At 45.9% G+C, this 70,896-nt stretch overlaps 1 protein-coding gene and 1 long non-coding RNA gene across 2 annotated transcripts; one reads left to right on the top strand and one right to left on the bottom strand.

The window, feature by feature from the left end:
- Positions 1-18,401: 18,401 nt before the first annotated feature.
- RGS2 (regulator of G protein signaling 2) lies at positions 18,402-21,113 on the bottom strand. The gene is made up of 5 exons (XM_002717692.6): positions 20,973-21,113; positions 20,308-20,409; positions 20,145-20,206; positions 19,466-19,632; positions 18,402-19,277 (listed from the first exon to the last, which is right to left on the bottom strand). The coding sequence occupies exons 1-5, from the start codon at positions 21,080-21,082 to the stop codon at positions 19,083-19,085; spliced, it is 636 nt and encodes a 211-aa protein (XP_002717738.3). The 5' UTR covers positions 21,083-21,113; the 3' UTR covers positions 18,402-19,082.
- A 17,520-nt stretch (positions 21,114-38,633) lies between these two features.
- LOC103351058 (uncharacterized) lies at positions 38,634-65,094 on the top strand. The gene is made up of 4 exons (XR_016219300.1): positions 38,634-38,880; positions 52,994-53,095; positions 53,431-53,858; positions 64,454-65,094. It is a non-coding gene; the product is annotated as an uncharacterized LOC103351058 (long non-coding RNA).
- Positions 65,095-70,896: the final 5,802 nt, after the last annotated feature.

Here is a 70,896-nt window from a genome sequence, read left to right as displayed (position 1 = left end):
TTAGAAATGAAAAGAGGCCGTCCTGACTGGTTTGACTAGATGCCTATTTAAATGACTGACTCGCCTTGACTTAATTACCCATCTCCCTGTGGAAGTCAGTACATAATTTTAAAACCAACACTTTCTCTTCAGCTCTAATGCATGGCTGCTGTGCTTCTGGGTAAAAGTCCCTTCAGGGACCTGCCCAGGTCCCTCCTTCTTTACCAACCTCCCTGGTACCAGCACTGCTTGCACCTGGACTAGCATTTCTGCTTCAACTATGTATGTGGCTTGCAGCAGGTCTTTTAATGCATGAGAAGTGATTTGGAGAGGCCCGGCAGTGTGTCACAGCAGGTTAAGCTACTGCCTGTGATGCTGGCGAATCAGAGACCCCCATCTCAGTTTGCCAGTTGGAGTCCTGGCTGCCTTGCTTCCAGGGCAACTTCCTGCTAATGCACTAGGGAAGGAAGAAGATTCAAGCGCTGGGCCCTGTCCCACCTGTGTGAGAAACCTGGCTGGAGTTCTGGTTCCTGGCTTTGGTCTGGCCCAGACTTGGCTTTTGGGGCTATCTGGGGAGTGAACCAGTGGATGAAAGACCTGTCTCTCCTTCTCTCTAACTCTGCCTTTTGAGTAAATAAATAAATCTTTTCTTAAAAAGAATTTATTTTGGAATCCATGCATCATTTTTGCATAGTATGCATTGTACATGAACTTTGTGAAGACCCTTCACATGTATGGTTTTCAAAATTCATTGCACCAAAATAAATTTATCTTTTAATTGCATTTCTACAAAATTTTTAAAACCCTCTCATATTTGCTTTTATTTCTGTTTTTGTATAGACAACAAATATATTTGCTTTTAGTTCTTTCAAATCATTGATTGCATTGCCTTCCTCATTTTGTCCCTACTGATATCACTCGAGTTTTAATTTCATTTCTTCTTATCTGCACAATTGTGGTCTTTCTTGCAATTTCCGCTCATCTGAGTCTATCCTATGTGATGTGATCAGATCAAACTTCCTGAAGAACAGTGTTCATCTTGTTACTCTCTTGCACAAAAACGGTTAGAAAAAAAGACATCCCCACATTTCATTGAGAATAAAGTACAAAATCTTTAGCCAGATGTCTTTGGATACCATAGGTCCAATGGTCTATTTACTTTTAGTGACAGAAGGAGGGAGAGATAGAGATAGAGAGAGAGGTAGAGAGAGAGGTAGAGGTAGAGGTAGAGAGGGAGGTAGAGGGAGAGGTAGAGGTAGAGAGAGAGGTAGAGAGAGAGGTAGAGGTAGAGAGAGAGGTAGAGAGAGAGAGGTAGAGGGAGGGGTAGAGAGAGAGGTAGAGAGGTAGAGGGAGAGAGAGAGGTAGAGAGAGAGGTAGAGAGAGAGGTAGAGGTAGAGAGAGAGGTAGAGAGAGAGGTAGAGGTAGAGAGAGAGAGAGAGGTAGAGGGAGAGAGAGAGAGAGAGAGAGGTAGAGAGAGAGGTAGAGGGAGAGGGAGAGGTAGAGGTAGAGAGAGAGAGAGAGAGGTAGAGGTAGAGAGAGAGGTAGAGAGAGAGGTAGAGGGAGAGAGGTAGAGAGAGAGGTAGAGGGAGAGGGAGAGGTAGAGGTAGAGAGAGAGGTAGAGGGAGAGGTAGAGAGAGAGGTAGAGAGAGAGGTAGAGGGAGAGAGAGAGAGGTAGAGGGAGAGGGAGAGGTAGAGAGAGAGGTAGAGAGAGAGGTAGAGAGAGAGGTAGAGGGAGAGGGAGAGGTAGAGGTAGAGAGAGAGGTAGAGAGAGAGGTAGAGAGAGAGGTAGAGGGAGAGGTAGAGGTAGAGAGAGAGGTAGAGAGAGAGAGGTAGAGGGAGAGGTAGAGAGAGAGGTAGAGAGAGAGGTAGAGGGAGAGAGAGAGAGGTAGAGGGAGAGGTAGAGGTAGAGGTAGAGGTAGAGAGGTAGAGAGAGAGGTAGAGAGAGAGGTAGAGATAGAGATAGAGAGAGAGGTAGAGAGAGAGGTAGAGGTAGAGAGAGAGGTAGAGGTAGAGGTGGAGAAAGAGGTAGAGAGAGAGGTAGAGGTAGAGGTGGAGAGAGAGGACTCTTCCATCTGCTGGTTCACTCACCAAATGCCCACAGCAGCTTGGGTTGTTGAGCCAGGCTGAAGTCAGGAGCCAAGAATTCCATCCAGGTCTCCCTCATGGGTGTCAGAAACCCAAGTGCTTGGGACATCATCTGCTGCTTCCCAGGCACATTAACAGGAAGTTGGATCAGAAGCAGAAGTAGGATTCCATTCCAGGCGTTGTAGGCATCCCAAGTGGTGGCTTAGCTCTCTGTACCACAGTGCCTATCCCTGGCCTCTGAACTTTTGTTTGATATTTCATTGGCATTTTGCACTATTTTACCTACATTTATTTTCTGAGCCAGTATTGTGATGCAGCAGGTTAATCTGCCACCAGCAACACCAGCATCCCATATGGGCCCTGGTGCCAGTCGCAGCTGCTTCGCTTCCCACCCTGCTAATGTGTCTGAGAAAGCAGCAGGAGATGGCCCAAGTGCTCGGGTCCCTTCCATCCACGCGGAAATCCTTGATGGAGTCCCAGGGTTTGGCCTCGTCCAGCCCTGGCAATTGCTGCCATTTGCGGAGTGAACCAGTAAATGGGAGATCTCTTCTTTCTCTCCTGTCTCTCCCTCTGTAACTCGCCTATCAAAAAAATAAATAGATCTTTAAAAAATAAACTTGCTTTCCAACATTCTTTGTTCTCTGTTAGCTTCTGGAATAGCATTCTCCCTTGGTGCTGCTGCTATCTGTTGGCTTGTCCTTTGCACAACACGCCTCTCAAATGCTGACACCCTCTAAGATACTTGGCCTCTTCTGTTCTCTCTACAACATAGACTCTTCTTGGGTAACCTAACTATCATGCGTAAACTTGCAGATACACACCTGAGGATTCCAAAGTCTTAGGTTTCAGGTCTGACTTAACTTGCAAATTCAAATGACTGATGAAAAAACATGTCAGAGAGTCAGCATTTAGCTTAGTGCTTAACACACCTGTGTCCCACATTGTCCCACATTGGAGTTTCTGGGTTTGATTCCCAGCTCCGGCTCCTGGCTCCAGCTTCTTGATACTGTAGATGCTATCAGGCAGCAGGTGATGCCTTAAATGTTTGGATTCCCTGCTCCTGACTCCAACCCTGGCCAGTGTAAACATGTAGGCAATGAACCAGAGGGTTCTGTCTTTACCTCCCTGTCTCTTTGCCTCTCAGAATAAAAAACAAAACAAAAAACATATGTCTATGTCCTATCACATGACTTCCTTAATGGAAAAAAGTAGTTTTATTGTTAAATTTGGCAAAAAAAATTATTCTTGTATGTAAATGTTATTTGAATAATGCATATCTATATCAAATTTAAATAATGGATAAGGAAGAGAGAAAGATGGAGGCAATAATTTTTACTTTTGGCTTTGGTACTTTTTTGTCACGTAACATTGAAAAGCTTCATTTAAACTCATAGAGCCTCAACTTGGTGTCCTTAAAATTATGGGTTCATTGGGGCCAGGTTTGTGGCATAGTGGATAAAGCTGCTGCCTGCAGTGCAGGCAGCCCCTATGGCTGCTGGTTCGAGTCCCAGCTGGTCCACTTCCAATCCAGCTCTCTGCTATTGCTTGGGAAAGCAGTAGAAGATGGCCCAAGTCCTTGGGCCCCTGCACCCACATTGGAGACCTAGAAGAAGCTCCTGGCTCCTGTCTTCAGGCCGGTGCAGCTCTGGCCGTTGCGGCCAATTGGGCAGTGAACCAGCAGATTGAAGACCTCTCTCTCTGCCTCTCCTTCTCTCTGTGTGTAACTCTGACTTTCAAGTAAAATAAATAAAATCTTTTTTTAAAAAAAATTATAGGTTCATCTAGTTGAGGCAGGTGGTATAGAGGGAAATGAATCTGACAGCTCATCTTGGTTCTCTCGGAAAAGAGCTAAGTGACACTGGCAAGTCGTTTTGCCTCTCTAGTTCTTCCTCCCTTGTGAAATAAGAAGATTGTCTTTCCATTTAACAGATTCATTCTACACAGTCTTGTCTCACGGTTAAGGTTTACATGAACGAGGAGCACTCCGTGAAATGTCAGGTCTTCTGCAATTCTGCATTACAAGCAGTCCAGTTAACAAGCTGGCACTGAAGAGGGAGTGCTAGGGCTTGGGGTTCTGCTAGAATCTACAAAGATAGAATCATTGAGTTCATGAATGTTTTAAAATTTGAAAGTAGAATTACTGAATCAGTTTAGTTACTAACATTTTTATTTGTAGTAATTGGGTATTGGTAGTGTAATTACTGATAGGATACTCCTAGTATTGTATATTGTAGTTTACACAACTTATAGACCAACTAAAAGTACAGGTAGCAATATTTATTGCTTCTCTTACTTTTACTGGATTGACTCATAGCATATGGCAATAAATCTTTTTGTCTTAACTTAATGACTAAAGAGATTATCCATGTTAATTTCCTTTCCTGGCTTACAACTCAATAAGCCAACTCTCTACAGTTGTGGTCATTTGGAAAATGAACCAGAAGATGGAAGATCTTTTTTCCTCTGTCTCTTCCTCTCTCTCTGTAACTCTGCTTTTCAAATAAATAAATAAATCTTTAACAATATGTATATATATGGGGCCGGCGCTGTGGTGCAGTGGGTTAAAGCCCTAGCCTGAAGCGCTGGCAACCCATATGGGCGCCAGTTCTAGTTCCATCTGCTCCTCTTCCAATCCAGCTCTCTGCTATGGCCTGGGAAAGCAGTAGAAGATGGCCCAAGTCCTTGGGCTCCTGCACCCGTGTGGGAGACCCAGAGGAAGCACCTGACTCCTGGCTTCAGAGCAGCACAGCTCCAGCCATCATGGACGACTGGGGAGTGAACCAATGGAAGGAAGACCTGCCTCTCTCTGTAACTCTGTTTTTCAAATAAAAATAAAATAAATCTTTTAAAAAAACAATATGTATATAAAGAGATTCCTGCAAATTGAACATAATCAGAAAGAAAAATTCAACTGGGAAAGTATAAAAATGTGATAAAAGATGAAGGTACTTGTTACACAGTAAAGAGTTAGTTATTTTATGACTCAAGAATTCTCCAAAATTGTATGGGGAAAAAGTAGTACTGGTCACCAACTCTTACCCTTCGAGATACGCTTGATTTCTCCATCTGTATTTTCTGTGTACTTTAGGCACCAATGTAATGGTAAACCAAACTTTGCATCTTTGGTTATCGCAGAAAGGATTTGAGCCTTGCCACCCACCTCCAGTCTGACCAAGATAAACACAGACACACACACACACACACAATCAGCCTGTTCAGGAATGTAATCAACCCATTGGGAAGTTTAATCTCTCTGGGCAACTTTTGTGCAGCTGCCATGATTTTTTGCAGTTTTGCTAATGCTACCACAAAACAAGAGAGTCGTAAAACATTATCAATTACAAAATAAACATCCATGTTTTGTATGCATTGTGCTTATAATACGTCTAAATCTGTGTTTTATGTTATCAACAGTGTGTATTTAGTTCAGGTTTCTGTTTTATTTTAATTGAGTTCACAAATATTTTCATTCAGGCATCAGAATCAATCTATCTGCCTTTAAAAGTCCTCTCTTTCCTTATCTGTCTGGGCTGTGCGGATGGTGTCCCCTCAGAGACCTCGGTCTATTAATTCCTCCATGGTTCCTGCCTCTTTGATGAAGCATTCCAAACAGGTCATGCATCCGTCGTTGTCGTCAGCAGCCGCACTCGCAGTGTTAGCTGTCAGAGTCACTCAAGCTTCCTTTGCAGTAGGCGGGAGGAAGACGAGCCCAGGTTTCTCTTTTATGGCTGTTCATAGGCTGCGCAGAGAGGAGGCGTGGAATGTCTTCCTTACAAGCCGGCGTACCTGATGCTGTGAACTGTTTCCCAACTCTGACTGAGTCATTTCCTTTCAACCCTGGGTAATGCTCGTTCCATTTCTTGAAATTTGTTGAGCAACTAATTAACTCAGAGGAGTTAATTTTTGTTTTTAAATATTGTTGCTTGTTTTCAACAAGAGTTTGCTGTTGAGGAGGGCTACATGTGCTGAAGATGTAGGCAACAGTGCGCAGGATTTCTGTCTTTTTCTATTTCTAGACTCTAGTGAGCTGAAGAGGGCACCATCAGCATTGCAGGATCACTCGAGTTCATCTGAATCAATCTTGTTTCTCGGGTGCTACTCTCCAGGCTGCCCCAGGATGGGTTCACCTTGACCCCAGGGCTGGGGCTGGGAGGTGGAGGAACAGTAGCATTGCTGTCATTGGACCTGGAAACCTTGTCCCATTCATTACCACGTTAGTGAGGGAACAGCATGCGTGGCATCCTGGCCAGCTGATGTGTGAAGTGGGGACAGTATACACATACTTTGGTGCCCGAGTTTGGGTTAGTAGTAGTTGATAGCTAAGAAGAATTTAAGAATGAAAGCCCCAAAATTATTAATATATTTTAATAATCCAAGAATATTTTTCTAATTAAAATAGCAATATATAAACACATGCTCTTTGGTAAATCCTAATAAATGCTACTTCTCCATGGGATAGACTTACTGTTTGTTCATTTACAACAGTCTATTGGGCTTCAACCTTGCGCCTCACACTGTGCTGAACACTGGGAATGAGAAGACCACAAGACCTAGTATGTGCGTTGAGGAATCTGCAGCCTGGTGGAAGCATAGATATAACTGCCATGCAATGTGGCCGTGGGGTGCTTCCCCTCCTGCCTCGCCACTTGCCATCAGCGTGAGAAAGATGGCCGTGCCCTGGTAGAGTGCAAGGCTTGCCTGTGAGTCCTGGGCCACTGCAAAGAGGATTTCTGGCGGAGCACATCGAAGGAGAGACTCTCCTGGGCAATGGCAAGCCCACAGCTCAAGTGCCTTCTGGAGTCTGGGGAGGGCTGAAGAGCCGGTACCCCGGGCAACAGCCTTGCATGGTGTGGACGGCTCAGCCTTGCGTGGTGTGGGCAGCTCCCTGGCCTTTTCCAGCCGGTGTCCTGGCTCTGGTTGTGGTTTCCTGTCTCCAAGTGAGCCTGCTAGAGCTGGAGAGAGTGGCAATTGCGTCTTTTGCAAACATGGGTAGTTGAATTTATAACGCAATTGCCTATGTGAAACAAAATAAAACAATTCAAGAATCTACAAAAATAAAATCCTGAAACTAGTAAGTCCAATAACATCCTAGAATACAAAAAAATGCAAAACTTGATTGTATTTCTATAAAATGAAAAATCTAATAGCAAGTATAACCACTGCCGTAGCACAGTAAGTTAATCCTCCACCTGCAGCGCCCGCATCCCACATGGGCGCCGGTTCTGGTCCCAGCTGCTCCTCTTCCAGTCCAGCTCTCTGCTGTGGCCTGGGAAAGCAGCAGAAGATGGCCCAAGTCCTTAGGCCCCTGCACCCTCGTGGGAGACCTGGAAGAAGCTCCTGGCTCCTGGCTCCTGGCTTCAGATAGGCACAGCTCCTGCCCTTGTGGCCATTTGGGGAGTGAACCAATGGAAGGAAGACCTTTCTCTCTGTCTCTCCCTCTCACTGTCTGTAGCTCTACCTCTCAAATAAATAAATAAAAACCTTTTAAAAAAGGAAAAAAAATACAGACTATTTTAAGTGTTAAAAAATAGCAAACAAACAAATTGGACATCGACCAAGATACAGGATCTTTTTCTTCCTCTGGAAGAATTTTGTTGATGGGAAATGTTGCGAAAAGTAAGTACAGAAAGCATATTTTGAGATAAAAGTTATCTCAATAAAAATGCTATAGTGAAGGGATGAACAAAATAATGCAGGAGATAGAAAGAAAGTATTTATTTTGCCTGGAGTTCATCTGTGAAATTTCGAAGAAGTCAGATTTTATCAGAGATCTGAATAATGTTAAGATCATCATAATGTTAAGTGGAGAAAAATCAGAGGATAAAATGCCATTTCAGGCACAAAAACAATTTGTGCAAAGGGCTAATGGTGTGGAGCCTAACCAAGAACGTGACACTGTCAAAAAGATCAGACCAGTGCTGTGGCGCAGCGGGTAAAGCTGCAGCCTGCAGTGCCGGCATCCCCAGTGGGTGCCAGTTCGATTCCTGGCTGCTCCACTTCTGATCCAGCTCTCTGCTGTGACCTGGGAAAACAGTAGAGGATGGCCCAGGTCCTTGGGTCCCTGCACCTGTGTGGAAGACCCGAGGAAGCTCCTGGCTCCTGGCCAATGAGGCCATCTGGGGCTGAATCAGCAAATGGAAGACCTCGCTCTCTGCCTCTGCCTCTCTGTAACTCTGCCTTTCAAGTAAAAATAAATGAATCTTAAAAAAAAAATCATGAGATCTCCACCTTAGTGGCAGAGCATGTGCTCTAGGGGAGAGCAGAGAGAACAGTTCTTACCAATGTGCACCCTGGGAGGCAGCAGGTGATGGCTCAAGGAGTTGGGTCCCCACCACCTATGTGGGAGATCCACACTGAGTTCCCAGCTCCTGGCTTTGGCCTGGCCCAGCCCAGGCCCTTGTGGGTAACTGGGGAGTGAAAGCGTGGATGAGAGGAGTTCTTTCTATTTGCATCCCTTTCTCTCTCTCTCTGCCTTTCAAATAAATAAAATAAACAAATGCAAATTAAAAAATAATCATGATGACAAAGGTTATCTTGATTGTTAGCCTGGTGTATCATAATAACATTAACAAAATATTTGGATATCACTGGTATCCCTAGTGATTTGAGAATCGCTGGTATCCCTAGTAATTTGAGAAATACCAAATTTTTATTTTTTAGGCCATTAAAAATACTGAGTATAATATTTTGGTTAAAAGATTATTCTTTTTATAGATTAAAAATTATTTTGGAGTTAGGAGGAGGTTGTGGCTTACCCTGTTCAAATAGGATTTGTTATTACAAGGCAGAACCGGGCTGTGGTTCAGCTGGTCAGTCAGCACCAGTGCATCGAGCATCTAGAAGGTGCCTTCCTAGACTATCACGTCTCCCCTGTGTCATCACTTAGTTTCTCTCCCTCACACGCGTTTGTCATAATCTAGAACGATCTGAGGCCCTAAGAGGTGGTGGTCCCTGGGTTAACCAGAAAGTTAGTGCTGTCATGACCAGAATCTCATTTTGTTGACTTTGGGAACAAGGAAAGCAATGAAACTATTTGAACGAGAGACTATCTGTGGTAAAGTTGGTGTTTATGAAACAAACCATCATCTGGCTCCGCATGTAAGGTGAATTGGAAAGAAAACTCTAATTCTGAGAGAACAAGCAAGGGACTACAGAGTAACACTGGCATGACACAAACGAAGCCCGGTGACCCTAGTGAATGGATCAAGGAGCAAAAAAAAAAAAAAAAAAGAGACTCACTGGAGGACAAACGAGCAGAACTGACTCAAGTTGTGCTGCTTCCACAATGAACCTACCTTTGAGAAAATATTTGACTCTTGCCCCAAGAATGATTTTGTTCAGCCCCACCTAGAATATCGATATGCTTGGTTTCCGTCACATTTTTAGAATACATTTTGAGAAAAATATGGTTCTTTTAACGATTTGTCTTTGCATAAATGCAGAAGAAATGTCTATTGTTGTCGAAGTCGATGGAATACAAAAATCTTATATGAGCATGAAGTCTACATCAACCATAACTGAGAACTCATCGAACTGGAGATGTAGGCTTGGGAACTGGCTTGCAGAAAGCGTGCTGTTTAGCATTTTAAGCTTTGCATTTTGCTGTTACAACACGCTTTCTATTTGCATTTGTATAGCTCTTTAAGGCCTTTGAATTTCCTTCACAGCAATTGCGTCTCTTGATTCTCACAATAACTTAAGATGAAGAGACAGTTGAACTAGAAAGCTGTGCTGTTGGAAGTGACATTTCTACACACCAAAGAGTAAGAACTGGAGCTGGGGGTCACGCTACTGAATCCATTCCTTGTCTTATGCTTATTTATTCACACTTTCAGCTTGCACTGACCAAGACAAAAATCCATGCAATCAGCATGAAAATCATGCATATTCTCGATTTCATTTTGTAATGACCCATTTTGGATACTCTCAGTAAGTACTTATTGAGTCATGAACCACCTTTCCGGTGACTGTAGAATAAGAACACAAATACAAATATCTTTCTAGCATTGTGTGAATGACATTGTTAATTGCTCACGAAGTGTTGGGGCCTCCTTACTAACAAAACCTACAGACATCCACCTCTCCCCACTCCTGGACTGAGGAGTAGCATTGCATCCTGGTGATTCCATTGCTTCTGGCAATGGTCATTCAGAAACCATGGCATAAGCCAGTCAGGCGTAATTTCTCCTGGGCTGCTACAAGTTGATAGAATAAGACTAATGAGAGAAGTTTTAGTCACATAGTTGGAGGAACAATTTTTTTTCCCCTCTTCTACTGCTTCCCTTGCTAGTGGCAAGCATTCTGTTACCCTGATGGAAGCCAGTCTGTTTACAAAGATGCACACAGGAAAACCAAGCAAACGGAAATGTTGAGACACGGAGGGAACTCTGATTGCACAATGGCTGACTTTGACCTTGTCTTTCATGTTTCCCTATTTTTCAAGCCAGCTTGATTGGAGTTTTCTAATGCTTGCAGACAAAAGCATCCTAAAGATAGATATAAGCAAGGAAAATATAGAGAGGGGAATTCATTGCAACAGAAACTCCATGATGGCAGAGACCAAGGTCTTCTTTACTTAGCTGGGTACCTGTATGAATATGTTCCAAGGTCCTCTTCATTAATTAGCTGGGTCCCTGCATGAATGTGAATCCAAGGTCCTCTTCAATCCTTAGCTGGATACTTGTATGAATGTGGTCCAAGATCTTCCTCCACACTTAGCTGGCGACCTGGATGAATGCTGTTGCATGCATGAAGCCAATACTCATTCTAATTCTAATTCTAATATAGGATTGGAAACTCCTTTTCCCAAAAGTTGCTATTCAGCATTTTATGGTTTTGAATTTTGCTGTAATAATTCTAATTCTAGTGGCCAGTGCTGTGGTGTAGTAGGCTAAGCCTCTGGATGTTGGTTCATGTCCCAGCTGCTCCTCTTTTGATCTAGCTCGCTGCTTATGGCCTACGAAAGCAGTAGAAGATAGCCTGAGTGCTTGGGCCCCTGCACCTACGTGGGAGACCTGGAAGAAGCTCCTGGCTCCTGGCCTGATTGGCTCAGCTCTGGCTGTTGCAGCCATCTGGGGAGTGAACCAACAGATTGAAGATCTTTCTCTCTGTCTCTCCTTCTCTCTGTCTATAACTCTACCTCTCAAATAAATAAATAATCTCTTAAAAATAATTCTAATTCTAACACTAAGGAACAAGATAGTTCTCATGAGAAACTGGGTCTTCTAAGTCAGAATTTTCATACTAACTGAGAATTAGGGATCTTCCAATCAACAGTATTTACTGATCTCCATCATGTCTAGAAAATTAGCAGTTAATCAAATTAGTGCTAATAACCAACACTTAAATGAATATCATTATTAGTAAACATTGTTGGCTAACAGCTATCATAAGAACTTTACATGTATCAAGTCATTAATTAAGAAAATCAAAAAGAACAAAAAAACTGCAAAGAAGTTTGCTCTAACTCCATTTTTTAGATAAGAAAAGTGAGAGGGGCTGGCATTGTGGTGTAGTGGGAAGCCTCCTGTGATGCGGGGGCATCTTGTATGGGTGCCAATTCCTGTCTTGGCTGCTCCACTTCTGACCCAGCTCCCTGCTAATGCACCTGGGAAAGCAGTGGAAGATGGCCCAAGTGTTTGGACCCCTGCTATCCACGTTGAAGACCTGGAAGAAGCTCCTGGCTCCTGGCTTCAGCTTGGCCCAGCCTGGCCATTGTGACAATATGGGGAGTGAACCAGTGGATGGAAGTCTCTCTCTTTCTCTCTCTCTCTTTCTCTCTGTCTCTCCCTGTATCTCTGTACCTCTACCTTTCAAATAAATAAATCAATTTTTAAAAACAAAAACATAAGTCTCAGGTAACCTGTAGGATCTCCAGCACGCCATTTTTTAAAAAGAAAAAAAAAGTGAGGGACAGAAGTTAAAAGCTCATGATGTGCCCCCAGCTGGCCACACACCTAGCAGGTGATGGTGGGATTTTACCTCAGGCAATCGGCCTCACTGCCTCTCCACAGCAACCAGAAGACAATCTGGGAAGTGACCAGAATACAGAGGATCCTGCAAGTGCAAGATGCACACAGGAGTTTGAGGACCTAAGAAAAAGAGAATTTAAAATATCTCTTTCTTATTATATTGATTACATCTTAAAATGATAATATGCGGCCGGCGCCGCGGCTCACTAGGCTAATCCTCTGCCTAGCGGCGCCGGCACACCAGGTTCTAGTCCCGGTTGGGGCACCGGATTCTGTCCCGGTTGCCCCTCTTCCAGGCCAGCTCTCTGCTGTGGCCCGGGAGTGCAGTGGAGGATGGCCCAGGTGCTTGGGCCCTGCACCCCATGGGAGACCAGGAAAAGCACCTGGCTCCTGGCTTCGGATCAGTGCGGTGCGCCGGCCGCAGCGCGCCGGCCGTGGCGGCCATTGGAGGGTGAACCAACGGGAAAGGAAGACCTTTCTCTCTGTCTCTCTCTCTCACTGTCCACTCTGCCTGTCAAAAAAAAAAAAAAAATAATATGCGAAATATACTGGGTCACATAAAATAATATTAAAATTCATTTCACCTGTTTAAGTTGTGTTAATTTGGCTATACAGTTTAAAATTACACACATGGCTTGTATTGCATTATTATATTTTTATTGGACAGCACTATACTGGTTGTGCTGTTTCTGAGTTTTTTTTAAAATATTCTCTGGATAACAAGTTGTCAAAGTTCAGAGATACTTTATTAATGTTAATATTTTCAACAGTGAATGCATTATCGACAAAATTGTCTCTGACATAACTGCATTATTAGTCACCCTTAAAACATTGATCATCTGAGGCCAGTGTTGTGGTGCAGAGAGCTGTTGACCGCAATGGCAGCACCCCATATTTGAACACCAATTTGAATCCCAGGTGTTCCACTTCCAATTCAGCTTCTTACTAAAGTACCTGGGAAAGCAGCAGAGGACGATCCAAGTGCCTGGGTCCCTGCCACCCATGTAGGAGACCCTGATGACGTAAGACTCCTGGCTTCATCCTGGATGACCCTGGCCATTATGGCCATTTGGGGAGTGAACCAGGAGAGGGAAACTCTCTTTCTCTCTCTTATCCTCCCTCTCCCTTTCTCCCTCTCTCCCTCTCTCATTCTTACTTTCAAATAAAGAAACAAATCTTTTGTTTAAAATGTTGCTGGCACTTTTATGAGGTGTTGTAGTATTTGCAAAGTTCTGGAAGCTTAGACAGAGGTAAAAGAAATGAGAAAGAAGTAGAACTTTAGGTCCTGACATTCAGGCTGCATTGCTCAAAGACTACATCTGTGAAAGATCAGCCTACTTGAAGCTGTGCTGGTTTGTGCCAAGTGGAGGATTAGTATTGTAAACCTCTCTGCAGGCAGGGCATGGGTCCACCAAGCACCAACCCCTTCACAAGCCAACGCTTTGTATCAGGTTCTTCTCGGGTGCACCACAGCCCATGCAAGCTGTTCTCTCTACAGAGTGGATTCCAAATGCTCTCCTTGTAGGTGACCTATGGTTGCACTCTGAAACTAAGACTGAGAGAGTAATTTAGGAACAGGCCTATGAGATTGGGATTCGCAAATGCATTTTCTGAAACAAATTTAGGTCTTTCCTTATCCCAAAGCGGACAACAGGAACAGTTTCTTCTCCCGCTCCCTTTGGCCCATTTCTCCTTTTCTTTATTTTGATTTTGGTGTGACGTCTGTACAAGTCTAAGATATACACCAGCTAAATAAACACACAGCCTCACTCTTAGGGGAAGTTTCCATATAGGTCAGTGCACTTTTTAAACCATGTAAATATAAGGTAAATTTGCAATTCAAGAAGACCTAACATTAGGACCTTATCCAAGATCCACAGAGTAGTTACATGTAGAGTGGAAACGAAAAACTATGTAGACTCCTGAAAACATTTTTTTGCAAATGAGTTTAACATATTTAAATGAAGTCATTTATATCATTGCATACATTTTTACTTCAGAGTTTGTGAATCAATCACTCAACCAATCAGTGAGTTACTTAGATCTTCAGTGAGCAATAGGCCTTCCACGTCTGGAACTTTACTAATGACTTTGAAAATTAAGTAGAATATGTCAGAATGATCCGGTTATTGACCATTTAGTTGAGAGATAAGACTTATACACCTTTGGAAATAGTTCCTGGAGGTGAAACTTGATCTGAGCCTTGAAAAATGAGTAAAACTCAAGAGAAGAGAGAATAGTTCTTTTTTAAAACAAACTTTTGAAAAAAATACTTATTTTATTTATTTGAAAGGGAGCCCCTTAACGAACTTTTTCAAAAATAGACTTATTGAGGCCGGTGTTGTGGCATAGCAGGTTAAGCCTCTGTCTGTGGTGCTGGCATCCCATATGGGCGCCGGTTCATGTCCTGGCTGCTCCGCTTTTGATCCAGCTCTCTGCTTATGGCCTATGAAAGTGGTAGAAGATGGCTCAAGTGCTTGGGCCCCTGCACCCACATGAGCGACCAAGGAGAAGCTCCTGGCTCCTGGCTTCCGACTGGCCCAGCTTCAGCCATTGTGGCCATTTGGGGAAAGAACCAGTGGATGGAAGATCTCTCTCTTTCTTTCTCTCTCCCTCTCCTTCTCCCTCTCTCATGCCTCCTCTCTACCGTTAAATGAAACCTACTGTATAACTGTTCAGAACAGTACTCACACACACACACACACACACACACACAGACTTATTTATTTGTTTGAAAGGAAGAATGACAGAGAGGGAGACACAGAAAGACAGAGAGATCCTCCACCTGCTGGTCCATTCCCCAAATGACTGCAATGGCTGGGGCTGGGCCCGGCTGAAGCAAGGAGCTTGGAACGCCCTCTGGGTCTCTCACATGGGTGGCAGCACCTCAGGTACATGGGCCATCTTCTGCTGCTTTCCCAGGAGCAGCTGAACCTAAAACCAGGGCTTGGATATAGAATACCGGCATGGCAAGAGGCAGCTTAGCCTACCAAGGCCTTGAGAATAGTTCTAAGCAAGAGGAGAAATTAGATCCAATAATAGAGGATAGTTTATCACAGGAACCATAAAAAAATCCCAGTATCAAATGTTTCTGGTCAGTAGTTGGGAAACAAGGTCGCATGGGCAGAAGACAAACTAAGCTGTTATAGTTTCTAGCTTTAAGCAGGAGAGGTTTCCATGAGTTGAGAGACACCAAGGAGTTCAAATACTTTTCTGAGCATAAAATAACATGCAAGAAGCGATGTTCAAATGGGTTGTAGGGAACAGGTGCGAGGCAGGACTCGGGCTCTGAGGCCTGCTGCGATCCAGGTGAAGGATGAGGAAGCATGTGGCTGCAGCACAGGACGGAGTGCCTGGGGCATCCTGAAGGCAGATCTGGTAAGGCCTGGTGAGCTGTAGATGATGACCTTATCCTTGAGGGTCTTATGGAAATCTGTTTCCAATAGGGCGCAGCTGTGCCTGTGTTTCCAGTCTACTGGTTTTTCTCTCCTTTTCCTTCTCAATAGACAACTGTGTTTTCTTTCTTTCTTTCTTTCTTTCTTTCTTTCTTTCTTTCTTTCTTTCTTTCTTTCTTTCTTTCTTTCTTTCTTTCTTTTAAGATTTACTTATTTATTTTAAAGTCAGAGTTACATAGAGAGAGGCAGAGAGAGAGAGAGAGAGAGAGAGAGAGAGAGGTCTTTCATCCGCTGGTTCACTCCCCAATTGGCTGCAATGGCCGGAGCTGCGCCAATCCGAAGCCAGGAGCCAGGAGTTTCCTTCGGGTCTCTCACGTGAGTGCAGGGGCCCAAGGACTTGAGCCATCTTCTACTGCTTTCCCAGGCCATAGCAGAGAGTTGGACTGGAAGTAGAGCAGCCAGGTCTCAAACCAGCACCCACATGGGATGCCAGCACTTCAGGCCAGGGCGTTAACCTGCTGTACCACAGCGCCGGCCCCAACAAAGGTGTTTTCTATGCTCTTTCACCCTCCTAGCCCAGATAAGCCCTTCACAAGTATTTGCCAAAAAAAAAAAAAAAATAGTTTGGTGGAATAGGTTTCAAAGAGACATTATATCAAAAATGTCTGGCCATAAGAGCAGCACAGCACAATGCAAGGCACTGGTACCGGAATTTGACCCCTTAAAAATATGAATCAAAAGGTGGCCCCTTAAAGTTCCCCAAAAGTCCCTGAAAGTCAAAACTCTTGTTTCTGTTACATCTGACTCCTCCACGCATTAAGGGTCAAACGTCATAGAGAGGGGCTGGCGCTGTGTCGTGGTGGGGTAAGCTGCCATCTGCAGTGCTGGCATCCCATATGAGCGCCAGTTCGAGACCTGGCTGCTCCACTTCCGATCCAGGTCCCTGCTATGGCCTGGAAAAGCAGCGGAGGATGGCCCACGTCCTTGGGCCCCTGCACCCACCTGGAAGAAGCTCCTGGTTTCAGACTGGTCCAGCTCCAACCACTGCAGCCATTTAGGGAGTGAACAAGCTGATGGAAGATCTTTCTCTCCCCGCTCCGCCCCCTCCCATCTCTCCCTCTAACTCTTTCGAATAAATAAAAATAAACCTTTTTAACAAATTCACAGAGAGCCTGCCTTGTAAGAGGTGTTTATGTTTTTGCCAAGGGAATCTGTGGGGGCTCTCACAACCTTGTCCTGTTTCCCTGTGCATTGGGAGATACTTCTGGCTTCACCAGAGTCTGTCCAAAGATCTTTACCACTCATTTATTCATTCAGCAATGATTTATGCTGCTGTCATTGTAGCGGGCACTGTGACACAGAAGAGGGCAGAAAAAGGCCCAGGGTTCTCAGTCCTGGCAGGACAGACAGAGTTATCAAGCAATCATGCAAATGAATGATAGCTTGTCACTATCCTTAGGGAGCCTGGGCTGTGAGAACATCTGAAAGGGCATCTGACCTCATTTAGATCCAGGACGGCTTCCCTGAGGAAGGGGCCACTTCACTGGTCCGGGAGTGAGGAGGAGAAGCTAACGCTGCGTGCTATGCAGAGGGCTCTGGGAGGCAGTGGGCATGGTGTGACTCCCGGAGGGCTGGGGAGAAAGGCCGGGAAGGGCAGGAGGCGGCAAGACTTGCAGGTGTTAGTCTGATTGTTTGGGGAACCTGTCAAGGGTTTATAAGCAGCAGGAGACAAGATCAGATTTGTGTCTTTGAAAGGATCCCCGGAGGTAAACAGCAGGGATCACAGGGAGTGGGGGAGGGGCGTGAGCAGAGGGAGGTCAGTTGAGACTATTGTGGTTGTGTGGGGAGGGGAGAGGGTGGGAAGGGAGGGGGAGATTTGAGGTCAGATAAACGGGGCTCATCCAATAGCGCAGACTGGATACAGGCAGGACTCCTGGGCTCCTGTATTGGCTAAAACCTTTGCAACTGAAGGATTCTGACATATTTATTCTCTAATGAATTGTTCCAGTGACCTTTCAGAATCCATCTTTCGACTGATACTCACGGAGTACCTGTTACGGGCTATTCCGCTGCTGACACAGGAGTAGCCTCTCATGGATTTTGTGCCTTTTGGTGCCAGGAAGTCTGGGTAAGGTGAGCTCACAGTGGAGACAGGATTTACACTACCCAGGGTCAAGAATAAATGCACTCCTCGGTGCTTTACAACTTCTAAAATTCTTGTCTCACAGAAACCAAGGTGTAAAATGAGGAACCAGGGAAGATACTGGAGGCTCAAGGCCACAGAGCCACAAGGAGTCTGGGCTCTCCTTTTGAAGACCCCAAACCAGCAGTGAGGAAGCTGGTAAGACAGCCCACTGGAGGAAGGCTTTCCTGTTTCCATGGGCCAGTGTGAAAAGCAAGATTCAAGCCTGTCTGTCTTCACTAGGAAAACACAATTCTGCAGGAGGTCCAAGAACAAAAGTGCAGTCTCTTGCCTCCCTCATTACCTAAAATATCATCATCAGATCCTGTTAGGCAAGTGAAGGCAGATCGCACTGATCGATCCTGGAAGCCCATGCCAGTGCCCTAGGGGAAAGCTTGGAACAGCGCTAAGACGGAAAAGGCAGGCCCACGGTCCCCTTGGCTTCTTCCCCAGCGGGTTAGCCCTAGTAACATCAGTGCTTGTCCCCATCACATCCTACTCCTGGTTCCTAATCCTCATGAAGGGCTTTAGGTCATCGTCCTTTTGTTCTCAAAACACGACCTTGACCTTTCAAAGATTCTGTTAGGAAACTGAACCCCAGGTGGTTCCAAGGATGTGCTGACTTGGGTTTAGAAGAGAGTGCTCACCCTGCTGCCCTCACCGGGGCGGGGGGGGGGGGGGGGGGCTGTCAGTTCTCAGGGGACCGGCACAGTAGCAGACACTTCTGCTTTACCACAAAGAGGTTTCCCTTTTGTTTGCCAGATCAAACCGACTCAGGACTCCCAAGTATTCCATGACATTATTTATCAAAATAAATTTATTAAAATATTCAAAGACCACTTCAGAGTTTAGCTGCCTTCCAGACAGTTTTTTGGCACTCATAACAGACACTGTGGTTTTTTTCTACACACGAGCACGCACTCTATTTCACACACCACTTAACAACTCAAACAGACCATTTCAGGGTCAGCGATACACGAGAATAGTACGGATGACCGAGTCATGAGAACTTCAAGACCCTTGCACATACACAGTAAACATGTTCATGTTAGGACTCAAAACTTAAAACTAACACCTCTAGGTGGTACCAGGGACTGATTCGGGGAAAGATGTACAGCCAGCTAGCTAAGGCCACATGATCCCAGACCTATTGATTTTACATGTGTTTGGATCAACAGTATCACATCGGTCTCTTTCGTCTCACACTCCTGCTCTTCCGGTGAGACGCGCCACATCCAGACGGCGCATTCCCTCCCTGTGTCTGCACAGTGGCGGAAGCTGTTCTGGTACAGGCTTCTCCTGCACAGTCGGCGGCTTCCTGACTCACTACTCAACTTGGAATCAATAGTTCTGAGGGGTGTTTCCTGAACACCCGGGCCGATTTCAAGGTCCGTCTCTTTGGAAGGTCACAGCCTTCCCCCTAAGGAAACACAAAGAAATGTCCTCCGCTCTGGGGTTCCCTTTTTCAACTCAGGTAGCACGGGGTTCCGTGGCGATTTCTGGTTTTTTACACAAGTCCTGGTAGAATTCTGACTCCAAGAAACGGGGATAAGAGTTATTCTCCATCAAGCTGTACACCCTTCTCTGGGCAGTTGTAAAGCAGCCTGTCGTAGCTTCTTGTATATTCTGGGCTATAAGCGTTTTGGTCTGAAAGTCTATGTTTATCTGAAATAAAGCAAAAACAGAACCAGATCAGTCAGTATTCACTGTTAGAGAATGGAGCGCTACTATTTGAGAATGAACACCTTGTCACGACTCCCCAGCCTCCCCAGCCCCTGACGTCTTTAATTCCTTTGCTCCCTTTTGACGCCAAGGATGTCCACACTGTGCTGAAAGGAGCAATCTCGTCTCACCTCTTTGGGCGCTTCCTTTTCTATGAAGTCTGTGTATATCTTCCTTGCTTTTGAGGACAGCTTCTGGGGGGATTTGGTTTTTTTGAAGTCTTCACAAGCCAGCCAGAATTCTATATTTTCTTCACAGAATTCAGATTTTAAAAAAGCCCTGAATGCAGCCAGACCATCTGTAGGGAGGGACGAGAAGAAAAAAAAAAAAGCATTCAGAATGTGAAGAACTGAATGACCAAAATAATCCCTGATGCTTTCCTAGTACTGCAATTTAGCTATTTCCCAGATTTCATTCAGATCTGTAACCCTCAGAATTCAGCTCCTGGAAGACCAAGATGCTAGTAGGCAAAATGCTTAAGTGAGTTGGTGCCCTGCTGCAAAACAAATGTCCCCTTTGCTGTTGATGCAAAGATGCATATGCATGAGCTGCAAATCCTCTGGGAGCTAAGCCTCTTGCAAACATCGCATGCAATGGAAAAGCTGACTCAACCTCAACCCAGGGCACCGCCACTGCGCTGTTTCAGGCCAACCCGTCTTCCCCACCCGGAGCGAATATTCTGAGAAGCCAGGCTGGAGTGAACAGGCCATCTGGGCTGTGTGACTGTAACGTCTAATTCTTCTCGGGCGAGCTGCTCATTGCTGGTGGGGACCCTTGCCACCCGACGGAACCAACGCGAGGCTAACTCACATTTGCTGGCCAGCAGCTCGTCGAAGGCTTCGGACCACAGCAGCGCCTCTTCCGGGGAAGGCCTGCAAGAGAAGTCCTGCAGTGAGTCGCGCGCAGAGCGACTCCCCCTTTCCCAGCCCCGCAGAGCGGCTGGCATCTGCAAGCCCCGGGACACTCCACTCACCTGATGAAAGCTTGCTGTTTGCTTTTCTTGCCAGTTTTGGGCTTCCCAGGAGTGGAAGAATTTTGCAAGAAATAGCTCAATCGTGTTTTCCAATCCTTTAACCTTAAAGAAAAAAAAAAAAGACATTCATTAAGTGGCCATGCTTTATTAACGCTACTGCAGCGGAAAGCGTTTTTTTTTTTTTTTTTTTTTTTTTTTTTTTTTTTTAAGCAAATTAAGTCGCCCAAATGAGACAAAGCAAAACCCCAAGAGGCCGTCTTCCCATCCTAGCTAACATTTAAACCCAGCACCGGCTGCACCCGAGGCTCCGCCGTGGCCGGGACTAAAGGTGGGGCCGCCTGCACTCATCAGCGTGTGTTAACGCGCTTAGCAGCCCGCGTCCCAGAGCAGGGGGCCATTTCTGGCGCACCGCGGGGACACCGTGCCCTGGCCGCAGACCGCAGCGAACCGGTGCGGGCCGGCGCTGCGGCTTCCCTCGCCATCTCCGTCCCCGCACGCGCCGGGGGCCGCGCCGCAGCGCGGGGGTGCCCCCGCTTGGAGCGGGCTCCCCCGCCGCGACTGCGGGCGGCCGCCGCGCCCCGGGGTCCCCTGGGCCTCCCACCTCCGCCCCGCTCCCCTCCCACGCTTGCCCCGCAGTCGGCTCCCTGAGCTCGGGTCTCACTCACAAGGTGCGCTTCATCTTCTCCCGCTTCTCCTCGCTCTTCGGGCCGCTGCCAGCGCTCTTGTCCATAGCTCCACAGTCGTGCTGCACCGCCAAGAACATGGCACTTTGCATTCTCGTCTCCCACGCGCCCACCGAAACTGCTGGCGGCCGGCCGCGCGGAGCCACCTTTATAGGCGGGCCCGGCCTAGGGGCGGGACCTCGCGGCGCCTGCCCCGCCCCCTGACAGCGACGATTGGCCGGCGGCCCCCGGCAGGGGCTGGGCTTGAGGCGGCCCGCGGCAGTCACGGCTGCCGACTGCGGATCTGGAAGCGAGGGCGCTGCTGACGTCTGCGGCCCCGGCTTCGTGCGCACTCCGCGTGCTGGGGAGCTGGGGGCGGCGGGGTTTCCCTTGCGGCCGTCCCGCAATCGGGGCTGGCCCTGGGCCCCCGTTCCCGCAGCCGGCCAGCGGAGCGGGATTCCAGGCGGGGGCGGGCGCCGCAGTCTTCGGGGAGGCGGCGGGACGAAGTGGCTTTGTCCGAAGGGCCTGCGTTTTGCCTGCTGCGGGGCTGCTCACGGCCTCTCGGCGGGCGGCGCGGCGACCTGGGTGACCTTGGAGGCGAGGTGGGGGGGAGCGAGGCGCAGGGCAGGTCGCTCAGATGCACCTGGGTCTTGGGGTCCAGCAGTGCAAGCGTCAGGCTCCCCCCCCACCCCCCCCCCCCCGGCAGTCGCCTTAAAATCCACCAGAACCGTTAATTAGGAAAAAATAAAGAAATGGGAGTACGCCGGTGGGAGCTAGAGTTTGCCTGAATTGTTCAAAGCCACCCCTGTCTACCCCTGCAGGCTTGGTAAGCACAGAGGCCCTGGGCTGCATGTTGGATGCCATGTCCAGAACGCCACACCCTATCCGAGTGGTCTCCCTCAGGCCCCTAAGTGGACACTGAGATTAACAGCAGGGTATTGATTGCTGGGGACGCTGTTCCTACTTTGCATTGCACCGAAGAGCCGTTCTTGAAAATTGGAATCAGCCGACATGTGCTTGGGGGGAGCTGCCAGTAGCTGGAGCTGCAGGTTTGGCGAGGAGAGCAGACTGTTCTGTTACTCAGCGGGGCAGTTCTGTATTTTATGGTGAAAAGGAAAATCGTCTCGGTATCAGTAAGGCATTTTGAAAAGTTTTGTGCATTTATTTGATTTGAAGAGCACAGAGAGCTCTCCCAATCAGTGGTTCACCCTCTAAGTGCTTGCAACAGCCAGGGCTGGGTCAGGGCAAAGCCAAGAACTCAGTCCGGGTCTCTCGTGTAGGCAACAGAGTCTCAAGGACTTGAGCCATCACCTGCTGCCTTCTGGGTTCACAAATAAGCAGGAGCTGGACTCAGAAGCAGGGCAGGTTCGTGAACCCAGGCATTCTGAATGGGATGTGAACGGCTTAACCCCTATGCCAAACACCTGCTCCAGTAAGACAACTTAAAACACATTTGCAAACTATAAGGGTGTTATTTTTCTCAAACATGTGCTCTTCATCTTAAAAAAAAACTTTGTTTATTCTTATATCCAATTTCACTTTCATGTGATTCAACTTATTTATTAAGCATGGGTAACAAAGATACACGCTTTTTCTCACCAATACAAACCTCAATATATTTTTAACTTGGAACCTTGGATATTAGCCAGAAATTCTAACAGAGACAGCAAGGAGAGACCTGGGTTTGTGTCTGCCAGGAGACCTGAGCAGCAGATGCGAAGACTGTTGGGACCGTCGCTTCGCACCTCTTTCTCACCTGTAATGAGAAGACCGTGTCCTTGTGGGTCTGACAGGATGTTATGTAGATATTACAAGTCCTCTTGTGCTTTTGCGCTTGTGTGAGAAAGGCAGTTTCCAAGGCATAGCTGCTCGAGAGAGAGAGGTTGGGAGGATCAGCTCAGGGTGTCGGTGTGTAAGTACCGTGGAATACCAAGACAATGTCACAGATCAGTAGAGCATGAAGGTCGTGACAGATTTAATAAGTGCACTCTGGATAATAAGCAAAGAAGGAAAATAAGCAAACCTTTAACATTTACGCTCTCCCGAGAGCTCCATGCCGTGAGAACGCAGTCATCTCTGTATGTTAGCAAGTCTGCTCATCTACCCGTGCAAGCAGCTGGCTGAAGTGTGGGCTCTCCTAGAGGGTTTTTGTTTAATGTAGTTATTTGCTTTTTTTCCCCCATGAATCTTACTGGTAATTGATGCTAAGTGGCACATTTTTTCCCTGATACTTATGTGATTGATGGAGAAATCTAAAAGTGAATCAGTTCATAATTTTTGTGTCTAATATTTTTAAAAGTTAATAAAATGCCTGCTATAATCAATCCCTTTCCTCAAAAAGTTGCCACGTTGATGTCTCCTTAAAGACAAGTGGGCAATTTAAAGTGAGAGCTTCGGTGTGATAACTTCCCTTTGGGCTTTTTGCTGCCACTGGATTTTGGCTAAATAGGATTGCTTCATACTAAGGTGACACATATTTTCCACTCTGTGGAGGAAGAAGAAACTAGGCAGTGGGTTGTCAAAGTTGCACAGGGAAACCGCAGTCTGTGTGGGGCAGATAAACGCGCCTTAGATTTTCCATGTTGCATCTACCTCGCCCTCTACTGGACACATGTCTGGTTGCACTTGGAGATTCTCTGGGTAGCTCTCAAAACTTTTTTGGGTAATTTTTTAAATGTTAAATTACAAAATAAGGCAGACAAAAAATTACAAGTTTCTAATAATACCAATGAGAGATTATGAAGAATAAGAAGTCTCTCCTGCCATACTTCTCTCTTTTCCTCTATTAACTACTAGGAACTAAAAATATTTATATGTAATAACTCATGTTTATGCTTTAGAAATTTAGGAACCATGATGTACGCTTTTAAAAACCCTCACAAAGTATCATTCTGTATACTGCTGTGTGCTTTGTTTTTTTTTCAGTCAGTAAGATATTTTGGTTCCTAAATTTAGAAATGCTATAAGCTTCTTGCTTACCTTAAGGAATTTTAAGTGGTTAGTTCTTAAAAAGGAAAAAAGTAAGACCTACAAAATGTAATGCCATGTGGCAAAGGGTGTGATGAGTAATTGGAAAAAATGAAAACTTTTAGTACTTAATTGTTGGTCATATGGAAGAAATATGACATTTGTCTTTATTATCTTAGTCTATGTTTTTGGAAAATTCTTTACTTAATTGGCAAGGAGGGAGGGAGAGACTTAAGGGGAGAGGGTTGAGAATGCACTCCCATCTGCTGGCTCACTCCCCAGATGTTGCAATAGGCTGAAGCCAGAAGTGGAAACTCAGTCCAAGTCTCCCATCCAGGTGGGCAGGAACCCAACTACTTGAGCCTTGACGGCTGCCTTCCAGGGTCTGCATTAGCAGGAAGCTGGGGTTAGGAATCAGAGCTGGGCATTGAACCCAAGTAGACTGATACAGGACTTGGGTATCTTAACTGCTAGGCTAAATGCCTGCCCATAATTTAACTTGAATTGTTGAAATGTTCTTTTAATAGAATGACCTTCTGACCTGACAAAATTCTGTACCTACTCCTAATAGGCCCTGAGGTGTAAAAATCATGATTAATTTCTTAAAATGTAAATTGCGTACTCAGAAGCTAAGAGGAAAAAATTAGCTTTTTTTTTTTTTTTTGGTCAGGAATGAATCAGAGTCTAAAACTAGTACTTGACTTGCATTACGGAGGACTTACAGATTTTACCAGTCCTTGTTTTGGAATTTCCATGGTTATACCTGAGGTTCATCTGTGGGATGGAGCATGTTGTACTCCGAAGCCAAGAGGGCTTCCCCAGCTTGAATAGTTCCCTCTTCGCTGAGGGAGCCGGGGCGGAGTGTGGCCCACTGGAACAGGTGCTGCTGCAGTGCCCTCGTCCCAGTTCCGAGTCCCGGGTTGAGCACTGGCTGTGCTTCTGAGTCCAGTGTTTGCGGCATGCTCTAGCGGCACAGGTGCTAGCTCGGCTAGGTGGGTGCCTGCTACCCATATAAGAGACTCAAACTGCATTCCCTGCTCCTGGCTTCAACCTGGCCCCGCCCTGGCTCTTGGAGGCATTTGGGGAGTAAATCAGCAGGTGGGAGATCTCTGTCTATGACTTTCTTTGTCCCTCTACCTTTCAAACAAAAATTTTTTAAAAATCTGGATTTTTTTTTGGAAACCAAAAATGGAGACTCATAAAGTTTTGTTTCTTTTGCTGAATAAAAAACACTAACACAGTGAGATATCTGCAATAAGTTTTTGTAGTTACATTTGGAAGTTAAAGGGCCATAAATGAGTATGGGGTATAAATCAGTAGTTGTTTTCTAATCTGTTCCTGTTGCTTCTCTTTTCTTGTGCATGGAATACCAGGGAGAGGAGGTGACTATGGATACTTCTTTATAAAACAAGTTACACAGGTGGTATGTTGTCTAAAAGTACAGAGGTGAATCTAGGAATTTCTGTTCAAACCATTGGAATGTCAGGTGTCCTATTGACCAGTTTTTTGAAGTTTGAGGATATTAGGCTAACATCAAGATTTCAAGGGTCTATATATGATATCAGTCACCAAATGACCCCTCCCCCCCTTTAAAATAGGGATTTTAAAAATTTAGTGAATAAGGGATCTGTTTGCATTTTCCCCCCTGCCCGTAGAACACTGTCTATTCCTCTATAAAGAGCGTTAATCCATTTTAGAAATTGGCTTTCATGGGCCTTTGATTCATGGACTACATCACAATGACCTAAGATCTTGTGGCTTTTCTCTTTCAAAAATATTTCTGGAAACCAAAGTTTCAAAATCTCAAAGGAATTAATTGGAAAAAGGTTACATTTAAGCAGATATCAGTAAGCTCTGGCACAGTTGTGTGTTATAAATATTCAAGTCTTCAATGCTGAGCTAATGGCAATGGTCCTCTGAAAGTTTCCAGCTTTGAAAGACAAGGTAATTTTTCACTCTTTTTCATAAGATACCTTAGGAGCGCGGGATGGCTGGAGGGATTGTCCACATTTGGGACAACTTTCCCTTTGTTCCTGGTTCCAGGCTTACTTTAGTTATGACCCTGGGCAATTTGCTCAGCTTTCTTGTGCCTGAGTTTCTTACCCTCGAGGTAAGAAATAATGATAGCGTCCCTCCTTTGCAGAGCAGGTAGAACAGTGCTGCAAACACCCTGAGCAGTTTGGCTGGTCTTATTATATTCAGTGAAACTTTGTTGTAGGACTTGTCTCTTCCTGGTGGCATTTGCCTTCTGCCTGTATGTATGTAAGTATGTATGTATGTGTGTAGTTACTATTTGCTGTTTTCCTGGAACCTATTCTAAGATGCCACCCCTAGCATGGCATGTTACCTCTTCTGGGTGGAAAAGTTGAATCAAAACAAAGTTATGGGGCTGGCCTTGTGGCTCAATAGGCTAATCCTCCGCCTGTGGCTCCGGCACACAGGGTTCTAGTCCCGGTCGGGGTGCCAGATTCTGTCCCGGTTGCTCCTCTTCCTGTCCAGCTCTCTGCTGTGGCCCCGGAATACAGTGGAGGATGGCCCAAGTGCTTGGGCCCTGCACCCCATGGGAGACCAGGAGAAGCACCTGGCTCCTGGCTTCGGATCAGCACTGTGTGCCGGCCACAGCCCGCCAGCTGCAGCGGTCGTTGGAGGGTGAACCAACACGGGGGGGGGGGGGAAGCAAGACCTTTCTCTCTGTCTCTCTCTCTCACTGTCCACTCTGCCTGTCAAAAAAAAAAAAAAAAAAAGTTATGGGTACCTATTAGTTCCAGTGGCACACAGACAGCGTCTCCCTTGCTGCTGTGTTAGGGATGGAGGTGGGCCAATGCGGCAGATCTTGGGGTTCTGTTCACCTGCTGGGTTTCCTGGTAGTCCTCTTGTGTTCTTCCTAAACCTGGGTAATCAATGATATAAGGTTACTTTTTTTTAAGACTTTCTTTTCTTTTTTTAAATTTTATTTATTTATTATTATTATTTTATTTTTTGACAGGCAGAGTGGACAGTGAGAGAGAGAGAGAAAGAGAAAGGTCTTCCTTTGCCGTTGGTTCACCCTCCAATGGCTGCCGCGGCTGGCGCGCTGCGGCCGGCGCACTGCGCTGATCTGATGGCAGGAGCCAGGAGCCAGGTGCTTCTCCTGGTCTCCCATGGGGTGCAGGGCCCAAGCACTTGGGCCATCCTCCACTGCACTCCCTGGCCACAGCAGAGAGCTGGCCTGGAAGAGGGGCAACCGGGACGGAATCTGGTGCCCCGACCGGGACTAGAACCCAGTGTGCCGGCGCCGCAAGGCGGAGGATTAGCCTAGTGAGCCGCGGCGCCGGCCCTTAAGACTTTATTTTCTTTAGAGAAGATTTAGTTTCACAACAAAATTAAGAGGAAGATACAGAAATACCTCAGATGTTCCCTACGTTGACACACACATGGCCTCACCCATTAACAACATCCCCTATCAGAGTGGTCATTGATACCTCATTGTTCTTCATGGTCCATGGTTGACATCAGGGTCCACTTTGGGTGTTGTACACTCTGTAGGCTTAGATGCTGTACAGTGGCAGGTCTCCACCATTGTAGGATCATGCAGTGGATTCTTACTGCCCTAAACATCCTTAATGTTCTGCCTGTTCATCCTTCTTTTTCTCACAGCTGTTGGCAACTACTGATCTTTTTCTGTCTCTGTAGTTAAGCCTTCTCCTGAGTGTCATACCATGGATGGAGTTGTACAGTGTGTATCGCTTCTCGGCCTTTTGGCTAAGATCAAGTGTGGAATTGTACAGTTCGTAGTCTTTTTAGATTGACTTCTTTAATTTGGTAATATGTAGTTTCTTCCATGTTTTTGTGACTTGAGAGCTTATTTCTTTTTAGCTCAGAATAATAGTGAGGGACATCTTAAATGCCTCCAAGTTTTGGCCATTATAATTCAAGCTGCTATACACATCCATGTGCAGGTTTTGGTGTAGACCTAAGTATTTAGCCTCTTTGAGTAACTACCAAGGAGGCACAATTGCTTAGATGTAAGATAAGAATGTGTTGTTTTGTAAGAAACAGTCAAGGGCTGGTATAGTGGCATAGCAGGATAAGCTGCCACCTGTGATGTGGGCATCCCTCATGGGTGCTTGTTTGAGCCTCTGGCTGCTCCACATCTGATCCAGCTTCCTGCTAATGTGCCTGGGAAAGTAGTGGAAGCTGGCCTAAGTGCTTGGGCCCCTGCTACCCATGTGGGAGATCTGGAAGAAGCTCTGGGCTCCTGGCTTTGGATTGGCCTAGTTCTGGCCTTTATGGCCATCTGGGGACCTTTCTCTTTCTCTCTCTCCTTCTCTCTTTCTATAAGCTCTGCCTTTCAAATAAATAAATAAATAAATAAGGCCGGCGCCGCGGCTTACTAGGCTAATCCTCCGCCTTGCGGCGCCAGCACACCGGGTTCTAGTCCCGGTCGGGGCACCGGATTCTGTCCTGGTTGCCCCTCTTCCAGGCCAGCTCTCTGCTGTGGCCAGGGAGTGCAGTGGAGGATGGCCCAAGTGCTTGGGCCCTGCACCCCATGGGAGACCAGGAGAAGCACCTGGCTCCTGCCATCGGATCAGCGTGGTGCGCCGGCCGCAGCGCGCTGGCCGCGGCGGCCATTGGAGAGTGAACCAACAGCAAAGGAAGACCTTTCTCTCTGTCTCTCTCTCTCTCACTGTCTACTCTGCCTGTCAAAAATAAATAAATAAAAAAATAATCATTTAAAAAAAAAAACCAAACTGTCTTCCAACATGGCTGAACCATTTTGTGCTCCCACCAGTAATAAATGAGCATTCTCATGGCTCCGCCTCCTATCTAGGACTTGGTGTTGTCAGTGTTCCAGAATCTGGCCATTCTAATAGATGTGTAGTGGTAGCTTGGTTGTTTTAAGGTTCATTTCAATGATGATGCGACATGGACATCTTTTTATAAGCTTATTTGCCATCTGTACATCTTATTTGGTCAGGTGTCTGTTAAGGTCCATGGCTTCTTAAGTTGGATTTTTTTATTTTCTTATTTGAGTTTAAAAGTTCTTGGTATGTTTTGGAAAACACTTCTTTGTTAGATTTGTCATTGCAAGTATTTTCTCCCAGTCCACAGCTAATTTTTTTCATTCTCTCGATATTGTCTTTTTTTTTTTTTTTTTGGTAAAGATTTATCTATTTATTTCAAAGGCAGAGTTACAGGGAGGCAGAGGCAGAGAGAGAGAGAGAGAGAGAGAGAGGGAGCGCTCTTCCATCCACTGGTTCACTCCCCGAATGGCTGCAACAGCTGCAGCTGGGCTGAACCGAATCCAGGAGCCAGCTGCTTCTTCCGGGTCTTCCATGAGGGTGCTGTGTAGGGGCCCAAGGACTGGACCATCTTCAGCCGATTTCCCAGGTGTATTTTCAGGGAGCTGGATCAGGAGTGGAGTAGCCAGGACTCGAACTGGTACCCACATGGGATGCTGGCACTGGAGGCGGCAGCTTCACTAAATACGCCGCAGTGCTGGCCCCTTGATGTCGTCTTTAGCAGGATGGAAAGTTTTTTTTTTTTTTTTAAAGGTTTATTTATTTATTTGAAAGTCAGAGTTACACAGAGAGAGGAGAGGCAAGAGAGAGAGAGAGAGAGAGAGAGAGAGAGAGAGAGGTCTTCCATCTGATGGTTCGCTCCCCAATTGGCCACAATAGCCGGTGCTGCGCTGATCTGATGCCAGGAGCCAGGAGCCTCTTCTGGTCTCCCACAGGGGTGCAGGGGCCCAAGGACTTGGGCCATCTTCCACTGCTTTCCCAGGCCATAGCAGGGAGCTGGATGGGAAGTGGAGCAGCAAGGACTTGAACCAGTGCCCATATGGGATGCCAGTGCTTCAGGCCAGGGCATTAACCCACTGTACCACAGCGCCGGCCCCAGGACAGAAATTTTTAAGAAAGCCCAGCTTATCAATTCTTTCTTTCATGGATTGTGCCTTTGATGTTGTACGTAAAGACCCAAGGTCATCCTTGTTCTCCTGTTATTTTCCAGGAGTTTTATAGTTTTGTATTTTACATTTAAGTCTGTCATCTCTTGAGTTATTTGTTTTTTGGTTTTTTTTTTTTTTTTTTTGCAGTTGCTGAATATCAGACGTTTATTCTTTAACTTCCTACCGTTGCTAAAATCTACTCCGTAAGTGGCTCCTCTGACAAATGAGTTATTTGTATAAAGTTATTTTTTAAAAATATTTAAGTTCCTTCTCAATAATATTGGAACGTGTTCAGCTTTACTTGCTATTCATCTGTTTTCAAAGTCTTCTCTGCCATCCTCACACAGCGAATTCTCTCCATTGGACGTTTCTTTTTCTTGATGCGGTTCAGGAGGGTTTAAAGTTGCCTTGGGAGCTACTGCTGCTCCCTCCTTCTCTAACTGCATTTTGTTCCTTCCTGATTATAGGGAACTTTTCTCATTGGAGTCTCACGGTTTTTGGTGCATCAACAGTTTTATCTTCTTCAGTGCATTTTAAGTGGGAACTTGTTTCCCTTTCTTCAAGAGTTTAAAATAAGCCCAGCTGAAGCCAACACAGCTGCTGGCCTGCGCAGCCTCTGTGAGCTGTGTTTGACTCAGCAACGTCCGTTTCTTCAGAACACTTTTGGAGTCATTTTTTCTCTTTAAGGATTTATTTGTTTGAAAGGCAGAGTCAGAGAGGGAGAGATAGAAAAGAGAGAGAAAGATATTTTCCATCCACTGATTCACTTCCCAAATGGCCACAACAAACTAGGGCTGGGCCAGGTGGAAGCCTGGAGCCGGTATCTCTGTTCCGGTCTCCTGTGTGGGTGGCAGGGGCCCAGGTACTTGGGCCATTGTCCATCGCTCTGCCAGATGCATCTGCAGGGAGCTAGACGGGAAGTGGAGCAGCCAGTACTCAGAGTACTCAGCATCCTGGGATGTTGGTGTTGTAGGTAGTGGCTTAACCTGCTTTGCCACAGTGCAGCCCCTGGATTCAGATTTTGGGAATCACTCATTTTCTGAAGGGTTACTGAGCTTCCACCATCCGTGTTGTCTCCGTCATGAAGGGCCTCCTGATGTCGTCCTCAGCAAGTGGTCACCTAGGCTGACCTGACTTTCCTTACCATTTAGAACCTGCTCTGAAAGCACTGCAGTTTCTTACTACTAAGCTCTCTCCCTCTTGAGGAGTGAGTTCGCTGGCTCTTCTCATCCTTCACCAGCGTCTTGTGAAAGCAGCTTTATGCTCCTCTGAAGATGGGACGGCTCATCAGAAGTGTCTCGTCGGTGACGCCTGCACTTTTCCTCATTCTTGTGAGATTTTGAAGTCTGTTTTCCTGTGGCTGCTTGGAATTGGGCGTGTTTTCATGCATCTTCTGAGGATGTTTAAAGCAGGAGATTTCCTCTGCCCACGCCTTCTCTGAAAGTGTGGGCTCTAACCCCGCTCCGAGAGCTGGCGATTTCCAGCTCTTCGTGAGCGGCCTCCAGTGTTTCTACTTCTCATCATCTGCTCTGGAGCTCCCAGTGAAGTTGACTCCTGGCCTTCAAATCTGTTTTCAGCGAGGTTGACCGTGTCACACGTGTGTTTCCTCTGGAAGGGCGTGTTGGGAAAAGAGTCGCAGAATAGAGGAGAGGCAGTGCACGAGTTTACAGCCAGACCGAGTTTATTCGGAGAAAATAAACCCGCCGAGGTGGGTGACCCACTGCCTGCGTGTGCAAGATGCAGCATGTGGCAGAAGGCCCCGACCCCCAGGGGCCGGGCCTTTCTAAGGAGGGCTAGGGCGGGGGTGGGGGTAGGGGGCAGCAGGGAGGGGAATTCCAGGAACTGGGGGGAGGGGGGCTTGGGAACCTGGGAAATAATGCGGGGTGGGGTATGCAGGCAATAGGGTGTGAGACTCAACTGTTTCAAGGGCAAGGAATACATTCCAGAGTGCATCTTCTTTGGCAACGAGGGAGAATGGCTGAGGCTTATGTCCTTGTTCCATCAGGGCAGAAACATCAGTGGCTCATCCTTTGTCTTCACTTCCGTAGGGTGGCTTCTAATCGTTGAGAATCCCACCATGACTATAAACACCCCCACCTCCCACAGCAATTCTTGGGGTCTGGGGCTGGTTGAAGGCCCTCCGGCAGGGCTGCCACTGGCTGTACAGGGTGCTGGGAACCTGTGCCTCACAGAGCACTGCAGCCATGAGCAGGCCCTCCCTCATCCCCCAGCTGCCGTGAGTCTCTGCAGGGAGTCAGGACTGCAAGGGCCACACAGACCAGGAGAGAGCAATCTGCTTGCTGGAGCCAGACCAGCACGAGAAACAGGCAATTAGTGGCAAATATGTCTTCTCCATTTAAACTCTTCATTCTGTAGCTCCGAGTCTTTTATGGCTACAAAAGTCATAGAAAATTTTCTTCCTTGTTTACAAAATATTTTATTTATTTGAAAAGCAGAGAGAGAAACAGGGAGGGAGGGAGAGGGAGGTGGGGAGAGAGAGAGAGAGATCTTCCATCTGCTGTTTCACTATACAAACGCCCACCATAGCCAAGGCTGAGCCAGACCAAAGCTGGGAACCCAGAGCTCAATCTGGATCTCTCATGTGGGTGGCAGAGACCCAGTGATCCATTTCCTGCTGCCTCCCAAAGTGCACAGGAGCTGCCTGCAGATGGTGGCTGGAGTACTTGGCTTCAGCCTGGCCCAGCCCCGGCTGTTGCAGCCATCTGGGGAGTGAATCAATGGATGGAAGATCTCTCTCTCTGTCTTTCCACCTCTCTGTAACTCTGCTTTTCAGATAAATGAAATTAAATTTTTTTTAAAAAAGATAAGTTTTTTTTCATGCAAAGAATTTTTGAAATTCAGTTGCCATTTTTCACAACGTATATTTGTCATGGAAGTTCTAGAGACGTTGTGTAGGCGACCCAGATCCACTTCCTGAAAATAGTGTGACGACTTCCACTTTGGCAGGACTGAGCTACTCTTTTCTGAGAAATTCTGACCAGTTGTAGAGTTTTCTTGAAAGTATAAATCACCATCGCTGTTAAGTTAGTCATCCCTCCCACCACTTTGCCAAGGGTGGTCAACCTTGAACACTTTCCCTAAAACACCTGCGATGCCTCAGAGCTCTGAAGTTTCAGTCTACTTGACGTGCTGCTCTTTATCTTCCCATCTCCATCTCAGGGTGGACACAGCGTGGCTGTCCTGCCTCTTGCGGAACACAGTGATCCCTCCCCGGACTGGTGGGTGACATGAGGGAGCTGGGAGGGTCTGACAAAGCTCTCTGTTTTGTGAAGCTGTGAACAAGGTGAAAGACCTCCTTCCTTCTAAATATTAACTGTCTATGGCTTATCTTTGCCGAATGGTGTGTAAACAGACCTCCTTTGCAGAGTGCTTTTTGATTTGAAAGCAAGCAGAGCTTAGGAACACTGCCCGTGAAGAAGAGACTGTGTGTGTGTGTGTGTGTGTGTGTGTGTCGCTGTGTGTTGGACAGGTGAATGACCGTAGCTTTGCGAAACCTGCCAGAGCTGAGTCCAGGGTGGTCAGGAGAATTTCTGTGTACGTCTCTCAAATTTAGGCCAGCGAGTCTTTGTAGCAATGTCAAATTTGCTTTATGTCAGGGAAGGATTTCTCCTCTCAACCTCCTCTGTAGCATCTGTTCATTTGTCCTGTAAACGCTGAAGCCCCCTCAGTTGTTTTCAGTTTGCCCCGCGCATTCACTCCCAGCCATTCTGTTGTGATCTGCGTTGATTCCTCTGCTGCAGCTGGTTGTCCAAGCTTGGTTTATTTAGATGACTCAGCAGCAGTTCAGACGAACTTGTAAGCACAACATTTCCTATCCTTGACCCTGAAACTTTTTTTTTTATTTGACAGGTAGAGTTAGAGAGAGAGAGAGAGAGAGAGAGAAAGGTCTTCCGTCCGTTGATTCACTTCTCAAATGGCTGCCATGGCCAGCGCTGCGCCAATCCAAAGCCAGGAGCCAGGTGCTTCCTCCTGGTCTCCCATGCAGGCGCAGGGGCCCAAGCACTTGGGCCATCCTCCACTGCCTTCCTGGGTTACAGCAGAGAGCTGGACTGGAAGAGGAGCAACCGGGACTAGAACCATGCGCCCATATGGGACGCCAACACCATAGGTGGAGGATTAACCAAGTGAGAAGGCCCCAACCCTGAAACTTTGTCTTTTTTTTTTTTTAAGATTTATTATTTATTTATTTGAAAGCCAGAGTTACACAGAGAGAGTGGCAGAGAGAGAGAGAGAGAGAGAGAGGTCTTCCATCCGATGGCTCACTCCCCAGTTGGCCGCAACAGCTGGAGCTGCACGGATCCGAAACCAGGAGCCAGGAGCTTGTCTTTGCTTTTGTTTTGTAGCTGCACGAATGGGACCGCCTTCATTCAGTTACCTGAGATAATGCATGGGAAGGAGGGTGCAGGCACCTTTGAGCTCTGCCCTCTCCCAATCACATTGTACATCTATTGAAATATTAATTTTACTTCTTAACAATGAGCCTCTCTTCTCTCCACGACCATTTTCCACCTTCCTAATTCTCTATTTCTAGCAATAACTCTAACGTTTCATCTTTTTTTATTAAAAATATTTATTTATTTGAAAGGCAGAGAAAGAGAGAAGGTGGTGGGTGGAGAGAGATCTTCCATCTGCTAGTTCACTCCCCAAATGGCCACACAACTGGGGCTTGTCCAGGTCCAGACCAAAGTCAAGAGCCTGGAGTCCATCTGGGTCTCCATGTTGTCCATCTTCCATGGCCTTCCCAGATACATCAGCAGTTAACAGGGAGCTGGATCAGAAATGGAACAGCTGGGACAGAAACTGGCACACTGAAATGGGATGCTAGGGTCACAAGCAGGGGCTTAACCCACTGTACCATAACGCTGGCTTAATCTTTCATCTTTTAATCTATTTCTCTAGTGAATTATCTATTTTTCAGCCAGAATGATTTTACAAAATCTCCTATCTGATAATTGTTACTTTCCTTGTGCTTCCTAACCATGAATGGTCTTCCCTTCCCTTTAGTTGGGTTCCATGTCCCTTAGTCTGGCTTACACGATCCTCTCGAGCTGGCCCCAGACACCTGTCCAGCCTCGTCCTCTGTTCCCACCTTGCCCTCCAAGTGGTTATCCGTTGAGCTCTTTCCATTTCTCCTCTGCACCTAGTTTCCTCTTCCCTTTGGCCCTGTGCTCATGCTGTTCCCTGACGTGGACTCGTCCTGTTCTTCCCATTCTTCCTGGACACTCTTCAGTGTTGCTCATCTTCCTTCTCTCTCCTAACACCATTGCATTACATACTTTTCCTTCCTCTATAAATCTGGGTGAGATGCCCCTCCCAAGGCCTCTTGTAACACCTGTCAGTCCTCAGCAGCCTACACAGTGAATGGTAATGGAATGCTTTTTTGGTAATATCCTTGGCTGGACTGTTTGTTACTTTGTTTAGTATTATACCTTAACACATGAAGAATACTAAGTGAGTATTTTTTGAGGAAATGAACGGATAAAAATATGAGCAGGGTGGCAGGTGTTTGGTGCAGCAATTAAGCCTTTGCTTAGGACACTCACGAGATACATTGGAGAGCTTGGGATCAAGGCCCACCTCTGCTTCTCACTCAGCTTCCTGAAAAAAAAAAAAAAAGAGAGAGAGAGAGAGAGAAAGAAATACAGATGAATGAATGAGTAACTGCACTTCCAGGAAGTCTGCCATTTGCATCAGTGTGATTGGAATTAAAGATTCATGTGTTCACGATCTATAATTAAGTTTCAATCATTTCTATATAACATTGATTTCTATATTAACATTGAATTTCTATATTAACGTTACATTTAAAAAAAAAGATTTATTTGTCTGAAAGGGAGGGTTACAGAGAGAGATCTTCCATCCACTGGTTCACTCACCAAATGACTGCAATAACCAGGGCTGGGCCAGGCCGAAGCCAGTAGGCTGGAGCTTCCTCCAGGACTCCCACGTGGTGCAAGGGCCCTAGCAGTTAGTCATCTCCCACTGCTTTCCCAGGCCATGGCAGGGAGCTGGACTGGAAGGGGGCATCTGTATGGGACGCTGGCATTGCAGGTGCTAACTTAACCCATTGTACCACAACATCACTACATCCTGAATTTTTGCATTGCTTTTGAATTAGTCTTCTTTTTTTTTAAGCTTTATTTATTTATTTATTTGAAAGTCAGAGTTACAGAAAGAGAAGTAGAGACACAGAGAGATATCTTTCATCTGCTGAGTCGCTCCCCAAGTGGCCACAACAGCTGGAGGTAGGCCAATCTGAAACCAGGAGCCAGGAGCTTCCTCCGGATCTCCCATGTGGATGCAGGGGCCCAAGTATTTGTGCCGTCTTCTGCTGTTTTCCCAGGTGCATTAGCAGGGAACTGGATGGGAAGTGGAGTAACAGGGACTCAAACCAGCAACCATACAGTGGCAGCGTCTTAACCCATTATGCCACTATGCCATTTCTGTGACTTTTAAGGAATATCCATTTGGGACCATTATATCACATATGATCTCTTTGTTGTTTTGGTTGGGCAAATGGTCCAGGGCCCAATACATTACAGATTTTAGAAGACGGAACATCCCCTAATGATTTTCAGTCTTTTATAATTATAGAAAATAATTTTCTTCAAACTTTTCCTACTTTCAGCTTTGGATTGCTATTCTCTCTTAAGTACTGTTGCACTATTTGGGTTAAAATATTCAAACTTATAATGATTATAATAATAGAATTATCAGTTTAGATAATACTCTGGGGCTCAAGAAAAGCAAAACAAATTGTAAAAGATTACTAAGAGTATAGTCATTGGTTAGCACTTGAAAGAGTTAAAAAATGGATTTCTGCTTTTAAGATCTTTTTTTTATGGCACTTTTTTTTAAAAAGATTTTTATTTATTTACTTGAGAGGTAGAGTTACAGACAGTGAGAGGGAGAGGCAGAGAGAAAGGACTTCTGTCCGTTGGTTCACTCCCCAAATGGCTACAAGGGCCGGAGCTGCGCTGATCCAAAGCCAGGAGCCAGGAGCTTCCTCTGGGTCTCCCATGCAAGTGCAGGGACCCAAGGACTTGGGCCATCTTCCACTACTTTCCCAGGCCACAGCAGAGAGCTGGATTGGAAAAGGAACAGCCAGGACTAGAATCGGTGCCCATATGGGATGCCGGCGCTGCAGGCGGAGGATTAGCCAGGTGCGCCATGGCGCCGGCCCCAGGGAACAGTTACTAGAGATAAGCGATGTTGGGGTTCCATGGGTCTTTCAGATGAGATCTGTAAAGCCATTAAGGGGTCAGATGATTCTTTATTGCTCCAAAGCACAGTGACAGGAATTTCTCCAATCACTTGGGGGGGGGGGTCCCTGAATCTGATGAAGAAAGCACTGAAAACTAAAGATGATTTTCAATCATAACCACACAGATTCCTTAAATAAAATATTCGCATAGATTTACTAGTAAGCATTTTAACAGAAACAGTTCACAGTAAAATATGAAATTCTTGGCACCTGCAAGTGAGAGAAGAGACTGGCTAATTTGCGTCAAGCAGAAACTGTGTTATAATTTACAGCTGAGAAGACGCGTGATCCCCACCTGACTTGGCCTGTGCGGGCGCGGATAGGCACGTGGCAGTCCACGTCTGCTGCAGGGCTCTGAGCTGCTCTGTGGCATGTGAGGCGTCAGCTGTGGCGCAGGGAAGTCTGACCAAGAAGTGAAAGCTGAAGTGGTGCTGGTAGCAGGGGCCTCTGCTGCTTCCTGTTTTGAGTGCTTATCTGTACACCTGCCTTCTTTCCTTTTGCTTTCACGAGATAAGATTCTAATCGCTCACCTTGGTCTCCACCGGCCACAGGCTCTTCCATAAGGCAGGTGCTTGAAGCATACTTGTTACTTGAAGCTAATCAAAGAAGCTGGGGTTTGGGAGACCTTGGAAGACAGGGCAGGTGCTAATGATGAACTGCCTTTGCCAAGTTCCTTCTTCTCTGGGGAGGGGGGGCTCAGCGGGGGGCTTCCCCTCTGGGAGCACCCAAGTCCGAGTCCCCTATACTTCCCTTTCCCACACTGAGCTCCCCCTGTGTCCCCTCTGTGAGGCAGGGTTGTCTCCGAGTCTGTCCTCTTCTGTCTCTGCAGAGACCAGCTCTGGCCTGGCACACGGTGTTAGAAAAGTCAGTGACTTCAATGAATGCCTTACTTTCTCTGAGCCTTTTTTTTCCCTCTCTGATAAATGGGATCATTAATAACAGCATGGTAGGCCGGTGCTGCGGCTCACTTGGCTAATCCTCCGCCTGTGGTGTCAGCGCTCCAGGTTCCAGTCCCGGTTGGGGCACCGGGTACTAGTCCTGGTTGCTCCTCTTGCAGTCCAGCTCTCTGCTGTGGCCTGGGAGGGCAGTGGAGGAAGGCCCAAGTGCGTGGGTCCCTCTACCCGCAGGGGAGACCAGGAGGAAGCACCTGGCTCCTGGCTTCGGATCGGTGCAGCGTTGGCCGTAGCAGCCATTAGGGGCGTGAACCAATGGAAGGAAGACCTTTCTCTCTGTCTCTCTCTAACTCTGCCTGGCCAAAATAAATAGATAAATAACAGCATGGTATTGGGGCTTCTGAGAACCTGCCTCAGAAAGAACACTGGCCCTCCCACCTTTAATACAGGAGCAATAGGTTTTGTCATGGGGCACTCACCTGTGTTGAATGCTGAGCAGGCCCTTTGCATATGTTATTGTCTCCTAGCCTTACACCCTGCCGGGTCCATGCTTTTATCCCATTCCATTGATGCTTGGAGAAGTGAGCAAACTGTCCCACATCCACAGCCACCCAGCCAGGCCCCAGATACACCTCCGTAACCTGCCAGCTGTTGGATTTAGCCACCATGTATTTAATGTTTCTGTTGCAAGTTAAGTTTGAGTTGGCAGCACCAGGCCTCCTGGGGATACCCTGGCTCTTGCTAATGGTCTAAAAGGTTGCAATTATGGTCTCTGAATGTCTGACCTTGAAAGTTAAGCTGGCGGGATCCTGACTATCATACCTCGGTTGGCACATGGTAAGTGTGTCCTCATGATGTGGCTGTTGAACAAAAAAATGAATTGGTTCATGAAAAGCCTATGGATGGTGTGAGTGGCTCATGGAATAAACCGAGAGACTCTATACATGTCCGATTGCAGAGATTTTTAAACACCCATGAGCTCAGCTCAAACGATCTGCATCTGATGCTCATTTAGGAAGCGAAAAAACGTGAGCTAAAGGGATTGATTAGTCATCCAGGGACCTCATTAAAAATGAAAATTCCTACATTCCATTCCTGGAGTTTGTTATTTTTAAACCCACCCGTTGTGAATGTGACTGCAAATGCTTTGTAACTTGTGCGTGCTAATAATATTCAAGAATTGAGTTCTCTTATGTGAAACTGGGAGAAAGTATCCTTTGGGATTGACTGAAATTCATGGAAGGGAACAGCTCAGAGGCCCAGTACAATCTGAAAAGAAAGGACTCTTTCATGGGGTGAAAGGAATGTTTCTTTTGTCGCTATCTCCTTGGAAACAAATCTGGTTGACTATAATTTAACAAGGGGATCCAGCCGGAGTGCTGTTCAGGGCTGAGTTACCCCAGGTGCCGGCTGCGCCTGGTCACGGTCTGAAAGGATGAGCCAGGAAACCGAGTGAGGGCGGAGGAGCCGCTGCTGGGGGGTTGGGGGGGGGCTGGGGGTGACTCAGTGGCGGCTGTGCTTCCCGGCGCACGTCTTCCCATTCTGGCTTTTGCTTTTTGGCTTTCAAAATACAAACAAGCAGTAATTACTGAGGCTGACCCGGTGCTGAGCAGAATCTCTCTCTTTTTTATGACAGGCAGAGTGGACAGTGAGAGAGAGAGAGAAAGAAAGGTCTTCCTTCCATTGTTTCTCCCCCAAATGGCTGCTATGGCCGGCACACCGCGCTGATCTGAAGCCAGGAGCCTGGTGCTTCCTCCTGGTCTCCCCTGCGGGTGCAGGGCCCAAGCACTTGGGCCATCCTCCACTGCCCTCCCGGGCCAAAGCAGAGAGCTGGACTGGAAGAGGAACAACCGGGACAGAATCTGGCGCCCCGACTGGGACTAGAACCCGGTGTGCCGGCGCCGCAGGTGGAAGATTAGCCTAGAGAGCTGCGGCGCCAGCCATGAGCAGAATCTCATTTCTATCCACACAAAACCTCTTGCGGTGGCTGGAGGTATAGGTATAGGATCTGATCTTCCTTATTCCAGCCTCCACTATGAGAGCAGAGGGACGCAAAACCACCATAGTAGGAAAATATTCATGAATGCACGGAAAATCAATCATTTCCTACCCAAAACCTCCTTCCCTCTTGATACCTAGTCGTCTTGCTGGTTAACAGTCACTCACATGCAATGTGAATGAGGTGGACCTCGGTAGAAGGCACTGATAATGGAGTCTGGGAGTATGGCCAGGTAACAATTAGAGGACAAAATCAACAGGGAGAATAGCATATCGGGCAAGCAGAAAGTGGAGGATGTGGAGAGCAGTCTTGGGGGAAGATATGACAATCTTGGAAGTTATTTTAAAAGATGTAGAATGCAAAATGAACCATGGGATGTATTTTGTTTTGTCTTTCCTAACTTTGTGATGAGATGCTTTGTTCATTCAGATACTTGGCATGTGCTTAAAATTATAATCTAAATATTGGTGACATTTTTAAGATATTTTTATTTTTGGAATCTTGATTTTATTTTTAAGACAAAGTCATAATCAAATGTTCTCACCATTTGTTCAGAAATTTTGGATTCTGTTTTAATGAATTCCTTTTAGGTAGCCTCTTTGTTGTCAGTTACCCTTCTTTATGACAGTGTCCTAGGCTGCTGTCCTGGATTTACAGATGAGGGAAATGAAGGTTTGCTTTAAGGTTTTGCAGTTAGTGAGAGAACCAGGATTAGAATGTAGGCACTAAGACTTCCCAGGCCACGTTTGTAAATTCTAAGTTAGACTGTAGGCCCTTTAATTCCCTTCTTATGCCACAAATTTGAATTCAGAAAAGATTCTTTATGCCAGCCCAAGCCCATCTGTTGGGCAGAGCCCTGGTTCCAGAACATTCCTCAGTGCTGTCAGTATCCAGGTGGCTAGCCAGTCCAGTGAGGCATGGGCTCCGTTTTACTCAGTTACCGTTTAGCTTAAGCTCAGTGATGGCTGCTTACTCTCAAGGAATTGTCGCTAATTTTTTGGAAGGATACTTCAGTGTAGCATTCATTCATATAGTCTCAAAAAGGGAGCAACTAACTAACATATGGCCTAATTTTTACGTATTTAAATACACCATCTAAACTGAAAAATTGGCTGCACCTTCTTTACAAAGGAATGAGTGTAGGCGCATAGTCTGTCTCTTACTTTGCTACTGAACACTGGTCTTGCTGTTCAGAAATGCAGCTTGGAAACCTTTGGGATGTGCGATGTGATTGAGCATAGGAACCCACACAGGTCAGGTTTTCAATCTTTCTGAGTCTCCAAGGTTTTCATGGAACCGGATAAGGGATCCTCGCGCGTAATGGCAGTGATTTTCCAGGAATATGTGCTCACAGGATCAGGGAAATGTGAACAGCTACTTGAAGTTCTTACAAGACTCAGGGTCATCTAAGATTTGCATGTGATCGAGGCTATGATTAATTATTAATAGGTACAAAGAGTCTCTTCTCTTTAGCTCTCTCATTTGCAGTCTTGGTAATGATACCTTTTATACAGGTTCCTTCAATTTGAGAATTTTCCTTCTACATTCATTATCTCATTTCATGGTCACAAAACTATATGAAGGAGAAAAGGAAAACAGCATTCCTCTGTGTTTTAAAGACACAGCTGCTGCGGCTGGTCTGATGGCCAATCATCAGAGTCCCTCTAGCCTGAGAGTAACCGTTCTGACTCCTGGCTCAGAACTGTCCCTTCCCCACCCACCGTGTGAAAGAGGGACAATGAGGCAGGAAGACAGAAAAGAAGGAAGACATTAAACAGTTGTTAAATGTTAACTGTGTGCTTACTCTTTTAAGATAATTAATTTTCAAGTAGTTTGCGTATTTGCAGAGTCAGCGTTTCAGCTTCATCGTTTCTCCGCACCAGGAGCATCAATGTCATATCTGCTTTACAAATGAAGAAAATATAGAAACTCAAACAATACAGGGGAAATCGGTTGGCAAATTAAACAGAATAGACGTCTGTCCATACCAGGAGACTATTGAGATAATTAACAAAAGGGGAATTATCCAAAGTATTTACTTTCCCTTTTATCAAAGGCAGATTTTAAAATCTTATTTGATTTTCTCATTTTTTAAGCAATCTTTTTTTTCTTATCTAAAATTGGTTTCTTAACTATAATAAATCACATAGATCAGCGTACTTTTATACACTTTTTTGGAAAATAATGCTCAGTCTTAAACATTTAAAATGAAAAATGTAAGTTACATGCAAAACAAAACAAAAAAGACTTAGCTTTGGTAGCAATTGAACACTGATCCTGCATTTTTTAAAAAAGATGTTTTTTTTTTTTTTTTTGAGAGGTAGATTTACAGACAGTGAGAGGGAGAGACAGAGAAAGGTCTTCCATCCACTGGTTCACTTCCCCAAATGGCCACAACAGCCAGAGCTGCACCAATCTGAAGCCAGGAGCCAGAAGCTTCTTCTGGGTCTCCCATGCAGGTGCAGGGGCCCAAGTGCTAGGTAGGGCCATCTTCTACTGTTTTCCCAGGCCATAGCAGAGAGCTGGATCTGAAGTCGAGCAGCTGGGACTCGAACCCGCACCCATGTGGGATGCTGGTGCTGCAGGTGGAGGATTAACTTACTGTGCCACAGCCCCAGCCCCACATTGTTTCTTAAGCTCAAAATCAATGATGTGTGTTTCCTGCAATCATAATTTAGGCTCAAGGGTATTTTGGGGGATGGGTGGGTGCTAGGAAGGACCAAACGGGACTCTGAGGCTTCCCTGCTCTGATGGGGCCCTTGGTTATTCTTTCCATCTTCCATCCAGCAAACAGTGGTTTGTGCAGAGACTGATTACTGGTGATAACTAACCTGCAGATTTGCTGTAGGCAGTTATTTGGAGTGGAAAAGTCCTGACCTTTGAACGGATTTTATCCTTTTACCCATTTTATATTTAAGTTAAATTTGTTGACTGAAGAATTTAGCTTATGAGGCTCTTTTAGCAAGCTCCTGAAATAAGTCAAAGCTTTTTTTAGATGCATGTCCTTGCTGCGAGTGGTTATCAGAATGGCATTTTTGTGACTCCTGGCACATTGAACTTTCTGATTTTCCTGACTGGTCATTTGAGGACAAATTAAGAAAAAATTCAGTATGAAGAACAACCTGTCTCTGAAGGCAGTTGTTAGGAAAAGAGTTGCAGACTGGTGCCTCCTCACATGGGCACCAAAATATTAGGAAAAGAGTCGCAGAACGGAGGAGAGGCAGTTCACGAATTTACAGCCAGACCGAGTTTATTCAGAGAAAATAAATCTGCGGAGGTGGGTGACCCACTGCCTGCATGTACAAGATGCAGCATGTGGCAGAAGGCCCCGACCCCCAGGGGCCGGGCCTTTCTAAGGAGGGCTAGGGCTGGGGTGCGGGTAGGGGGTAGCAGGGAGGGGAATTCCAGGAATTGGGGGGGGGGGCTTGGGAACCTGGGAAATAATGCGGGGTGGGGGTATGGAGGCATTAGGGTGTGAGACCCAATTGTGTTTCAAGGGTCAGTAATACATTCCAAAGCTTATCTCCTTTGGGCGGTGCCATGAAGTAGCGCCTTGACAGCAGGGACTCCATTTTGGAGAACCTGAGACTCCACTCTGGGAAGGTCCCCCCCGCCCCACACACACACCGTGAGACTCCCGTCTGAAACCAGGATCTAAAAATGTCAGACAATAGCAGTCCTCTACATCCCACTTGGCAGAGCATAGAAACCCCCTAGCATGATTGTTCAAGCTTGGAAGTGGGTAGGCTGCGCATGGGTTAAGGGTAAAAATGTAATTTGTCTATGTTCTACATATGATTTAAGCCAATACCTGGATTAATGTCAAGGTTCTAATTGGAATTGTTAAGATAGTAACTGGTATTGTCAAGATTATAACTGATACCGGTTTCCCATCAGTTTCAGGTCAGCTTGACCCCAGTAACCCTGTATTCCCCCCGATCCTAGCAACCATGGATTCCCTTCCCGATTTTGCGGTTTTTGCCTTTATAAACCCTGTTACTTTGGGCTTCAGGGTCGAGCGTTTTTTAGGGCATGAGCCCACTCTCCACCGCCGGCAGTAAAGGACCATCAAATTTTATCAATGTGTGGTGCTCCCTTGTTTACACTATTCAGGCATAACAGAGGGAGAATGGCCAAGGCTTGTGTCCTTGTTCCATCAGCAGTTGTATTTAATTCTGAGATATAATAAAAAGCGTGGAAATATCAGGTGTGACTATTTTTAATGTCACACTTAAAATTATTGGTTTAAAAGGCAGAGGAAGGCGGGGGTGCAGGAGAGAGAGAGAGAGATCTTCCATTTGTGGGGTCACCCCTCAAATGGCCATAACAGCCAGCTCTGGTCCTGGCAGAAGCCAGGAGCCAGGAACTCCATCCTGGTCTCCAGCACAGGTGGCAGGTGCCCAATCACTTAGACCATCTTCCACTGCTTTCCTAGGCGCATTAGCAGGAAGCTGGAGAGAAGCCAGAGCAGTCAAGACTTGAATGGGATGCCAGTGATGAAAGTGGTGGCTTAATCTGCTCATCACAATGCTGGCCCCGTGTCTAACTTTTAAACAGAAAAATACCTGTGACTTTCTGAGACAGAAAGTCTGATGACAGGCCAACAGGGAGAGTTTTCTTGGAATTGAAGTTCCCATTTTGTCAAGAAAAATGTATGCAGTAGAATATTTCATTTCATTAAATCAGACTAAACGTGGCCCAAGTATGTTAACATTTCAAACTCATAAATCTTACACATACCATCTTATTCATCATTTTATAAAAATATTTATTAAGTTTTGTTGTATTTGATTTACCTAACTTATGTAGCCAGATCACTCCAGATTAAGTAGAGTTTCTGGCTAAATTTTCAATTTTTCTCACTCTTTCAAATTATCCACTGTTTTCTTAGGCCATAGCAGAGAGCTGGATCAGAAGTGGAACAGCTAGGACTTAAACCAGTGCCCATATGGGATGTCGGCACTGCAGGTGGCAGCTTTACCTGCTAAGCCACAGTGCCGGCACCAGTAACTGAAATATTTATGACATCAAAAAAAAAATATTTCAGTATGGCTAAGTGGGAGATGCTATAAGATTGAGGGAAAAGTGAGAAGTTTTCATCCTTATTCTATTTCCTGGCTTTGAGATTTGGGTAATAATTTAAATAATGTGGACCCATGACCCCTCAACTGCAAAACAATCTTTACTTCAACTGGTATTCAGTAAGGCATTACTGAATACAGAAATATTAATTTGTTTTCTCATGTATTTACTATGTGCCATATTCTTTCATACTCATAAAATATGGTTTTATAAATGAGTAGGCTTTTGAAATTCTAAAGTCATTGTTTATATTTGTTTCAGAAAGTTATTTTGTGTTTGGGATCAATGAGTCAAGATTCTGATCTTTTCCAAATTCCTTGATGTTTTTTCACCATTGCCAGTTACCTTTGCATTCTGTACTTGTAGACCTAGGTCCTGGACGAGCAGTGCCTAGCAGCCAGGTGTCCTGACAAAGGCCATTTGTGGAGCCGCAGGCTTCCCACACACCGGGTACAGGGGAGGAACATGCTGCACCAGCTGGCCACGTCTGCAAGGCGAGACTGGCTGGAAGTGACAGCTCCTGCATTTAGTGAAGTTGTGACCATGAAGGAGATGTGAGGTCAGATACAAGTCTCTAAAAATACTTCAGCTGTTTGAGAGTAGCTAGTGGTCAGGGACTTAGACAGAAGGACCAATTCCATGAGAAGCATGCAGTGCATTTCCTGTTAACATTTACTTTTGCAAAGCATGATCAAGCTTTGGTTCATGGTTTTGATATAGGTCATTGCAGTAAGAATGAAGGAAAAGCAGATTGGCTTGGGGTAGGAGATGGGGACAGTAAGAGGGGGAGGGTTGGGAGGAAAGAACAGATAAGTAATAGGAGCAAATGGGTTTTAAGGATAACCCATTCTTCATTTCAATTTTTTAAGATTTAGTTATTTTTATTTGAAAGGCAGAATTACAGAGAGGGAGGAAGAGACAGAGAAATCTTCCATCTGCTGGTTCATTCTGCAAAGGGCTGGAATGACCAGGGCTCCACCAGGTGGAAAAGCCAGTAGCCAAGAGCTTCCTCTGCGTCTCCCATGTGTGGATAAGGGCCCAAGCACTGGGGCCATCCTCTGCTGTGTTCCCAGGTGCTTTACCAGGGAGCTGGATAGGAAGTGGAGGAGCCACATCTCAAACTGTCACCCATATGGGATGCTGGCATCCTACAGGTGGTGGCTTTACCTACTATGCCTCAACGCCAGCTCCCAATCTTTCTTTTAAATTGTATTTGTTTGGGCGGGGGGAGAGACAGGGAGAGAGGGGGAGAGGGGGAGAGGGAGAGAGGGAGAGGGAGAGAGAGAGAGAGAGAGAGAGAGAGAAACAAGAGCACTCTCATTGCTGGTTCACTTCCCAAATACCCATGATGGCTGGACTGGGCAGAGCTGAAGCTGGGAGCCAGGAACTCAGTCTTGTTCTCCCGTGATGGCAGCTACCTGAGCCATCATCATTGCCTCCCAGGGTCTGCATCAGCCAGAAGCTGGAATCAGCACCTGAAGCTGGGAGTTGAACCCAGGTACTCTGATGTGGGACACGGGTATTCTAACCAGCATCTTACCTGCCAGGGCATATGCTCTCCTCCAATCTTTGCTAAGAACGAATGCTCATTGTGGTAGGACTTCTTCATGCTTCTTTTTGAAATTTGATTCCTGTTACCTTTCCTTTTCTGCCAGTTATACCCTGCATCACAGCTGACAAGGGTGCTGATAAGACACAACTCACCAAATAACTGCAAGGCTTCATTGTACTGCCAATTGCTGTTATTTGGGTGGGGGCTGGGTAGAAGTGAGGGGCTTACTTTCTTTCCTCTTTCCCTGAGGTCTCTATGGTATCTCTGCATCTAGGTAGTGGTCTGGTGATACAGGTAACACCTGGGGTTGAGGTAGGCTTGGGAGAGGAGAGAGTGATGACTAAGAACTCACAGTGCCTGACTGTTACCTTCTAAAATTAGTACTGAATAGGTCAGAGCAGAGATAATAACTGGAAAGAACTGATTTTGCCCTTCAGGGATCTTTGGCACTGCCTGGAGCTATTTGACTGGCTTACCTGTTCCTGCCTGTCCCTCCCTCCTCCCCCACCCACCCAACCCCAAGCCAGTTGTCTTCTCATTTGGTCTTCTCGCAGTGACCTGTGTCAAACCAGGAAACAAATGTGATCATGCTCAGCAAAGGCAAATGTCAACAGGAAGCGCAGCAGGAAAGGAGGCAGGCGCTGCTGGCATCGGGAGGCAGAGGCGATGACGCTGCTAAGTCATCGTGCAGTGCAGGGCAACCCCATCGTGATCGTCTGTACCAAATGTAAGCAGTGCCGAGGTGGAGAAACCCTGCTGTAGAAGAACAACTGGCACTCAGGTAGTGAGTCTTGCCTATAAAGGATCAGCAGTTTTAATACATCACTTTAAACTGCTTTTGTTATGGGCCCAGATGTCTTGATCTTTATTCCAGGTTCTTGTCCCACACAGATAAGAACTCAAAGCAGAAGCATAAATACAATATACAAGTGAGGACAGGATTTCTTTGTTTTTTTTATTTAATGAGCATAAATTTCCAAAGTACAGCTTATGGATTACAATAGCTTCCTCCCCCATAACTTCCCTCCCACCCACAACGCTCCCCTCTCCCACTCCCTCTCCCCTTCCCTTCACATCAAGATTAATTTTCAATTATCTTTATATACAGAAGATCAATTTAGCGTATATTAAGTGAAGATTTCCACATTTTGCTCCCACACAGAAACACAAAGTATAAAATACTATTTGAGTACTAGTTATAGCATTAATTAAACACCTAAGAATAATTGTGTATTAATTACAGAGTTCAACCAATAGTTTTAAGTAGAATATAAAATGCAACTTTTGTATTGTTGTGGCTCCCCCCTCCAACCTCCCTCCCTCCCGTGGCCCTCCACTCTCCCTCTCCCTCTCCCATCCCGCCCTTTATCACGTTTCATTTTCAATTACCTTCATATACTGAAGATCAACTTAGTATATACTAAGCAGGGATTTCAACAGGCTGCACTCACACAACCGAACCAATATAGGGTATTGTTCAACTAGTAGTGTTTTTGAGTTTCATAGTTAAACACATTAAGGCCAGAGATCCTGCATGGGGAGCATGAACCCAGTGACTCCCGCTGTTGATTTAACAACTGGCACTCTTATTTATGATGTCAGCAATCACCTGAGACTCTTGCTATGAGCTGTCTAGGCTATGGAAGCCCCTTGAGGTCACCGACTCTGAATTTGTTTAGTCAAGGCCGTATCACAGTGGAGGTTCCTTCCTCCCTTCAGAGAAAGGCGCCTCCCTCCTTGATGGCCTGATCCTTCTGCTGGGGTCTTGAGAACAGGATTTCTTTAAAAGAGAGTGAACATACACATGCATGAGGATGGGCCAGCCCATATGGAGAGATACTCATTATGAGTGGGACTAGGTTGCCTATGAGGAGAGAGGGTGGGGGAGGCCCAAGAAGGCTCTCCGAGCGTGGTCAAGAGCTCAAAAGTGGACCCTTCCACTTATCAGCCTATGTTATGAGGAAGGGGGTGATGCCTTAATTGGGTGTACACACAGGGTGAAATTTACCATGGGTACCTCTACATGGAGTTGAACTTCCATGTGGCCAACTTGGTGTTACCTCCTTCCTGGTCTTGGATGAGACACAGGAGCATCATGGGAAGGTGGTTTTATCAAACGGACAGGTGAGGGGATAAAGTCACAATGCAAGGCTATTAGATATTCCCCCTCATCTGCCCCTATCTAACTCCCTGCCTTGGTCTCTGGTATTGTTTGGTTAGTATAATGGAATTTAGAAAACTTTTTAAATACAAACTTATCTAAGCACTATTGAGGGGAACCCTAATTCAACAAGCATTTATTGAATGCCTACTGTAACCAGATGGTGTTCAAATGTTTGCCATGGAGGCCAGCGCTGTGGCGCAGCAGGTTAACGCCCTGGCCTGAAGCACCAGCGTCCCATATGGGCACCAGTTCTAGTCCTGGCTGTTCCTCTTCCAATCCAGCTCTCTGCTATGGTCTGGGAAAACAATAGAGGATGGCCCAAGTCCTTGGGCCCCTGCACCCGCGTGGGAGACCCAGAAGAAGCTCCTGGCTCCTGACTTCGGATCGGTGCAGCTCTGGCTGTTGCGGCCAACTGGGGAGTGAACCATCGGATGAAGACCTCTCTCTCTCTGCCTCTCCTTCTCTCTCTGTATAACTCTGACTTTCAAATAAATAAATCTTAAAAAAAGAATGCTCGGGCCGGCGCCGCGGCTCACTAGGCTAATCCTCCGCCTAGCGGCGCCGGCACACCGGGTTCTAGTCCCGGTCGGGGCGCCGGATTCTGTCCCGGTTGCCCCTCTTCCAGGCCAGCCCTCTGCTGTGGCCCGGGAGTGCAGTGGAGGATGGCCCAGGTGCTTGGGCCCTGCACCCCATGGGAGACCAGGAAAAGCACCTGGCTCCTGGCTCCTGCCACCGGATCAGCGCGGTGCGCCGGCCGCAGCGCGCCGGCCGCGGCGGCCATTGGAGGGTGAACCAACGGCAAAAGGAAGACCTTTCTCTCTGTCTCTCTCTCTCACTGTCCACTCTGCCTGTCAAAAAAAAAAAAAAAAAAAAAAAAAAAAAAAAAAAGAATGCTCGCCGTGAGTTACGGGCTCTGTGGTGCCTCTTGCCTTAATGAGGGACTTGGACTCAAACACTCCAGTGCTAACATTAACTGCTCCTGTTCCCCACCATGAACCTCTGCTCACCAAACTCCTGAAAGGTTAATTTCCATGAAACGAGTGTCCCAAGGAGTGTGGACTGTTTAGGCCAATGCCTTGTTCAACTGGCAATCGCATTTCTCTGTGTGAAGTCATACGTTAGAGTTAGTTTCTTAATGGCTTATTTTGTATGAATTGGCATTTCTGAGTTTTATCACTCTGGGACATTGGTGAGATTGAGTTTCTAGTCATAGAGACCATGGATAGTGATCACAACTGGGGTACATGAGGCACTGTGGGCCCTGAGTGGGTGCTCTTTTTATTTTTTCTAAGCTCTTACTCTATCTGGGTATGTGCTTTAATTGAATTTCTTTATTTTTAAAAGAAAAAATAGATTAAAATATTAAACTTCAGTGCTTCCAATTTTCACTTTAAACATTTTGCTAACTTGTTTTTGTATAGCCAGTTGAAACCATAAGCTCATATGATTTTTATATCAAAACATTACTCAGGGCTGGCACTGTGGCGTAGTGGGTAAAACTGCTGCCTGCAGTGCCAGCATCCCATATGGTTCAAGAGCTGGCTGCTCCTCTTTGGATCCAGCTCTCTGCTGTGGTCTGGGAAAGCAGAAGATGCCCAAGTCCTTGGGCCCCTGCACCCAAGTGGGCGACATGGAAAAAGCTCCTGTCTCCTGGCTTTGGATCGGTGCAGCTCTGGTCATTACGGCCATCTGGGGAATGAACCAGTGGATGGAAGAACCAGTGGATGGCGTAGTAGGCTAAGCCTCTGCTTGTGGTGCCAGCATCCCACATGGGCACCAGTTCTAGTCCCAGCTGCTCCTCTTCCCACTCAGCTCTCTGCTATGGCCTGGGAAAGCAGTAGAAGATGGCCCAAGTGCTGGGACCTCTGCATCTACATGGGAGACCCGGAAGAAGCTCCTGGCTCCTGGCTTTGGATCAGCCCAGCTCTGGACATTGCGGCCATATGAGGAGTGAACCAGTGGATGGAAGACCTTTATCTCTCTCTCCCTCTCTTTATAACTCTACCTTTCAAATAAATAAATAAATAAATAAATCTTTAAAAGAGAGAGAGAGAGAGATCTTCCATCCACTGGTTCACTCCGCAAATGGCTGCAATGGCCCCAGCTGAGCCAGGCTGTAGCCAGGAGCCAGGAGCTTCATCCAGATCTCCCACGTGGATGCAGGAGTTCAGACACTTGGGTCATCTGCTGCTGCTTTCCCAGGAGCATTAGCAGGGAGCTGGATGTGAAGTGGAGCAGCCAGGACATGAATGGGTATCCATATGGGATGCCAGCATTGTAAGTGGTGGCTTTACCTGCTATGCCACTATGCCACCCACAATCCTTGATTTTAAGGCAAAGAGTAAGTTTGGAAGAAACACAAAAAAGAGAACACAAACCTGGACTACTCAGGCACACTGGGACATGAAGTCATTCTAAAGAGAGTAGCCTTGCTCAGATCTAGGGGAGAAGAAGGTCAATATTGAGAAATGTACTGAACAACGGGTAGAGTAACATGGACTGAGATCTCAGAGGTGGAGCTGAGCCAGACAGAGCATGGCTCCAGGCCATGGTGATGGTTTTGGGTTTTATTCTGTTTGTAATGCAAGGTCATTGGAGGGTGTTCCCCAGGGGAGCAATACGACCTGGTTTGCATTTTTAGGAGATCATTCTTGTCTTGTTGGTGTATAGAATTTTTGGTGGAAGAATAATGGATAGTGGGCTGGCATCATGGCACAGTGGGCTGAGCTGCCACGTGCAATGTCAGCATCCCATATGGGCACTGGTTTGAGTCCTGATTACTCCACTTCCTATCTAGTTCTTTGCTAATGTGCCTAAGAAAACAGTGGAAGATGACCCAAGTTTTTGAGCCCCTGTATCCATCTGGGAGACCTGAAGGAGCTCATGGCTTTGGCCTGGCCTAGCCCTGACCATTTGGGGAATGAACTGGTAGATGGAAGATTCTCTCTCTCTCTCTCCTTCTCTAACTCTGCTTTCAAGTAAATAAATACATGTTTAAAAAATTAATAGAAGATGCGATCCAGAGCACAGGTGAGAAAGAACAGGAAGAAAGGTAGAATTTATAGGTGGGGTTGCTGTGTTTGATGGTACAAAAACGAGAGAGTTCCCATCTCATTCCTTCTACTTGCTTAATGAAGCATGAGCCAGGTCATCAGTAGGTAGTGGAAGGGTTGGTCACAGGGCTACAGATTTGAGAAGGAGGAAAAAGATGTGAAAAAGTAACATGGCTAGTGGGTAAACCAGTATTCTGGCGAAGTGTAGTGTAATGTCCAGCAATGTTGAATGCCCATTTGAGGTCTGAGATTATGAATAAAAATGGGATTGTTAGCTTGGTTGTCTTCAGCCACATCCAACTGCTTCTGTGTTAGGTGCAGGTACACAGAATGCTGTATTTTAACAGTGTCAGGGTTTCGCTGAATACTGCAGAGGGAGGAAGGGATCAGAGCCGTGACCTACCCAAAGGGTGGGAGTGGGAAGGGTCAGCAGAGCAGCAGTGCTTTGGCGATCACACTGGTTAGCATCGCCAGCACATGGTGAGAATAAATAGTAGGTGGACTTTTTAAGAAAAGTGTTTATTTATTTTATTTGAAAAGGAGAGAGAGAGAGAGAGAGAGAGAGAGAGAGAGATTGAGGAAGAGAGAGATTTTTCCATCATCTGATTCACTCCCCAAATGTTCACGATGCACAGGGCTGGGCCAGGCTGAAGCCGGGAGCCAGAAGCCAGAAACTCCCTCCCGTCTCCCAAGTGGGACCCAAGTACTTGCGCCATCATTTACTGCCTCCCAGAATGTGCAGTAGCTGGAAGCTGGACCAGAAGCAGAGAAGCAGGGACTCAAACTCAGGCACTCTAGTATGGGATGTGGGCATCCCGAGAGGCTGCTTAACCTGCTGTGCCACAACACCTGCCCCCAGGTGGACTTTCCGATGGCTCTGTTTTTTCAGTTATCTTTAGGCAATGTGCCTCTTCTTGCCTGCACCTGGGATGGACAATGCCCACTGCGACCCCTGCTGGGTGGCTGCCAAGGAGCTGGGGAAACTTACAAGGGAAGAAGAGGAAGATTACAGTAACAAATGGACTCCACAGAGGTGAACAAATCTCCTACCCCCAAAAGCCATTCTGAATTTAAAAAATTTTGATTTCTTTTTTCACTAGGTAATGCCTATGCTTAACCTGTTGAAGAAATATTATTATACCCATTTCATAAATAAGGAATGGAGGAGGTTCATAGGAGTGCAAATGGCCCAGGCCCAGCTGGTGAGTGGCAGGCACAACTGAGAGGCAAAACTAAACTTCTCATCCAGTGCTGAGCTACTTTTTATCTCTAAAATCCTTTTTTTTTTTCTGACTCCAAAAAGCCAAAGGCTAAACAGAAGAATTCATGGTGACTGTTAGGATTGTTGTTTAAACATCATAATGTGTGATTGGTAAATACAGTTTGTTTCTATAAATACACGATAGGAGATTTTATCGCTTTAATATGTGATCCAGAAAAGAGAATTGCGAAAAGCTGGTGATGAAAATTTTACATTTACTGTAGGTTACAGGATAATGACTCCATTCCACATGGTCCTTTTTCCTTTTTCCTACAGTTGGTAAATTCGTTATTCGCTCTCATCCTGTTGGGTTGTGATTTACCGTGGATAATTCAGTGTGGAAACATTTATAAAGAACAGTAAGGACATCCAAGCCACTATCACTCGTGGAATAAAATCTTACACATGGGGCCGCTGCTCCGCAGGTCCCCCGACCCCATCCCACCTCCTTCCCGAAGAAGCAACCGTTCCCGATTCATCCCATTCAGCAGATGTGCGTCTCATGGAGCATCGACAAAACCTCGACTCCACACTGGGAACAAATCGATGAGTCTGGAAAAGCAGCTGATATGAAACTTGTTTGCTTGTGTAGCCCTCATGGACGGAGCGTCTCATGGAGTCTCCTGAGTTGGCCAGGCCACATGTATGTCCCAGAGACTCTGCTCTGGAATCCACATGTAGGAGTGGCGTTTTGTGGTTGTCTGGTAGGTACTGCTTCCACATACTTCCAAACTGTTCCTGTTAGAGTCGACCGCCCGAAAAACGTCACCAAGAGACACGTCTCTTATGCAAACAGCACGGGGAAGTTTTATTGATTATCCAGCATGCTGGGGCTGTCTGATCATCATGAGCAGATCAGCCCCGAATAACCAAAGGTTAGGGTTTATAAAGGCAAAAACCGCAAAACCGGGAAGGGGAAGAGAATACACGGTTGTTAAGCGGTTGCTAAAGTCTTACAATCAGCAATTATGATCTTAAGACATAGACAAATCACATCTTCATTATTAGCCCAGGTAACCCAGGTGCAACCTTTCTACTTTTAAGCTTGAGCAATCATGCTAGGGGGTTTTTGTGCTCTGCCAAGGGTGATGTAGTACACTGCTATTGTCCGACTATTTGAGATCATAGTTTTGGACCAGAGTCTCACGGTGGGGGGGTTGCTTTCCCAGAATGCAGTCTCAAGTGCTCCAAAATGGAGTCCCTACTGTCAAGGTGCTACTTTACTCTGTTTTATTTTCACAGCTGCACCAGGAAGGTTTAAACCTGTAAGCTTAAGCTTAACTTTTTACACCCGCACATATACAATTTTAACTCTTCATTCCAAAAGGCTTGCACTAACTTTAACTCCCACCAGTTCTCTATGTTTTCACAGATACTGGTCGATTTCAATCTTCTAAATTTATTTTTTTAAATTAATTTATTTATTTGAAAGTGTTATATATAGAGAAAAACACACACATAATGGCCGGCGCAGCGGCTCAATAGGCTTATCCTCTGCCTGCGGTGCCAGCACACCGGGTTCTAGTCCCAGCTGGGGCACCGGATTCTGTCCCGTTTGCTCCTCTTCCAGTCCAGCTCTCTGCTGTGGACTGGGAAGGCAGTGGAGGATGGCTCAAGTGTTTGGGCTCTGCACCCGCATGGGAGACCAGGAGAAGCACCTGGCTCCTGGCCTTGGATCAGTGTCGTGCACCGGCCGCAGCGGCTACTTGAGGGGTGAACCAACTGAAAAAGGAAGACCTTTCTCTCTCTCTCTCACTGTCCACTCTGCCTGTCAAAAAAAAAAACAAACAAAAAAAAACCCAAAAAACCAAAAAACCAAAACCAAAACCAAAACAAAAACAAACCACACACACACACACACACACAGATCTGCTGGTTCACTCCCCCAGAAGGCTGCAATGGCCGGGGCTGGGCCAGGCTGAAGCCAGGAGCTTCTTCTGGGTCTCCAATGTGGATATCAGGGGCCCAAGCACTTGGACCATCTTCCGCTCTTTTCCCAGGCTATTAACAGGGAGCTGGTTGGGAAGCAGATCTTCCTAGGGCTTTGGTGCCCATAGGTGTGCAGGTGTTGCAGGCAGTAGCTTTACCTGCTACGGCCCAGATCTTTTAAACTTTCCTCTCAACATTGTGGATTTTAAAGGGTAAGTCACTGTGGTTTTCATTTTCATTTCCATGATTACTAGCAAAGTTGAATATTTTTTCATACATTTATTATCAGTTTAGCTTCATCTTTCCTTCTGTCTTCTTTTATAGCTTTACTAAGGCAGAATTGACAAAAATCCTATATACTTAAGGTGTATAACTCCACGACTTAAGTGTACATCATGAAATCACAACAGTCAAGTTAATGCACCCATCACTTCACATACTGTGTGTGTGTGTGTATATGAGTGTGTATACAGGGAAAATCTACGTTCTTAGATTTCTTTCCTTTTTATTAAAGATTATTTATTTATTTGAAAGGCAGAGTGACAGAAAGAGAGGGAGAGACAGAAAGAGAGATCTTCTATCTGCTGGTTTACTCCTCAAATGCCCACAAGCCCCAGGGCTGGGTCAGGCCAAAGCTAGGACCAGGAACTCTCTCCAGGTCTCCGTCATGGGTATCAGGAGCCCAAACACTTGGGGCACCTTCAGCTGCCTTCCAGGCACAATAGCAGGCAGCTGGATCAAAAGTGGAGTGGCTGGGACTCAAGCCGGCACTCACAGGATGCCAGTGTCCAGGCGGCAGCCTCACTTGCTGTATTTCAAGTATACTGAGTTGGTAACTGTAGTCACCATGCTATACATTAGGTTTCCAGAACTTACTCATCTTGCATGATTAAAACTTTTGTGTTTATTTTTTCAGATTGGTTTTGTAGATGTTTTATTTTTTTAAAGGCATTGTTTGGTTTCTTTATTGAAAAGTAGCTCAATAACAATTGGCATAATGCCAAGAAACAGGAAGAAGAGATAGTGTCATGGTACTTCTTCAAAACTATGTGATGTAGAATTTTCCAGAAAGAATTCAAGAAAAGCACAATGCACACCCATGAATCTTCCACTAAGTTCAACACTGGCTACACTTTTGTGGTTTTTGATTCATCTATTTATGTAGGCATTTTATCTGAACCACTTCAAAACTGCCGACATCATGATAGTTCATACTCAGCCTGCATGCTCCAGAAATAGAAACCAATATTTATAGCCTCAAGGATGACATTTAAGAAAACTGACTGTAATCCTCCAATATCATCTAATGCCTGTTCCATATTCAAATTGGAGACATTCTGTATATATTGTGAAAACTCAGTCTTTGTCAATGATTTGAGCTATAAATTACTTCTTTTGCCATGACCCTATACATTTCACTCTTTTAGTAGTTTAAGTAGCTAAATTTACAAAAAAGTTTTCATAGTTCTAGATTTTAGGGTTTTAAAAAGTATTTCCTACCTGAAGTTTATAATTTTTCAAAAGTTTTTGTTTTTTATATTTCGGTTCTTTAATCTGTCTGGAACTTACTTTTGTTTATGGTGTACAATAGGGATCTTTTGTGTGTGTGTGGTGTTTCTTTGATCTGAAATGTCATCTGTGTTAAAACAAATAAACCATGAAGTACATATATGTGTGTGGGGAACATTTGTGTATTCTGTGTTTTAAGATTAAGTTCCATTGATCTATTTCTTGATTCTTACAGCAATAGTAAATTCTTTTAATTACTCTATACCATACACACACACACATACACACACACAAACATACTTATTTCAGTTAAGAAAATCTTGTATCTTCCTGTTCTTCTATTTTCCAGAATTGTCTTGACTATGAAAAATCTTTATGCTATTGACTGGAATAACCGTGGATTTATAGACTAACTTGGAAAAATTGGCATGTTTTTAAACATGATATGGTTATCCCAAGTCTTTCTGTTTACATTAATTATTTATTTATATTTGACAGGAAGAGAGGGAGAAAGAAAGAGAGAGAAGGAGGGAGAGAAAGATATTGAGAGAGAGAGAATCTTTCAATCTTCCATCCACTGGTTCTTGGCCAAAGCCAGGAGCTAGGAACTCAATCAGGGATCACCCATGTGGGTGACAGGGACCCAAGCATTTGAGTGATCACCCGCTGCCACCAAGGGTGCACATGAGCAGGGAGTGGGAATCAGAAGGAGAGCTGATATGCAGACTCTGACACAGGAGACGGGCATCCCAAGCGGCATCTTAACTGCTATGCCCAACGTCCGCCCCCAGCCCCCCAAGTCTTTCCTCATGTCCTTTGTAAAGGACATAAAAGTCTCTGTGAATGATCTGGAAGTTCTCCGTTGTAGTGCATTTTATTAGAATAGATTTCCATCAAATCTTTGCATAGTTGCCTTCTGTATTATTTTCTAGGATTTCTGAGACAAAATTACTATGGACTGTATGAGTTAAAACGATAGAGATGTAGTTTCTTGTATCTGTGGAGGCCAGAAGTCTGAGAGCAACACGTTAGCAGGACCACACTGCCTCTGAGCTCCAGGAGAGTCTGTTCTTGGCATCTGCGGCTTCTATTGGCTGTTAGCATTCCTTACCTGATGGCGACTGCGGACTCTGCCTCCATCTTTACATCAACTACTTCTCTGTGCACTGTGTCTTGTCTTCCTTCTGTCTCAAATATTTCTGTCTTCCTCTTTTAAGGAATTTGTTATTGAATTTAGGAGACCACTGGATTGTTCATAGTATAGATGTTTTGCTGGTAAAATAGTCATATTTCATGTTATTCTTGGATGGGCCTTTTGTACTCTAAGATGATAAAATGTTCGTATTTTTTTGATAATCTTTTTTTAAAAAATTGCTTTATTTGAAAGAGAGCGTTACAGAGAGGTAGAGCCAGAGAGAGAGAGAGAGAGAGAGAGAGAGGTCTTCCATCTCTTGGTTCACCCCCTAAATGACCACAATGGCCAGAGCTGAGCTGATCTGAAGCCAGGAGCCAGGAGCTTCTTCCCGGTCTCCCATGTGGATGCAGGGGCCCAAGGACTTGGGCCATCCTCCACTGCTTTCCCAGGCCATAGCAGAGAGCTGGATCAGGAGTGGAGCAGCCAGGACTTGAACTGGCGCCCATATGGGATGCTGGTGCTGCAGGCTGGAGCTTTAACCCGCTGCGCCATAACATCAGCCTCTCTGATAATCTTATTAAAAATTGAAAATATTTCATTTAGAATCCATTTTAAAGTAAGAAACAAGATGGAGTTACATCTTTCTCTTGCCAAATTACTTGCCAATTACCTCTGTTTCTTTTTTTTTAAAGCAGTAAGTATGCTGGTCAAGTTTAATGAAAAGAAGTAATAAAGAGACTATGCCTGACAGAGCCCCTTTATCCTTTATTGAAGGCTCTGATTTTAGGCATCCCGAGATTTAGAAATACAAATGCTAAAGCCCAGAATATACTTTTAAATCAACTCATTATACAGCATGTTGGTGTTGCAACACCGACCACAGAGGAAAGAGTCGCTGACTTCCCTGGGAAATCCTGGGGACCTTTTGTGACGGTTAAACTGTGTCTATAAGCTCATGGCTGTCCCCCCTCACAGAAGGTGGAGCTCGTTGGAGTGTGAGCGGCACTTGTCATTCCCTTCTGATGAACTGGATAGAGGATGTCTCTCACATTGCATTTCCGTCTTCTCTGTCGGTCACTCACTGTGGATCAGCTGCCGTGTCATTAGGATACTTCAGGGGCACTGAGTTCCCCGTTGTGAGGAGTAAGGACCTGGTGCCGAACGTCCCTGTGAGTTGCTGTCCTGGAGGGGGATCCTCCAGCCCAGTCAAGCCTTCAGAAAACTGCAGCCCCAGCCCACATTGTGACTTCATGAGATTCCCTCTGCCACAGTAACCAGGCAGTGCTGCCAATATGGCTGATCACTAGATAACCAAAACCCTCGGAAGATAAAGAATAATAATTTGATTTTGTTCTTAAAGTACCAATAGGAAATTTTTTTTTAAGTAAAAAAGTGGGGAAAAGCATTCTAAGCATAGTAGATGGTGCATCTAAGGGCACAGGTGAGTCCTGGTGTATCCAGCAATAATTTTCAAAAATCTAATGAGTTTCATGAGACCAGAGAATTCTGTACACATGGGGAAGCTGCATTAATTGAGATTATAGCCTATTTTCACAAAACTCTTGGCAAAGCTAAGGAGTTTAGAGTGTCCTGAAGGCTGTGCAGACACAACAGTAGGTTCTAAGTGGGGTACAGCACGGTGAGATTTGCTTGGGAGAACAAGCGCCGGAATGTGTGGGTGGTACAGCGGCTGAGAGGATGCTCTCCTGTGAGCCGTGATGAGTGGTACCCGCTGTGCGGCACAGAGATGGGGGAGAGGTGCACTTCAGGACACTTTAGAGGTTGAGTCACTAGGGCAGCCTGAGTCTCAGGTGGCACAACTGGATAAAATAAAATCGGGTAAATATTTTTGACAAGTATTGATACTGTACAGCATACCTTTGCCATCTGAAGGAGGGATCCAGAGCACGCTATTTAGATAATAATAGTACCTTCTACATTTCCCTGAACACTCGATGGAGCCACCAGCAAGAGGCTTGCAGCGTAATCCTCCCCGCGCTATTCTGTATCATGAGACATCTTGTTACCGAGAATGTGAGAGTCAAGCAGACGCTTGGAACAACTTGTTCTGTTCTAAGATAACAAAGGCACGAAGCCGGGTCTGGGGAGACAGGGGCTTCTGTCTCTGTCGGGAACACTGCGCTTGTTCTGCGAGTGTTTTGTTTGTGTTCGTTCCCTCAGGAGCCCATCTTTTAAAAAAAGCTCACAGAAAAGAAACGTGGTTTTCTTCATTTCAGGAATTCCAAGTGGGGCAAAGAGTAGGGGTGGAGTAGGAACGCGGAGGGCGCTTCAATCTGCCTCCTCCCCCTGTGCCCAGGGCTTGAGCTCCCCTGTGAGGGGCTGGCCAGAGGGGCAGTGTGAGAATTCTCCCTCGGTGATCCTGTTTATGCCTTCTCTCACCTCCCGCAGGGCCCCTTCCTACTCCCGCGCTGAAAGATCACAGTTCTGATGGCAGTAGTGAGGACACAGCTCCTCTGGGCTGAAAAGGTATGCAGTTAGAATCTCCAGCGACCTGTGTTGTGCAGAGGTCCTGGGCTGGAGACTGCAGCTTTATGCATACTTGATTGTATGGGTCGTAGATTTCCATTGCACCTATGAGCTGCTTTAAATAGGGTTGATATTTCCTTCAGAATCCATCAAGATGGCTGGCGAATACAAATGGTTTTGGTTGTCCTGGGAACCCTAAGTGTGCTTCCCCCGCAGCCCTTTTAGCTTCCCCAGCGTGGCACAGAGCTGTGAATGGCTCAGATTCCGAACATACTGAGTCGTTCAGCCCAGTGAGAGACATTAGCCGTTCACGAACACGTTTGCGTTAGCATACTCAGCCCTGCAGTTTCAGACGGCAGCCCAGCCAGAGTTGGGCTAACGTTTTTTCCCTTGTTCTATTCATGTACTTGATAAGATTCTGCATTATTCACAGTCCTTCTTGGCGCTGAGTTTTGCTGCTTTTATCATGCAAATCTGATACCTTCACCTTCTCACATACCTATTTTTAACACATAGAGACTGATTTCTAGTACTTGTATGCTTTGCCTTCAAATGAACCATTGAGATGTAGATGACATCAACGCGGAGAAAAATACACAGTTACTTGTCTTGTTTCTATGAGGTATGCTCGTGAATTTAAACACTGCTCCGTGACTTGCAGCTATTCTTTTCAGACCTAGATATTTTATGCTATGCTTTCTAGAAGGCAATGAAAAGATTTGAAGGTGCTGTGGTAGGCAGGCGAGGCTAGATTCAGAACAAACCAACCTGGAAAAGCCACTGTATTAATAATCACACTCCTGACAGGTCTGCAGGCTGCTGGCTTGAAGCAGTAATGGCAGAGTCGTCTGGAGTCGGTCATCTCAACTCCGGTTTTCCACATTCACCGGGCAGGTGTGGAAACTGTGTGGGGGTCCTTGGGGCTTTTCCCTGCTCCTGCCTGGAGGTGACACTGGTTTTTATTGAGCAGAGCTGGCCACAGGGCCCATCTACCTCCAGCAGCACCAGCAGTGGGAAACGTGTGGACGTGGGTGAGAACTGCGGGCTGTGGCACAGTTGCTGTGTCGTTATGACTGCAGTCAGGGCTTAAAGCAATGAAATATTTGTGGAGTCATCGGCTAGTTTTGTTTGGTTGCTATGAGTTTTAAAAACATTTGGTGGGGACCTAGGAGCAAACTAATGAGTGCTAGCTGGGGAAAGGTGCCGGAGGTTTCTGTGCCCTTTAAAGTTTGAGTTCTTGCAGCTGCTGGGATCTTACTCTCCCGCGGCTCCTGGTTGTCAGACGTCCCGGCAACCAATATTTGAAAATGTCATGTGTATCTGAACTGCAATATTGTGTTTGTGAGTCTGTGTCTGAAGAGAGGTGCCCATTAGCATTTCCTTTTTTTTTATTTTTTATTTAAAATTTTTTTTTTGACAGGCAGAGTTAGAGAGAAAGAGAGAGAGAGAGAGAGAGAGAGAGAGAGAGAGAGAGAAATGTCTTCCTTCTGTTGGTTCACCCCCCAAGTGGCTGCTACGGCTGGTGTGCTGTGCTGATCCGAAGCCAGGAGCCAGGTGCTTCCTCCTGGTCTCTCATGCGGGTGCAGGGCCCAAAGACTTGGGCCATCCTCCACTGCACTCCCGGGCCACAGCAGAGAGCTGGCCTGGAAGAGGAGCAATCGGGACAGAATCCAGCGCCCCAACCGGGACTAGAACCCTGTGTGCCAGCGCCGCAGGCAGAGGATTAGCCTAAGTGAGCTGTGGCGTCGGCCAGCATTTCCTTATCTAGTGGAAAAAGCAAAACATTTTTGAAGTCACAAAATGAAAGAAGTAGATTATTTAGTTATTTTAAAGATTTTTAATTTATTTATTTGAAAGGCAGAGTTACAGAGAGGCAGAGAGAGAGAGAGAGAGAGAGCTCTTCTATCCGCTGGGTCACTCCCCAGATGGCTGCAATGGCTGGGGCTGTGCTGATCCAAAGCCAGGAGCCAGGAGCTTCTTCTGGGTGTCCCACGGGGCTGCAGAGGCCCAGGGACTTGGGCCATCTTCCACTGCTTTCCCAGGCCACAGCAGAGAGCTGGATCAGAAGTGGAGCAGCCGGGACTCAAACCAGCACCCAAATGGGATGTTGGCACTGTAGGCATCAGCTTTACCCACTACACCACAGCGCCAGCCCCCAGATTATTTAATTTTTTAAAAATTTTATTTTTCTATACACTTGAAAGACAGGAAGAGATAGAGAAAGAGGAGAGAGAGAGAGAGAATCTAATGGTTCACTTCCTAAATGCCCCAAACAGTCAGGTATAGGTCGGGCTGAATCCAGGAGCTTGGAACACCATCCAGGATTTCCCTGGGGGTGTCAGGGACCCAGTTACTTGAGTCATCACCTCTGCTCCCCAGAATGTACATTATCAAGAAGCCAGAATCAAGAGCAGAGCAGGGGGTCGGGGTGGGAGGAGAAGGGGTGGCACTGTGGCATAGTGGGTAAAGCAGCCGCCTCCAATGCTGGCATTCCATATGGGCACCGGTTCTGGTTCCAGCTGCTCCACTTCCAATCCAGCTCTCTGCTATGGCCTGGGAAAGCAGTGGAAGATGGCCCCAGTCCTTGGGCCCCTGCACCCATATGGGAGACTGGGAAGAAGCTCCTGGCTCCAGGCTTCAGACTTGCCCAGTTTTTACCATTTTGTCCATTTAGGGAGTGAATCAGCAAATGGAAGATCTCTCTCTCTCTCTCTCTCTCTCTCTCCGTCCCCCATCTCTCCTTCTCTGTAAAACTCTGCCTTTCAAATAGACAAATCTTTTTTTTTTTTTAAAGAAGAAAGAAAAAAAGGAAATGTACTAAATTTTCTAAAGATATTATTATAATTAAAAAAAAGGCAGAGTTGCCGGCACCGTAGCTCACTTGGCTAAATATCTGCCTGCAGCGCTGGCATCTCGGTTTCTAGTCCTGGTTGGGGTGCTAGATTCTGTCCTGGTTGCTCCTCTTCCAGTCCAGCTCTCTGCTGTGGCCCGGGAAGGCGGTGGAGGATGGCCCAAGAGCTTGGGCCCTGCACCTGCATGAGAGACCAGGAGGAAGCACCTGGCTCCTGGCTTTGGATTGGCGCAGCGCACTGGCCATAGCGGCCATTTGGAGGGTGAACCAATGAAGGAAGACCTTTCTCTCTGTCTCTCTCACTGTCTAACTCTGCCTGTCAAAAATAAATAAACAAATAAATAATTAAAAAAGCAGAGTGGGGACTTGAACCCAGGCATGCTGATATAGGATATGGGCATCCCAAACAGTGTCGTGATGGTGTGCAAAATGTCTGCATGAGATATAGATTATTGAGATTGAAAAATGAAAGAATTAGATTTTTTTCTCCACATAGATACTATTTCCCTTATTTTTATAATTGAAAATATATTCTTTTCATGTACAAATTTAGAAATGTAGAGGAAAGTGGAAAAGAAGGTAAAAATACCTGGTAATTCTATTATCCATAGATAGCCATTTATATATATATATATATATTTTTTTTTTTTTTTGACAGGCAGAGTGGACAGTGAGAGAGAGACAGAGAGAAAGATCTTCCTTTGCTGTTGGTTCACCCTCCAATGGCCGCCGCAGCTGGCGCGTTGTGGCCGGCGCACCGCGCTGATCCGGTGGCAGGAGCCAGGAGCCAGGTGCTTTTCCTGGTCTCCCATGGGGTGCAGGGCCCAAGCACCTGGGCCATCCTCCACTGCACTCCCTGGCCACAGCAGAGAGCTGGCCTGGAAGAGGGGCAACCGGGACAGAATCCGGCGCCCCGACCAGGGCTAGAACCCGGTGTGCCGGCGCCGCTAGGCGGAGGATTAGCCTAGTGAGCCGCGGCGCTGGCCAAGCCATTTATATTTGACAGGAAGCGTTGACTGTTCTAGCAAACAACTCCCCAACCTCACTGGCCCAACTCAGCAAATGCTTGCTCCTGGCCTGCAGGCACAGAGACATAGACTCCTTGTCAGAAGCTTTCTGGGCAGCTCTCCCCCCCTCTCTGGGATTGAGGCTTCTGTCATTTTGAGAGGCTCTAATAATCCTTTTGTGGCTTCTGAGGTGGTGTGGAAAGCAAAGCCAGTGTGGGGAAACACCATGGTAACTGCAATGGTTTGGCCTGGAAGTGGTATACAAGAGGTCTTTAAACAGTTTGTGGAAAATATGTAAACTGGAAAAACAAAACTGTGCATGGATTTCAATCTTTTTTTGGCACAAAAATAAACTTATCTTTTAATTCTGTTTTTCCACAGACTTTGTGAAGTCCCCTCCTCCATCTCCCACTCCTAGTCCCAGTTTTCAGGTCCAGCCTGGTCACGTAGCGCCCCTTGGAGGAAAGGCGGCTTGAAAAGCAACGTCACTGCCCAGCTGCACCTGGATGGTAGAGAAGGAGAACCGGGCTGTTGGGCGGTCAGCCAGCTGTCTCTGCCCTGCACTATGGATACACAGATATCACCTTTCCAGCCTACTGGAACACACTTTTTTTTTTTTAACAAAAATGGTGTCATACCAAAAAATAAGGCACACTAAACCTTCAACTTGTGATCCAGATAGCCAGTTCTTTAAGTTTTTTTATTTACTTGTTTTTACTTATTTGAAAGGCAGAGTGACACACAGAGAGCAACAGAGATCTCATCTGGCGGTTCATCGCCCAAATGCTTATTACGGCTCAGGGTAGATCAGATGGAAGACAGGAACTTGGAACTCAATCTGGGTCTCCCATGTGGCCTGCAGGGAGCCAGGTACTTGAGCCATGTGACCTGCTCCCTCCCGGAGTGCTCATTAGGAGGAAGCTGAATCAGAAGTGGAGAGGGGAATCAAACCTAAGCACTTCCCTATGGGGTGCCAGCTTCCCAAACTGCATCTTAGCTGCTGAGCCAGAAGCCCCCACCAGATAAACAGCTCCTTTTTTTTTTTTTTTAAGATTTATTTATTTATTTGAAAGGCAGAGTTACAAAGTGGGAGAGGGAGGGAGGGAGGGAGAGAGAGAGAGAGAGCGAGCGAGCGAGAGAGGAGTGGGAGAGAGAGATGTCTTCCATCCACTGGTTCATGTCCCAAATGGCCACCACAGCCAGGGCTCAGCCAGGCTGAAGCCAGGAGCTAGGAGCCAGGAGCTTCTTCTGGATCTCCCTTGTGGGTTCAGAGGCTCAAGTGCTTAGGTTATCTTCCTCTGCTTTTCCCAGGCCATTAGCAGGGAGATGGATCAGAAGTGGAGCAGCCAGGATAATAACTGGTGCCCAACGTGTCTCCTTAGTCTCCTCCAAGCTATGACAGGTTCTTGTTCTTTCTTCACAAGTCAGGATATGGAAACATTTAGTGTTCTGGTTGGATATGACTGATTTTTTTTATGATTACACTGGGTTATAGATTTTTACCGAAGAATGCCAAAGGTGAGGCATTTTTCTCATTGCATCATTTCAGGGGTACGTGATATTAATGTGACTTATCTCTGGTGATCTTAGCCTTGACTGTTTTTAATGTTGTATGTGTTATACTTCACTGGTGTGTTTTCCCCCATATTAAACAATAACTCTGGTATTTACCTGTGCTGGATGGAGTCTCCTGAGTATGTTCTGCTTGATGGCCTACCTTCAGCTCTCATAGGTACATATCCGTGGGTATAAATCTCTCCATGAGCTTCAGCATGCATTCGCTCCCTCTCAAGCTACATGTGTGCTACTGCAGTATTCCTTCAGGAGGAAATAAAAGGTGACTTTTGCTTGCACAGTTTGTATCAACTGATGTCGATATCTGAACTGTTATCTGCTCTGAAACCTCAGACTAGAAGGTGGTTGTTGGGGCAGGGAGTTGAGCTGCTGCTTGTGGTGCCTGCATCCCACGTTAGGGGCCAGGTGAAGTCCTGGCTCCTCTGCTCGAGACCCAGCTTCCTAACATTGCACCTGTGAGGCAGCATATAATGACCGCGTATTTGGGGTCCTGCCACCTTTCTGGGAGACCTTGATGGAGTTCCTGGCTTCTAGCTTTGGCCTGGCGTGGCCATGGCTGTAGTGGGAACCTGGGGATTGAACCAGCTGATGGAAGATCTCCCTCTCACTGACTTTCTGCCTTCCAGGTAAATAAATAAATACTTCATGTTGGCAGATTGCATTGATGTTTAGTGTTGAGACCTGGGCCGACAGGGCAGAGCTGTCCTCTGTAACGCCCACTGCAAACAACTACTGCACATCGACTGAGCACATAGCTCACCCCAAATAGGAAAGCTCTGTGACATTTCCATAGCTAGTTCTTGATGCATGGTGGTAGAAGGGATCTTGTAACCAAAGTGGAAAGCAGGAAGTACCCTTGTCCTAAGTCAAGGGAAGGCCTCCCCGTTTGTGTGAGCCTTCCAAGAAATGAATGCACAAAGATATGGGTTAATAAATGTCATGCTTAGCCAGCGCTGCGACTCACTAGGCTAATCCTCCGCCTGCGGTGCCGGCGCCCCGGATTCTGTCCTGGTTGCTCCTCTTCCAGTCCAGCTCTCTGCTGTGGCCCAGGAAGGCAGTGGAGGATGGTCCAATGGCCCAAGTGCTTGGGCCCTGCACCTGCATGGGAGACCAGGAGGAAGAACCTGGCTCCTGGCTTCAGATAGGCGCAGTGCACCGGCCGTGGCGGCCATTTGGGGGGTGAACCAGTGAAAGGGTGAAGACCTGTCTCTCTGTCTCTCTCACTAACTCTGCCTGTCAAAAAAAAAAAAAAAAAAAAAAAAAAAAAAAAAAAGACATGCTTAATGCATGGATTTTTTAAAAAAAATTTATTTATTTGAAAAGCAGAATTACAGAGAGGCAGAAGCATAGAGAAAGAGAGAAAGAGGTCTTCCATGCACTGGTGCACTCCCCAAATGGACTCAACGGCCAGAGCTGAGCCAATACAAAGCCAGGAGCTGGGAGCTTCTTCTGGGTCTCCCATGGAGGTGCAGGGGCCCAAGCACTTGGTCCATCTTCTACTGCTTTCCCAGATCATAACAGAGAGCTGCATTGGAAGTAGAGCAGCAGGCACTTGAACTGGCACCCATATGGGATGCCGGCACTGCAGGCAGCAGCTTTAGCTGGTACGCCACAGCGTCAGCACCAATGCATGGATCTTTACATTAGAAGTGACTTAGAAATGATCTTTCCCAGAGAAGGAAGGAGGATGAGAGGGAGAGAGGGGGAGGAAAGGAATATCATTATGTTCTTAGAATTGTATCTACAACCCACATTTGAATCTCTTAAAAACTAGTTAAAAGTTAAAACTAAAAAAAAAAAATAAAAATAAAGAAATGATCTTTCTATGTATCCTAACCAATACCAAAAATCATGGCTTTACTCATTAAATTCCCTTTCTTAACTTAAGTTTGTGGTAAAAGTTGATCTTGTAGTTTAGAATTCTCAGTAACTGAGAAAGAGTGACTATGGTGATAGATTCTACTCAATGCAATTAATGATGGGAATTTAAGAAAAGTGTAGAGAGAGGTTCTTTTGTTTTTACTGTAGCAGAAGCTTTAAGGAGTTCTTGGGTTTTACTCCTCTTGCATACAGGAGAGTAAAGAATAGCAGCTATCCCACTGTGACTTTAAAAGAATAGTATTCTTCCCAAGGATGGATGAGCAGACATGGTGTGGAAGGAATGGAGATGGCAGGTTCTTTTCATTTAAGAATGAAACACTTGTCGATTATTAAAAAAATTAGAACAAAATGTTGTCAATCTTTGCAATGTATCATATAATACCATGAATTCGTCTTCCTCTTCCAGTATTTCACTACCATTCCTAGAAGGTGTAGGAATATGACTATCTCCTAAAAGCCTAAAGGATCAAGAAGCTAAATGTTGGGGTTTAAAAGCCAAATGCTGCAAAAACTTTTAGAGAAGCTGCTAAACACCTTGGTAGTAGTCTCCTTTACAGGAATTGAGCCATTGTCATGCTTCTAAATCGTGTTTATGCTTAGTGAACTCAGTGGCTTTTGAGGCCGTTTCTTGTCTGAAAATGATACGTCCTGACATCATCAGAGTATGTGTAACAAAAACATTGTGGGCAAAGAATCAAAACAGTTTGGACAGAGAACATCTTGGAGACAATCTGAAATGTTTGCATTCGAGAATCGCAGAGGGAAGGAAGAATGGAATGGGGTCATTGGTATCTTCCCACACCTTCATAAATCTGCCGACAATCGACAGACTTGGGAAGTCATGTGAAAAGTGATAGTTCAGAGTAAGAATGACGTCTTTGAGAGTCACTTCTGGTAAGAGCATTTGAAATTGTGCTCATATGAATTTTAGACAACGTGATTACAGTTTTTGTGCTTGGCAAAAGACAGAGAAAAGAAGCAGCCCTTAGTCTTTGAAAATTGTCCTAATGCCAATGAGCTCACAGAAGTATAGAACGGATTTCTTTTCTCAACTGTGAAAATGTAATATATAATAGATAATATATTAGTTGAGAGTTACAACTCAATTGCCTCAGAGAAGCTTTGGAACATGGAACATACCATGAATATTTTCTATCTTTCTGGTTGGCTGGATGACTCATTTTCAGGCTAATATCCAAGCTATACTGAAGGGAGTGCTCAATTTCTAGCACAGGCTTTATGTACTGGGGAGAAGAAAGTTGGGCAAATCATTTTGCTTTTCTAGGCCTCAGTTTTCAGCTGCCAGATGAAGATGACAATGGTTGAGTGTGGAATGTAGGAGAAGAAGGATGGCAGGTTTTTGGCTTGAGCAATTGGAAGCATGATCTTGCCATCAACAGAGATAATGGTTTGGTTGGGAAGGGTTCTAGGAGTTCAGGGCTGGTTTTCAGCCATACCAGATGTGAGATGCCTTTTAGACATCTAAATGAAGACATTGAGTAGGCAGTTGTTTATCGAAGTCTGGAAGGAGGTTTGGGAAGGATATAAATATTTGGGAATTGACAGCATACGGAGAGTGTTCAAAGCCATCACTAAGAGACTGGATGTAGATAGAAACAGTTTGGAGATCAGAGAAGGAATCTCTAAAGAAACATGTAAAAATGTGGTATGAGGCAGAAAAAAACAAGAGAGCGAGGATGAAGTATTGCAAGAAGAAAGGAATTGCCTGCATTGAATGCTACAGTGAAGGAAAGCAACAAGACCATCCAAGTTTAACAGCGGACTTGGTCCTTGATTATTGCAATTGAGTGGAACAATTTTGGAGGAATGGAAAGAACAAAATTTGGAGTGAATTTCAGGCAGCATGAGAGGCAAGAGAAGATAAATTAGAGATGGTGAAAGTTTTAGGAATTTTCTACAATGAGAGCAAAGGAATAGGGCTGTAGTTTGAAGAAAAATGGGGAAAATGATAGCAATATCTGTATTTTTAAAAAAAGATTTATTAATTTATTTGAGATGTAGAGTTTCAGAGAGAGAGAGAGAGAGAGAGAGAGGGAGAGACAGAGAGAAAGGTCTTCCATATGCAGGTTCACTCCCTAAATGGCTGCAATGGCTGGAGCTGGGCCGACTCAAAGGCAGGAGCCAGGAGTTTCTTCTGGGTCTCCCATGTGGGTAGCAGGGGCCGAAACACTTGGGCCATCTTCCACTGTTTTCCCCAGGCTATTAGCAGGGAGCTGGGTCAGAATTTGAGCAGTCAGTTCTCAAACTGGTGAACATATGGGTTGCCAGCAACACAGTGGGTGGCTTTACGTGCTATGCCACAACGCGGGCCCCAAGAAGGGGGTTCATTAAGCAGAATGTTCGAGAAAGGCCTCTTTAAGAAGATAGCATTTGAGCTTTAGGAAAATGTCTTTGTAGCCGGCACTGCGGCTCACTAGGCTAATCCTCCGCCTGTGGCGCCTGCACCCCGGGTTCTAGTCCCGGTCGGGGCACCGTATTCTTTCTCGGTTGCCCCTCTTCCAGGACAGCTCTCTGCTGTGGCCAGGGAGTGCAGTGGAGGATGGCCCAAGTGCTTGGGCCCTGCACCCCATGGGCGACCAGGATAAGCACCTGGCTCCTGATCAGCGTGGTGCGCCAGCCGCGGCAGCCATTGGAGGGTGAACCAACGGCAATGGAAGACCTTTCTCTCTGTCTCTCTCTCTCACTGTCCACTCTGCCTGTCAAAAAAAAAAAAAAAAGTCTTTGTAAAAAAAATTAGAGGAAACTAGCTATACAAAAGCAAAGGAAATAGCAAGGTGTGAAGGCCTTGAGACAGGAAAGCATTTAACATGTGCAAAGCACTGAAGGGAAAGAAAAGGTGACCTGTATGGCTAAAATCCAAGGAGCAACCCTATCAGTGGGACAGGCAGAAAGCAGGCTCCAGCATGGAACACACCTGTTAGACACAACAGAAAGTACACTATACCCATTAGGGTGGCCACGATCCAGAGTACTGCCAGTACCAAGTGCTGGAGAGCATGTGGAGGTCCAGAAAGTCTCTCATTGCTAGTGGGATAGCAGATGGTACAGCCACTTGGGAAGACAAATTGGCTGTTTCCTACAAACTATTTTACCTTATGATTGCGTAATTGTGCCCTGTGGTGTCTACTCAAAGGAGGTGAAAGCTTTTATTCCCATACAAAATTCTGTACAGGGATGACTAAAGCACATTCATAATCGCCCCAAACTTGGAAGCAGCCAAGATGTCCTTTAGTAGGTAAATGAATAAATAAACTATCTCAATCCAGACAAGAGAATATTACTCAGTACTACAAGAAATGAACTATCAAGCCATGAAAAAGATATGGAGAGAACTTAATGCATATTAC

Source organism: Oryctolagus cuniculus, chromosome 13 (genome assembly GCF_051225735.1).
Source record: "Oryctolagus cuniculus isolate XC-2025 breed Fujian yellow rabbit chromosome 13, ASM5122573v1, whole genome shotgun sequence".
NCBI lineage: Eukaryota > Metazoa > Chordata > Mammalia > Lagomorpha > Leporidae > Oryctolagus > Oryctolagus cuniculus.
This window is presented reverse-complemented; position numbering and strand designations above follow the sequence as displayed.

Bases quoted from the DNA above. Each gene is read 5' to 3' on its own strand.
- RGS2 (XM_002717692.6), bottom strand. From the start codon at position 21,082: ATGCAAAGTGCCATGTTCTTGGCGGTGCAGCACGACTGTGGAGCTATG. The intron at 20,410-20,972 runs GTGAGTGAGACC...TTTTTCTTTAAG, and splicing joins GAGAAGATGAAGCGCACCTT to GTTAAAGGATTGGAAAACAC. The intron at 19,278-19,465 runs GTGAGACGAGAT...GCTTTATTTCAG, and splicing joins AAAAGGAAGCGCCCAAAGAG to ATAAACATAGACTTTCAGAC.